Source organism: Homalodisca vitripennis, chromosome 3, assembly GCF_021130785.1.
Source record: "Homalodisca vitripennis isolate AUS2020 chromosome 3, UT_GWSS_2.1, whole genome shotgun sequence".
NCBI lineage: Eukaryota > Metazoa > Arthropoda > Insecta > Hemiptera > Cicadellidae > Homalodisca > Homalodisca vitripennis.
The window spans coordinates 162,997,906-163,053,840 of NC_060209.1; the positions used below are offsets into that span (position 1 = coordinate 162,997,906).

The window sequence follows — 55,935 nt, forward strand, 5'->3', positions numbered from 1 at the left end:
TGCAATACATTATTTTTAACATTAAGATTAGAAGTTCTGACATGATTAAATCGAATTTTCAAGGATGGTCTAATAGGCGATTTCAACTTTAAGATTTGTTTGTTAATAGGAGCAGTTGTCTAAAATGTAATGCAAATAATTTTTAACCTTTGCCATAATAATAATTTTTATCGGGTAATTAATATTCCGTACAAGTTGATATTTAAAAATTGCATTTCAATGGCATTGAAAATTAATCAAGCTGAACAAGAGTTCAATTTCAATGTTTTATTTTCCATTTAATATTAAGTAGAACATGGTACGCTCAGATATTAAATACTCCCAAGATGTTTGTCAATAGAACCTGCCAAAATCTCTTCTTATTTGTTTATATAACACGAAAAAGTAAATAGTTTTGAAACCCCACTAATAACGAATTCTAATAACGAGTAGAATACGTAGAGATATTCCACCGCCTGGAAACTGTTAATTAAGCGTTACTACTAGGACACTTAACAATGTTTCATCTTTCCAGTGAAAATTTGCCAATACAAAATCTATCAGATTGCTCTCCTTCAATATTCATAAGATAGTGTACTGTTTGTTACGCAATTGTAAACAGCAGTTGATCATGCTGTATGTTCCTCTGTTGCGCCTTCATTTAATGCTCCAGACTATTTTAAGACAACAGTAATCAAATTTTGCTTTCTCTTCGAATGGGCGCCGTATTAATCCGTGCTTATTGTTGGAAATTAAAAAGTATACAGGGTGTTTGAAAAGTATGGGTACGGCTTAATATTTTAAAAACCATAGGAGATAACAGCTATAAACTTTGCACAGTGTCATATCGCTATGTAAGCTATTTTTCCTTGCTGTTACCATGACATGCCAACCATGGGGGGACGGCCCACAGAGGAAAACATGGAAATCTTAAATTGAAGCATGGGTCGAGTGATACCTCATTTGAAAGAGCTCACTTAGTAGAGTTGAATGCCGCAAACCGCATCTGAAAAGGTTTATCCAATAAGAAATTGCGGGTTGTTTTAGGTACACATTGTGAAGTACATTATGCGTTGCCATTTCTGACTGGATCGTCGTATTCCGATGCGGTTGGCGGCGTTTCACTCTACTAACCAATGTGTTTTCACTGACTTTTTTAATTAGCAAATTATGTCATAAATTTATAACACAATAAATAAAACACAATAAATACCGATGATTTTTTAGTTTGATTTATTGTGTTATAAATTTATGACATAATTTGCTAATTAAAAAAAGTCAGTGAAAACACATTGGTTAGTAGAGTGAAACGCCGCCAACCGCATCGGAATACGACGATCCAGTCAGAAATGGCAGGGCATAATGTACTTCACAATGTGTACCTAAAACAACCCGCCATTTCTGATTGGATAAACCTTTTACGATGCGGTTTGCGGCATTCAACTCTACTAAGTGAGGTCTTTCAAATGAGGTATCACTCGACCCATGCTTCAATTTAAGATCTCCATGTTTTCCTCTATGGGCCGTCCCTCATGGTTGGCATGTCATGGTAATAGGAAGGAAAAATAGTTTACATAGCCATATGACACTGTGCAAAGTTTATAGATGTTATCTCCTATGGTTTTTAAAAGTATTAAGCCGTACCCATACTTTTCAAACACCCTATGTAGGCATAACAAGGCAAACTTTTAACAACTGTATTTTAATTTCTACATTAAAACTACAACTACAACTGTTACTCAGTCTAAGCAAAATATTTTCTTAGTATAAATTTAAAAACTACCTGGTAACTTCTTCAAATGAAGAGATAATTGTTTAAATAATTGACCAATTTATTCCAAACATTCTACGATTGTTTTTTACAGTATATAAATGTGCCATAAAATCACCGGGCTCAATTTAGAATTGTGAATGCGTCTTTTTTTACATGTGTTTACGGGTTTCTTATGAAACCAGAATGTCAAATTGAATACAGTACTGTTGGTTTTTATACAACTTTGATAAAATACTAAATCCATTAAATCATTTGCCATAATATTTTAGGAATCATCCTCAAGAAAGTGACAGAATATGTCCCAACACTTAACTCATTCTAGTGTAACCGACACATCACTGTAGGATATCTCCAATTTTAAAATTAAAAGTAATTCCAAATAGTTTTTTAAATGTAAATTATTACCTACATCACAATTATATAATTACAAACACCTCAAAATACTGAACAGCACACTTTATATTGAGTAATTTTTCAATTTGCTGTAATGACAATTCACTTTTCTGGAAAATTTTTAGCTATAGTAATTGACTGAATTAAGACAATTAGTGAATTAAAACTGTTATGAACTCAGACATCCACATTTCGCTGCATGGATGGTCCGAAATACCTGGGTTTATAATCCCAGGTCGGAATATTCGATTCGGTCATGTTCAAAATAATTGTCTGCCCCAGGAGGATTCACTTCTGGCTAGCTTATACCTTCCAGTTGATCCTACATTGGGTTCAGAAAAACCGTTGTGTCACAAATCTGAGCAACCCTATGGATGTCCAGGACCGGTAGCCGCACATCAATAAACGTAAATATTGGGGTCAAGAGTAGATATATAGGTTTAGTCTACTGAAGATGATAACTGTAGATGTTGGAAGGGCTCCCAGTGTTAAAGGTAGTTAATTGCTAGCCTGGACACGAGAGCGATGTCCCCTGCCCGCTTTAACTGAAGAGCCTGGTATAGAGTTGGTCTCCCCTTCTTCCAAGGTTACATGACTGGGATATAGTGCCCACTACAACCCTTCAAAGATCTCGACAGGAGACGGCCCCTACATCCAACCTTACCCATCTTGAAAACCTTGTCACTCCGGAATGCGCAAAGCCTTTTTAAGACTAAGTTCGAAAGTGAGAGGACTAAGTGAGAGGGTTTCAGCTTCAAACTGTTTCAGCTTCTTATTTTATGGATTGTAAAAAAATGTCTCCCAAAAAGAATACACATAAAAAGTGGAAGTTAACACTTAGTTGTTCGGTGCTGAGCAGGTTACCAAGTTTCAGACATTGCAGAAGCGTTATAATAATATGTTACCGTGTTATAATACGCTGAATCTGTCTGAACAGTACAATATGGGGGATGATAACATCATTCTACTGTCGACCATGATTACTTTGAACCGAATGTTGGACTGACAATACGGCTGCTAACAGAAATCATTACTATAGTTCTGTGGCAGTACAAGATCATCATTCTGTTGGGAATCCAATTATTCCTACTAACAAAGCTACAAAGTAATGTTGAGTAGGATGACACATCCAACTGTCCCACGCATATTGGTTCTATTAACTAGAAGACAATGTACTATTGTTCTTTCTGTCACGCAATTCCTGCCCTATGTATATACTTATGTGTTCCTATAACTGTTTAACAGTATCTTCCGGTTTATATGGCTACTATGACCAGTTTACTTTCTCCTATGACCCAATAAAGGCTCGTTTTGTCTTGTTGGCTGAAAGTTAGCGAAGTTAGTCATAACTCGAGAGGCTGAGAAAATGTAATTTCTGTCTTTCTGTCCGCACGATATTTCGGTAACGAACTGATCTATAGACATTTACATAGAGCTTCGTAAATTTTACAGTTCCACATATAATAATAATAATAATTTATTTATTTTCAATTCGCTAATCTACATGAATATAGCATAAAATGTCCTTGGAAATAACTGACCACATTTACAATTAATTATGTGTGGTCAGTGTAAATTATTAAATATAAACAAATTTACAACATCCTTAAACTAATATAAATACATAGTAAAAAAATCATAAATGAGTCCACTCTCGATACATCCAAAGACACTCTCTGCGGCGCTTGGTCTACTTAAAAAAAAAAATTATATACATAGGGATTATATTCCTATAATAGGTGGTACTGCAGTTCAACTTAACATTTCTCACATAATATACGGACTTACATTTACAATTTTTAGAATAAAAATAAAACAACAAACAGACGAGAAAAAAAATTAAAATTAGTTTCAACATATGTACAGAATTTATACTTAGCAAACATTCATAAAGTCTACATCCTGTTTTAAAAATAACCACTCTTTTAATTTTCCAGAAAATATTTTTAACTTTATACAACTTATTACCTCATATGGTAATTGATTGAAGTACTTAGGACCTATATATTGGAAAGATTGTTTAAAATACTTTTTGTAACTTTTGGGAGTTTGAATATTCTATTTGACCCACTTGTTGTATTGTGCATTAAATTTGTTGTTCCAGTATTTCTACTTTTAAGATAAAATACTTAAAAGACTTTGTAAATAAATAGATGTTGAAGCCAACATCTATTTCAATAATGGCGCATGTCACTCCGTAGGAGTTTCAGCGATATTTTTACATTGATCTTGTGGGTAACCATGATGAAAGAATGAATAAACTCGTTAACAAACTTAGTATACTTATATGATAATTTAACATGTAGCCTAATGAAATGAGTAGGAGAGTTAACATTTTGCAGTGATGGCTGTTATGCGACACTTATTGTGGTGTACTTATTGTGTTTGTTTGCTTTTCTCCCTTACCATAGACTTGACTTTTTGATAAATGTATATAAAAACAAAACCGAGTATATTGGAAAAACATTTTGAAATATAATTCCTCATAAGGGAAAGATAAAACAGGTTTAAACTTTGCATGCAACCTCGACGATGCCTACCTGTTACGCGACACGTGGCTTGGTACATATTTGTGTCCTTGTTTCATATACAACAAACATTTTCAAAATCAGTTTCCAGGGAAGGCTAAAATAATCCTAACTATAACGTTTTCATTGTCTTGTTTTATTCTTCAAAATGATTAGTTTTCGTTAGATAATTATTTCCTATGGTCAAATCACTATTTCCGTTAACACTTTTACATAAACAGCCCATTCAAATCGGAGCTCCTGATTTAAATATTATTATTCTTTTAAAAGTGCGTTTATTTACTAGTGTTTTAAAAATATTATTGAAGATATCAATGTTTTCATATATATTATAAAATATATATTGCATACCAAAACAAACGTGTACTTCTATTAGAAACGAGATAGCAACACCACGTGTTCATAACAAGCTTTACTGAAATTGCGAGCAACATTTCTATAACTCGTTTTATTGCTAAGCAGTCAAGCGGGCAATCTGACATTAAATGAATTTTTACAGCCGGCAAATAGAAGGGGAAATCTGCCTGCCTACTGAATGATAAACTTCAATAACGCTCAGTTAAATCCCATGAACAGACGTATAACTAATTTTAGTCTACGTAGAAATGAAGTTTCTTACTCAACACATGAAATGGTTCTCGTAGTATCCTATCCAAATCCGCGCAAAATTTCAAACCCTACCTCAATTTGATCTTGGTATATTCACAAAATAGAAACACAGGCACAAAGGCATTAGTTATCGGATAGCTAAGCGAAGTATACAGAATCTCAAAGTGTATAGTTCAATTTGATCACGAGATATCACTCTGAGATATAGACTTCACTAACTCTCAGCCAAATCATACGAAGGAACAAACACCATCATCGAACTCTGCCTTATCTATATACAAATAAACTCAGATACTGTTACTCCAGTTGACTGATTTGATTATACTGCAGAGGCGAAGGTACTGTTCATGTTTTGTTCAGAACTTGTGCAATCACATGCTTTACAGCGCTCTGCAGCCGGTAACCAAGTCTGAATCGTCTATCAATCCTGCAATTACACAATTAGTCCGTTATGGAGTTATAGAGTAGGTAGACCTACGGCGCGGCGCAAATAGAATCTAGGCCTGTCTGAGCCATCAGCAAACCAGTTCAACCTTGCTACCTTTCTTGCTTCTTTAGGTTATTGCGTCACTGCCAGTGCACGCTTTGATTCAGTGTTTCTACTGCTTCTACGAAATCATCTGACCTATTTCCTCGCAGTTTCTTTTCCTTTGAGGTATATGAGTGAGAGTTATATAAGCACATTGCACTGTGTTTAAGCATATATTAAATATCCGTTATGCAATATTTCCCTGACTTGAAGGTACAGTAATCTCGTCAGAACATATAGAAGAAGAGTGTTCTCCTTGGAAGAAGTTATCCTTGGGGAAGTACCTACCTCCTATCCAAACATCTAAGTTGAATTATTAAGTGTATTGTTAAAACTATACATTGCAACTGTAGTTTACCGATGCTAGAGTTTGTAATGTTTAACGAAACTTACTACCGTAATAAAATTCAAGCTTATCATGTAGGACCTACAAAACTATAGGAATAAGTCTTCAATACTTTTCAAAGCCTCAGAAGTTGGCTTAATATGGTTTATTGGAAGATCTTTATATTTATGGCATACTCAAGTTACATAATGTTTAAAATTGTTTATTTTGAAATGTCTCATTAATTTTATCATGATACTTTATCAAGACAATTCATCTACTCCAACGTTCTTTATAAATGTATTTTTCAACTATTTAATATCCCCCTTTCTTATTTTAGAAATTGCTATTTCCAAATCGGTATACATTTAATACATGTGTAGTATTAATTTAAGTATTTTATCAATAAGTCAAACCATCCTTATTTTTTAACTTTTTCATATAGCCTATTACCACATTTCAGTTCACCATGTTTGCAAACTCGTTTTACAATATTATTAGGTGAAGAATGAATTTAATTAATATTTCTAAATTTAGTTCCCTTATCAACTATTTATAGTGCAGTGAATTGGCCACCAAGAAAAAAAGTTTGATTCAGCAGTGCCATTTCATATCCTCATTTTTGAACGAATTAATTATTTACTATTTCTTAAATAGTATCTCTCCCCGTCCAGTTACCAGCAATGACCCCGAGAAGATAGGCAGTGTTAGCTAATTTTGGATACCACACCCAGTAACTTATTTCCTAAGTCATAAACTTTAATTAAACCTTTTCTCAATCTAACCTACAGCACCACAGTCTTTTTTCATAGTTTTTTCAACATTAAGCCTTACCTGAAAATAATCTTATTATAGAAGACACTAGTAGTGAGATAGACTTTGTATTTCCCAACTTCTTCCATTTTGAAGTCTCAACTCAAAAGAAGAATACTTTAACTTTTGATAAATTCCTTCAATTTCAAGAACACGTTTGTCTTCAAAAACTTTAACCCCTGCTTTTTTTTATTTAGAATATTTTTGACTAACTCAATATTTTAACATTTGAGCTTATGGTTGATTTTACTGTTCATGCTATTAGTAAACAAATCACTCATTCAATATTTTGTAGAGCCAGCACGAAATATCCCTGAGAACTCTTGCTCTACCAAAATGTATTAATTCACAACTAAATAAACTGTTATACCCTTTTATTGTGTAATTCTAAACTATAAATTAAGTCATCTCATCAAGAGGCCGGTCTTCTCCTTAATTATTGTTGTACAGCTAGTAATATACACAAAAAGTCAAGTTGTATAACTTTTAAGACCATTGCTTTAACTGCCCTGCAAAATCTGCTCTCCTAGAGTGTGGTGACTCAGAGTAAGATGGTATTCAATCAAGGCAGCACAGATCCATTGGTATGCCTCCAGTGTCCAACACTGACACAATTATTTCCAGTTTGACCTGGGCACATGTTTCTCCTCTATATATGTTTGTTTGGGCTCTTGTACGGCACTTCACTGCCCAGTCCCTTCGGTCAACCATGCCTTCAGTAAGTCATCAACTCTTATCATTTAATTTTCATTATTTATTATTTATCTAAACATATTTTTCTAAATTAAGAACTTTTCAGTTGTTGCAATAAAAATAAATTTAATGGATCATTTCCCATTAGTGCCTTACCCTTGGCCAGTTTCCAGGAAAACGGAATTAGTTTATATTTTTTATATTTTTAGAATATTACTAAAAATAATCTTAAAATTACCTTGTTTGTTTTTTCACAGCAAAATGCCAATATTTGCTCTTGCATATACAATTTTTATGTTTTAGAAATGCAGTTGCTTCATTTGCATTATACAGTATTGGTAATTTGGCAAAAACATATAACAAGAAATGTTTGTTACTAAATAAAGTACTCTCAGATACATTTAATTTCAGTCTTTAAAAGTCATGGCAAAAACCTTCCAAAGAGATTGAAAAAGTACAAAATGTATATGGTTGGTATAGTGCATACGTAAAATTATTTATATGTACAAAATTTACTGTTTACAAAATAAAATAAAGTTGAATTGCAATATCTATGTTGATTTTTATTTGTAATTAACAGTGTTTTATATTATTTTTTACTTTATTTATTATCAAGCATTATAAAATACAATTCACATGTATGTAAAACAGTTCTATACGGTAGATAACTTGTCAATATACATTAAAATAGTCTGAGTTGAACTACTGTAAACTTTCTATTATCTTTTACAGTTTATAGTTTCATTTTACTGGTAACATGGTAACAGATATACATTAGGTTTTTTCTGCCAAAAAATAATTTATTCACCTTTATCCCATGATAATTACAGAACTCAGAGACACTGTAAAAATATTTTTCTGAATGAAAAGCAAAAAAAAGCTTAAATTTATGAAAACGGTCTCCAAATATTATTTGAAGGAGCAAATTATTGTAATATGGTTATATATTGTAAACTGAATAAAATATCAGTAGCCTCTCTAAAAACACTCTGGAAAATTGAAACAAATCAACACTTTAAGTGCTATATTTTCATAGTTAATTTTTAATTTAAAATGAACTAAATTTGAATTTACAAAAAATAGATTGGTAAGTAAATAAAATTGGGCCAGGCAATATTTCTAATTATTTTTTTGAGCATTAATTGTTATATGATTATGCTAGAGAGTAGCTTGCTTTATATCATCTATAAAAACACTCTAGAGATATCTATATTTAAAAAAATATAATTTCTTTATTATTTAATTAAAAAGAATAATTCTCTTAAGACCTTAATGCATGAAAATACCTGTCATTTCCTAAACGCTATAACTCATGTACATATTGTAAACATTTTACATTTTTATCTACAGTGGGTTTTGTTTGAGCCTGAATACAAAATTGCCAACCTTTCCTACTTTAAAGTCACATACCTGTAATCTCACGTAAGATTACTTACTTACTTACTTACGTGAGATTACAGGTATGTGACTTTAAAGTAGGAAATGTTGGCAATTTTGTATTCAGGCTCAAACAAAACCCACTGTAGATAAAAATGTAAAATGTTTAAAAGTATACTTTTTCTCTATTTAGGAAATTTGTCTTAAAGAGGTTTGAATTTAACATTAAACATATTTTCCAATTTATTGTACTACCTTAATAGTCAACCTGGCAGCTGAATGCAGAATTACAAGCAGAGACAGTGGCGTAACTATTCACTTATTAAATATAGTATAGATCAGTATAGATAGTTACTCGAGTTTTAAGTTAACCACAAACTCACAATTACGAGAGTTACAATAACATTTAACTTGTCTACATTTGCGTTTAAACATATGGAAAATTTACAACAATAACTTCCATGGGCGCCACCAGAAAATTTTGAAGAGAAGCAAGAATTACCAAGGGGGAAATGGAGATTAAACTTCTTTCTTGTATAAGGCAGTATTTATTTACATTGTCATACAGGTGATATAACCAACCAGCTGTTAAAATATCAATATTATTACTATAGTTTGGGTCTCTGAACCATTTTTTATTTTCCTCTTTCACCAGGAGATCATGCCCTCCTTATCTCTATGTGGCGGCACCCATAATAAATTCCAGTTTTTATGTCAATAACAATGAAAGGTACTGCTTATTGATGCTTTTTTTATTAAAGTACAACTTTGAAAATTCATAACTAGGAAACTTGTAATCCAAAGTCTTATACAAGTATACTGTTTTTGAGTATGATTTAAGAATTATATAAAAAAAACGTTGTTACTAAACTACCATCTTAAGTTTAATTCTTGTCTAGGATGTTAAAATAATCCACATTTGTAAAGTTATGAAGCTCTTAAAGTCATTACCTTGAACATATAATTTTGTAAACTACAATTCAAAATGTTTAATTTTTAGTACATAATTAATTGAGCAGGTTTTTAAAATTTACCACAGCCGGCACCTGCTCATTTGAACGTATAAACTTTTATACTAAACTGGGCTTGTTGCTTCTGGAAGAATACGGAATACATCTAAACTTAAATATATGATCCTCACAGAGGTCTGATTCTAATTCAAACATTAAGTTCTTTATTTAAAACAAATTGGACTGCTGTTACGTGTATATTTGTATTTTTTAATCTTGGGGAAGAGGTTCTATCCCCTCACCACCTCCCTTAGTTATAGCACTCCACTAAGTAGGCATTGTTAGAAGTAACAAACATGATGTATAAAATAATGTTAAGTAGGAAATTATTACAAATAGATTGCATCATATTTAAACAGTTTTTGTTATTCGTGTAATATTGGTTAAATGGACTTATGCATGTTTTAAAAACTAGACTACCCTTTTCTGTTTTATTGAGAATTTCTTCATTTACTTTAGAAAATAATTATCTCTAAACTATCTCAGAATTGTATTTAAAAGACCTTGTTTTCTTACCAGATACTCTTCACTATTCTGCTAGCTACCTTAGCTGCAGGAGCAAGTATTTCTGGCCCTGAGAGCTCAGCCCCCAAGCAGAAGAGAGGAATCTTTGGAAGCTACTATGCTTCTGCACCTTATAGCTCAGGTACAAAGTTAACGGACTGCTATAGTAATAACAGTAGTAATTATTATTGTAATGTATAAAGTATAGTTCATAATTCTGATAAAAATATAACCAGCTATTGTTTAAAATACTAATTTCTCATAACATTACAAACAATACTCGATAGAGATATTTCATAATAATATTATCAGTATCACTTGAAAACTTAAGAAAAATTATACCAAACACATATTTCAATATTATTAATTAAATAATATTTATTTATGATTTTAAATATCTTAACGTGAAAAATAACAAGATACACTTCTCACATATTACTTCAATTGTGTAAACTTTTATGACCTGTTGTTCCCTAACCAGGCAACCATTATTACTGGCACAATGCTGAGAAAGTAAAGCTACTTTTTGACAACTTAATAACTGTGAACAGACAGTGCAGTGAAAACACTGAATGATGGCAAATGTCCAAAAATATACTGTTAGTTCCTCAGAAAAGAACTTAACAAAGGTGGAATTCATTAAAAATAGATTTTAACTTATAGGATGCAACACTTACGTTATTGAAATCAAGGTATTATTTTGAACATATGTTGATGAGATTCGACAGGCACAAATGGATCCAAGACCAGTTCAATGCTGACATCATTTAACAAAGAAAACACTGAGCCCAATAACATTTTTTAGACTTCTGTTGAACTGTTGAGGATAGAAAAATGTTGGCTAACAACAAAATGTAATAAAATCTAATGAGGCACTTATGGTACGGGTAAAAACTTGAGATATTCTGTTGATTATCATTAAGTAATCAGCAGAAAGATTAACAACTTCATTTTAACAATTAAGCTTATAGTGAAAACTAAAATTTACTAAAACACCCAAGATTTGACAATGATTTTCACTTAATCACCTTAAAATCATGGTGCCTTTATGTATATTGCTTATAGTAAGGTATCATTCTAAATGGTAAGGTCATCAATCACCTGAATTCTCCCAACTTACTCTACACGTGACTGGAGTTGCTAAATGGTTGGCCACCATGACTCAGAGAAGAGAATTTACTTTATATTATACTGTGAAAATACGTTATTTACAATGGTTAGAAAAGAAAATATTGTGATCACTGGCAGGAGAGTGGTGTGACTGAGCCGTTTTATATGCTGGTATTATATATGTGCATAACTCAGCAGTAGTAATACCACTGTCTGCAGCATGGGTGTATATAAGGAGGAGTTTAAGGGGCTCAAGCACACCTCAACCATCTCTCCAAGATCTTGAAATAGAAACATTAAAATTGTGCCCAATAGTTTTTAAGCTACAACACATTTATGAGGTCTTAAAGCTCAACAATTTCTTGGGAAAAGATTTCTGAGCCCTTTTTTTAGGAGGGTAATTTATACCTCCTAAACCACCCAGTGTGTCAGCCCTCTGTAAATATAGTTTTCTATATACTCATCTGGTCTACAGTGAAATATATTAGTGTTTACCTTGTAGTTGGAAATATTTCTTCCATACTAAATCAATTTCCATTTTGCTAAGCATCTTTCCCAATCCTATTTGACTATTATAGAGGAAAATGTAGAATAGAATGAATTTAATAACAATTAATGCGTGAAGTTTTTAAAAAATTGTGCTAATTTATGATGTAGATAATTAGGTCTTTACAACGGTCTTCGTGTTTAAATAAACCAAATTTTATTGACATTATAAGGCCTATTGAAAGGTTTATCTTGTTCTCGTGGAAGAAGTTTACAGATAAACGGAATGCCAAATTAATTATTTCATCTACTTGATAATTATTGATTTTATTGAATACAAAACTAGTTATTTGTATAAGCCCTTATCTTCCATATAAGATATAGTAGGAAACAATCTTTATATTTTTTCTTCATTTGGATTAGTATCACATTAAACCATACTAAAATTCAATCCATGATACTTACTATTTAGAACAATCTCATGACAGATATGCACAAGTTTTTTTACTGTATCCTAAAAATTAACTCAGTTTGTAATGGTAACTTCTGGTTACCTTTACAGAATATATATTAATTTCAACTCATGTCTATAAAAAAGTTGTCATAAAAAGCTCTATGTAACTGCAGTCAGCAAAAATAAATTTTGAAGAAATTATATGACGTAAATGCTGTGAAATTCCTTGAATTTATCTCCAACTTTGATGTTTTTAGCTGTGGTAGCCCATGCACCTGTAACTGTGGCCCATGCACCTGTGTTGTCTGCACCTGTCTACCATGCACCTGTAGTAGCCCAAGCTCCAGCTGCTACTTCATACTCCAGCTTTTCTATTACCCACACACCCAAAGTGGCCTATGCCGCAGCACCTGTAGCCGTAGCTCATGCTCCGGTCGCAGTAGCACATGCTCCAGTTGCTGTAGCACATGCCCCAGTAGCAGTAGCACATGCTCCAGTCTATCATGCACCAGTATATGCTGAACATGCACCAGTATATGCTGAACATGCACCATTTTATTCACACAGCTTTTACCATTGAGCTATGTCAATAAATTGAACTATTTAAATACGTTTTGGATTTTGTAAATCTTCCTCAACCATCAGTTAGAAGAACATGGGATTTATAAATACTAACGCTTTTAATCAAAATTTGTTAAAAATAATTTTTAAAAATAATATTCACCATTACTAAATGGTAAATACAAGTATATTTAATGTTCCAATTTAAAATGCTTAAACATTTTATTTACCAAACCAAATATTAGCCAAATAATCCCATCACTATCAAGTCAAAATGTCTTTATTTACTCAGCACAAATCATGTCCAGTATTAAATAGTGTCAAATATTAAATACAAATAATTACATTTTAATTATCATAATTATTATAGCTTACTTAGAATTACTCAAAAACTCATTTAAGGAGTAAAATAAGAGTTGTTTATCAGAAAAGATTTAAATTCCTTTTTTAATTTATTCTGAACTGGTTCATTTTTTTTATTTTTTTTCACTTGCTTAATGGAGTTCAGAACTAGCTAGTGTTAAAGTATAACATAATGACTGATTTATGCTCAGAAATAGGTTTTTTGGACAAAAGGACTACAGCATTAAATTTCTGAGTTCTAGAAATCCTTGCCCTAAGCGTAAAAAATACATAAAAGTAAAGTGACTGTCATTAACTTTTACTTGTATTTTAAAGTTTAAATTGCAGTTGTACAAGCTTAAAAATCAAAATAATACTGATAAATGAAAAATTATGACACTTATTGGTAACTTAAAAAAATATATAAAGAACATATAGTTATGAATAGTTTATTTGTTTGCTAACCCTACCGCCCAACAGAATATATTATAGATTTGTATGAGTTCACAAGTCTTAGGAATAAATTTGTTCAAACGTAATGTTACTTGCATGACAATATGATATATCAATTTCTTGAGTATTAGAAACTGAATAATAATAAATTAGTGTCCAACTGATATTGAGCTGTTTTATTTGCAAAAGGTAAAAAATAAACTAAAAAACCAAAAAAGTAAACAGTATGTGCCCTTTGAAGTCAATACTAAAATTATGTTCCTATGGCAACAAACAACTAATTTATATTCCAAATTTTGTCTACTTAAGAAATATAGTTCTATATATACTTAAGTGATTGAAAACACAACATTTTTATTCTGATTGTTCAAAGTGCATGTACCTAAAATTTTTATAAATGTATAACCTTACTAGGTGTAAAAATACAGCTTTTGTACACCTGCATGATAAGTTGTTATATTTTAATGCTTTATCTGTAGTCTACCATGCATAACACAAGGTATTTACTTGCTTTTTAGTTGATTTTGTTTATTTCTGGGTTTTCTCCTAAAACCTTACATTAGTGCAGAAAAAGCTATGGCATTTATCACATATAGACACAAAAAATATTCTACCATTTTTCACATGAATATTTTTTCTTCCAGAACTTGGAATTTTGCATGTAACATCATTTCTACATTGACAATGTAGTGTTTCATGATAAGCATGTGGCTGAGCCTTTATATAGCCGTAGCATCCACATTATACATCAAAAATGATTTTATCAGTTGTATATAAATTCTGCATGAAACTCCATTTCTACATAGACAAGAATTAATTTGATGAAGTCTATCCATGAGATTTGACAGAGCGTCATTAAAGCCTATCACTCAGTAGGCTAGCAGATTTTCTCTTCGGGCTGTACCATTTTTTTTGTCTGATTGCCTGCATAACCTTTCTTGCTTTATGTACAAGTATAATAAAGTTAAAATACATGTTATTGTATTTCAATAAGGTCCATATACTTACTAAAAACCAAATATTTAGTATAGTGTTTATATTCAAAAATATAAATACAAAAAAGCACATTACTTACATAGACGACCAAATCAATTCACAGACATCGCACAAAATTTCAAAATTGAATTACAACACTAAATAATGTTAATACAATAAATAGTGCTGAATAAAACAACAATACGCATATATTTTATAATTAAAACTACAAATGCCTTTTAAAAGAGCATTAAAACTGAATTTCAATAGCCAATCCTGTTGCGGTCTGAATACTAACAAAGAATATAATTATACTTTTACAATCAAATGATTCCAATGTTTCTTCAAAAGTACTGATGTTAAACAGTATTTTGCCCAAAACAAATAGACGATTGAGCCTATGTTCAGTAGACAGATAGGCATTGATTACCAAAATGAGGAGAATACCGCTAGGCGGAACTGATGAATACCACACAGAGAGTTAAATTACAGGATGTTAATAAAATAATAGTACAATGACTTTTGAAACATTTTAATAACTATACACAAACAATAATAGTAAAAAAAAAACAAATGCAAAATATACTAAAGTAGACATATATTATAACTATACAATGCAAAATCTTGAAACAAAAAATAAATCTAACATATATCACAAGTTATACATTACAACTCTAAAATAATGATGAGCAAAACATGTTTCTTACCAATCCACTACCTTCTACAGCAGTAAAAACTATTGTATACTTTCTTGGACAAATATTCTTCGTAATATTCTTTAAAAGAACGCTAAAAAACTAATTTAGGCATGCAATTACTCAATTGTAGAAAAATTATGTTATACCTGTAATAAATTCTTAAATGTAACAAAATATAGGATGGTATCAAAAGATAGCACCTTTAAAAAAAGATATCTTTAAAAAAAATCCAGAACTTTAAATATGTTATTTTACTTTCCACTATTACCAATTATACTGAGTCCACAATTCAATATCACAAAATTAATTAAACTGTTCAACACTAAACACACAGTAATTAAAATTAGCAATGGAACATTGTTTCATATGTTTCATTTCACTGTTGTACAAAAAATACTCTCACTATCCTCCAAATCAAAGTCTCAGTTCTATATATCTTAAATACTTCAAAAGGGGTTTTTGGAAAATAATATAAATAAATTACTTAATTACTGTATTCCATGGTCAAAAGAACTTTGATGTAATATTTTATGAAACTACACAACAGTTGTTTAACACAGAAAAAGAAAATTTGAATTTACTGTATCTTTGATTGCTATGATAAACAACATAAAAATCCGTATTTTTTCAAACAGTACAACAAATTTGCCATAACAACTTCAGTGCTTAATATCTTAAAAACAATGACAAGAATGTTACAAAATTGCAACTAACACTTAATAATAACATAACACTCCATAACACTTGTGAATAACATTCCGATTTCAATTCACAATATATTACGGAGAAATGAGTGAACAATTATAGATATTAAATAAATTTTTGAAATATTACTATTTAATTCTTTATATAATTACGAAAATGATAAAAAGTGTTAAAACAAAAATAATCATGTTCAACAAAATTATCATTTTATTATGACTTGTTACATGATACAATCACAATCTCTGTTTTGAATTGCAAACTTCTACATAAAACCTGCTTTCCGTACAAAAACACAACACTTTCATTTCCTATCAAACACAAAGGAATATAATAGTCATAGACACTAAATTATACTGTATTAGGGAGTTTAGTAATTAGCATCTTTTTAAAATTGTACAATATTGCACATGATAACTTAAGACATAGTAATCTAAAAATATACTAATAACAAGTAATAAATCCCGCTGGTTATAAATGCTATGGTATGGTAGTTACTGTACTTCAGTGGAATTGAGAACAATAATTTATTTAAAGTGACACATTATAATAAAAAACTAAATTTGAGACGCAAAATTAAAAATCTTAACAAACTAATCTTAACCTTAAGCCACTTAAATTCCAAATAAGATTACAACACAAAAATTGTTCAATGTGGTATACTGAACAACAAAAATAATCTGATTTATACATGTGTGATTAGCCGTGGATGTGGTTTTCAATGATTGTAAACCAAATTTTACTGAGCTATCTAATATATGCAATAAACACGTATAAAATTAATCTTGGCTGTTAGTATTAGATGTTGGCGCTCAAAGAATTAAAAAGAAAAAGGCTTTGTGGCGTGCTTGCTAATATATAAAAGGCTTAAATAAATAAATGGGGGTCTTGTAAAGCATTTAATAAATATAGAAAATCTGCTAGTTTTTATCAAAGGAATACCAATAAAAATAGTGAAATAGTTTTAAAAATCTTAGTTTAAACATTGTATTATTAAGTAGAATTAAGTTAGAATTCCAGTTCAGTTCAGTATTTTGCCCCTCTTAAATACAATCAGTATAAAATATGTATAAATAAATCCCTAGTAGGATTGGTAAGACTAGACTCTTGTAATATAAATTATTAAGAAATAATCATATTATATTACTATTATATTACAGACCTAAATTAATGAAGCCTAAGATTTTTTTAACTTTGATAATTCAATTATAATTTATTTTTCAATCCCCTCATAAATGAATAATGTTGACACAAAATGAAAATGCATTAGAAGTAGATAAAATAAACTTGATTTATACTTGCAACTGACTAAAATAACACATGCTAAGTACTAGAAAGTACATCAGTTAATTTTAGCTTCAACACAAAAATATTTGAAGCAGATTAAATATTATTCTTTAACACTCTAAATTCAGTAAAAAAAACCTTGATATGGTATTAAAGGTACAATTATTGCAGTTAAAAAAGTTTGAACAAAAAGTGCGACAAGAAACAAAACTAACCTCGTAACCGATGTGCCAGTTTTTGTTTCTCGTCATACTGTGATTTTGTTTGATTATGCATTATTGTTTTAAAGTCTCCAAATAACTCCAGTCAAAATCATTGTTAGCAATCATATTGCTGCACTGTGTGAAACTGACGATAGTATCTTGCATTCTGAAACAAAATTAATGACACAAATTAACTACTGTTTTACTTAACAATGAGTTTAAATTTTAGAAACAGATTACAAATTTCAATTTATATTATCTAGTGAACGTCTGTCTTAAAACCAACGAGACAACAAATATGAGGTGGTACCCAATAAAAGAGGAACTATTTTAAAAAGATATTTCATTTTACTTAATACCTTATACGTCCAAAGCACAAAATACTTTCCACTTTACTTACTACATTTGTGCAATCCATTGTTTGAAACATTTTTGAATGTACATCTTCAGTAACTACAGATAGCTCTTCCTTCACTTTGTTCTTTTTAGGTAGATTTCATAGAAATCTGTCTATTGTAATCATCCTCATGACAGAATGTCTAGGGTATTTTTTTGTATTTCCTCCGATCGCGACAACCAAAACTCAAAACCACCTTAAATTGAAAATTAGTTTATATACAGGATTTTTTACATCTGTACTCTCTAAAGAAATTTTAAGATATTATTCCATGGACTAAAAGGAGCTACAAACTAAAACTCTCAATGGTCTAACTCTTTTTGTTTACCATCTGTCTAAATGCTTTTTAGTTTTTATTTTTCATTTCAGAAACCAGTAAAGATAAGGAACTCAAAATTGGTAAAGTTATTTTTTTTCTAGTCTCAAATAAAAAGAGAAATTAATGTCATACGTGAAACATGTCACGTTTCAAGATGGTGCACTTTTGAAGTTTTTGAACCTTAATACTGCAAAAACTAATAAGAATTGAATTTGTTTAACCCTTTCCGGGCCAGGCGGCAATATATTGCCGCCATAGATCGAGCCGTTGGTGACATACGCGAAAAGCGCCAGGCGGCAATATATAGTCGCCTTGATATTCGTCGTTTTCTTAAATAAATACAATGTCAAATGATTAAAGTTTTATGTTTTTTATTCCCTGGTATATTTGTAGATAATCAATATGAATATCATTTTTATTTTGGAGGTCTATGCATTTTTATTTCGTAATTGTCACGTGACATTATCAGCTGACTCGATCTATTGTTGTTAATTCTTTATGCTTTAGTGTAATCGTACTATTGTATGCTGTATTCTTCTTCATTATTTTATTTTGTGGTTGTAAATTTAGTAGTGTTAGTTGTTACGTGCTTAGCTATTGTGTGTAGTAGTTACAATGACTGACAATTTGCGATCTCATGGGAGTGAAATTGTAAGTAACATATTTGTAAATAGAAAAAATGTAAATGAATTTCAAATACAATTGTGTAAATATTTCTTGGTAAATAGTGTATTTAACTGTTTTTGTTGATAATATATATCTATACGAGTAATTTGGTGCAACTTTTAGGTCATTCTCTAATTTTTATGAAAAGTTATAAATTTTAATCTAAGAGACTGCAAAATCGCCAATTTTAGCCTGGCACTTTTGACTAGTCACAAGGGGATATGATGTGTGAAAAAATTTTGCAACATCTCATATTTGGTCCTGGCCCTGAAAGGGTTAAAGATTAATAAAAGTTGCTAAATGCAATTACTAATATTTTGACATCTAGATTATACAAACCATAAAAATGTAAACAATTACCATTTTTTTGTACATTACAACCAGTAAAAGCTTGTAAATACATTATTTTCTGACTGATGTTTCTAATCTAGGTGACAAGATTGTTACCATTAAATTGTTAGGTGTCAAATTTTTATTATTACTTATGAACATGAATACTTACGCATATCTTATGTTGATATTGTCTCTTATAAGACTATCAGACTCCATGTGAGATTTTGATCTCTCCAGCAAGGAAGCCAATCCTCCCACAGCTGGGCTGTGAGCCATGGGTACTTGTTGTGAAGAGATGTCAAAATTAGCAGTGACAGTAGTCACTGGATTGGTGTTAGCTGTGGTGGTAAGAGGGGTGATGGTGTTGGTAGGAGTGATGACAGGAGTGGTAAGAGGGGTAGTGGGGGTGATAAGAGGAGTAGTAGAAGTGGTAAGAGGGGTAGTGGGAGTGGTAGTAGTAGTAGGGGTAGTAAGAGGGGTAGTGAGGGTGGTAAGAGGAGTAGTAGGAGTGGTAAGAGTAGTAGGAATGGTAAGAGGGGTACCTAGGGTATTTGAGGGAGCACTGGAGGAACTAGGGGTGGATACAGAAATTGCAGTAGTGGCAGGAAGGGGAAAAGATTGTGTTGTAATGATTTCACCACTGCTGAGACTTGGTGAAAGAGGTGACACAAACACCGGAAGCTGCAAAAGAAGAGTAAATATTTTAATTAATTGCTTTACACAAATCTGATTTATACCCAGAAACTGTGTAAATATTGTACTCTTGGGGTTTCATCTAGATTACAAATTATGTGCTTTTAGATTATACAGAAGATTCACCTTATAGAATTAAATGTTGGAGTTAGAAGTACAATTCAAATGCAATAGATTCCTTAAAACACAAAAATAGCCTTTTGGTCAAACATTTGGTCAAATTTTATTAAATTTAAAGAAATTCTATAATAATAGCAAAACTTGTAATCTTATGATCTTAAGATTTGTTTATCAATTACACAAACAAGATCATCCCTAACCAAAGATGGATGGTCACTTCTTTTGCCATCATGGATAGTTTTACACCTTTCATTTGGCTGTCTTACACATCTTACTATTGAATCACTCATTATTTTTGTCCTTACAACTTTGTTTATGATTTTTACAAATTCAAATGTCCTCACATGGAGAAAACAAACTACAGATCTAATCTTATATATATTAATATCAAGATAATAATGATAATTACAGTCAATGGTTAAAGTTTTATCACTAATTTTGGAATAAATACTAATAGTCTACTTAAAAATAATTACAATAATTTTATTCACTTTTTCAATTATATTTGAAAAAAAAACCTGCATAAAAGTGGTTACGCATCAGTTAATAATTCAAATGAAATCAAATTAATTGTCAAGAATAAAAAACTTTACTGTGTTATTTTTATATTACACACTGTAAGATGTAGGGTATTCATAAGTAAAACTGCAATTTATCAGTTTTCCATGGTACATTTTTAAGCTGTTTTTGCATCCCTAGTAGAATGTAGCAGCAACATTTTGAACTTATAAATTCAAATTTTTGTTTATCACTGAAATGTTAAGTCTCTCCTATTAAAACTTTATTGTAAATTTAGTCTTTTTTGAGACACAGTAATGATACAGGGTAAGATTGACACTCTGCACAGTAGGAGTACTGTAAAATACTGTATATGACCTTACAGTATCATATTATCAACTTAAATGTTATAAGCAGATTAACATTACGTATTAATCAATTTGTAATTGACATACATAGAATGTAGAAGCTCTCACCTGTGACTCACGTTGGGGCAAGGGACTGGGGTCTCTTTGAGGAGGAGGAACTACGAAGTTTGGTGACAGTTGATGGTTGGAGACTGTAGGGAGTGTGAGGGTTGGAGAGAATGACATAGCATTGGGGATGAGAGTGTTGAGAGACATGCTGCTTGGAGGGCGAGAGTCTTGCTCCTTCTATCAATTAAACAAAAAACAACCAATTGTAAATTTTTTCTTAAGAAAACATTAATTCTAATATGTAAAAGACTAAACACTTTGACAACCTGTTTTTAAGGTAAAATAATCTTCATCCAACATCATTAATTGCATAAGTTTTGGTTACCATTCTCTTACCAATGTCTTTTACTTTGAAATTGAAAATTTGTAATCACAGCACACAACAACAAAGCATAGTTTGCTTAATTTCATGATACCATCAATGACAATATGTCCAAATATCATGGCAAATGCTAAACATCATTTTGAATTATGGTTGACTGTAAGCATTTTTTAAATTCAGTAAAGCTGGCAATACATAAAAGAAAACATAGTTTATTTTATACATACACTCATAGCAACAATGCTGCACATAAAGGATAACATTTTAATTTGTAAGGTTTTAAATAGCTATTTTAATTAGAGATGTGTAAACATAACTTATGTTAGGTTGGGCATAGACTCCTTTGCCAAAATGTTTCAGTATAAATAAAATCCTATAAATTTTTTATTCATAGGGTCTTAACTACACAGAAAATGTTAGACAAGAAAGGGCTGTCTTTATATTCTTGCAGTTCATGCAAGTGCTACAGCGAGCATGTGCATCACCTCCCAGCATTCCTTACAGACAACCATTCACAATTTGCGCAATTCTGTAGCTAACCTATACGCTTCACTTTGAGTCTTTAATCCTACAATTGACCATCTATTTTTCCTTTTTAAATTATCTGAATAAGTTTTTTTAGTTGCTTTGAGGCAGGTTATTTTACTCAAATGATATTTGTTCCATATGGTTTTTCCAGCATAAAATTAAGAATCTCTTAATATTAAAAAATAAAATAAAATTGCCTCATGCAGAGGAAAAAATAATAAACTAGCTATACCAATGTTGAGTTTACCTCCATTCCACCTTCTGCTTAGTGCAGCAAGTGAAACCTGACGCTGTCACTAACATGACTCCTGGAATCTAGATTCAACGTCTATCTGAAGAAATCCACAAATATTGGCGACGAAGAAGCTCAAAACAAACTCATTGCATCGTTTCGACATCAGACACACCTAGGCTACAAAAATAATTAAATCTATAATGAAGAGGTGGTCTAATTGTCTCATCAGGTGCACAACTGTGTGCACTAAGATGTTTCAGACACAATCCCAAATCACGGTGCAGCAACAGAGTTTTCTACACATAACGTAGCTATGGTGGGAGAGGTTGATTCAATATGAATGTTGAGCTTAGCAACAGCTGTACGTGAGTTTCACTCCCCAACTTCAGAGCTCCATCTTTAAACTTAAATCTAAGGTAGATCAAGAGATTGGAATATCTTTCAGCGACTATCATCTCAGGATTGTTTGGAACGGTATTTAAAGAGAATATGCCTGTTTTTCAAAATGAGGTAACTGCTAGTACATTATAAAACAAATAAAAAGCTCAGTGATACTGAAATAGCTAAAACAGCATATTTGTCTTCCCAGCAATCACAATTAAAATAATGGAGTGGCACCACAAAAAAAAAACTAAAAGGAACCTAATCCTGTTGAAGAAAACTACTAGATTCCTAGCTTTCTTACATAATTTGGACAACTGCAAGGATGCTTTCAGAAATCTGAAAATTCTGACTAACTTTACTCTACATCCAAGAAGTAGTGTTCTATATATAGAAAATATCTGGAAAAACACAGAGATATTCAAAAATAAACCTCACATGGTGATCAATACATATTTCCAGCACATCTCACCTGCAGAACTACACCACCTGCACATGTACAAAAGATTGGCAGGAAATTCAACAACTCACCACTTCAAGAACTGTGTCACTTCAGAGGTAATCACCTGAAATTTACACTAAAAGAACGGCTACTAGATCAACCATTCTATACACAATATGAATTTTTCCACAAGACCCTACAGTTTTAACCGACCTGTACAAATTTTGTATATTAATCCATCGCTATGTATAGAATCATGACACCATTGTAATCCTAATTATTATAAATAAAGTTAATCCTGGTTGTAAATCTTAACCTGCAACTTTTGTAACTGTTTTGTAATCACTAACCTGGTTCGCCAACCGTTTCACAAGAGCCCAAGTTTCCTTCTGTCGCAAATACTGGCACCGCATAAGTTCCTGTTTACTTTTCAAAACTTGCTGCTTCAACAAAGTTAAGGCTTTATTTAAGGTTTTGATTTCAGCCTCACAGCTCATAAGGAGTCTAAAACAAAAAGTTGAATAAATGTGAAAAATATTATTATTGGATAAATATAATTATTTTATAACAAATTGAATCAGTTATTATTGGTTATATCCATCAACCATTTGGCACATGAAAACAAATGGTAATGTTATAGCTCCAGTTAACAATTTTGTTGCTACAACAGTCAAGCAAAAATGTGTGCAATATTGATTTAAATGAAACTGAGCACAGCAGTTGAACACAGTACGTTGTGTTTTCTTTGTGAGAAAAAAAAATACTATCTCCTATTACAAGGGAATCTGATCATTTCTGTCAAAGTGGCTGTTACCACCAGCATTCCCCCTCACTACTATAATAAGTACTTCTTGCAGTGGTTTTGTAATGAGTTATGTCTACACATTTTGTAAAATCATTAAACTCGTTGCCAAGTTTTTTATCATGCTTGACAAGGAGAGTTTAAGGATTAGCTGAATCTTTAGGCATTACTGTGGGATCTACAGCCTTCATTACTATTAACAGAAAAATGAATACTGTTTCCCATAATACTGTTTTACAATAATATTTTTTTTAACAAAAAGCATTACAAAACAATAATATACTTATTATTTGCTTGTTATATAAAAATGCACGTATCAGCACCTATAAATCATGCTACATTTGGTCACTACGTGTCAGCTATTTAAAGGAAATATTGTCATAATTCACTGACAAACAGAAAGAAATACAATACAAAACTTCTGTATATCAATATTTTGGAACTTATAAAACATAGTGCTACGGTTAAAATACTGAAATAAGATAGTACAATATTTAAATACTGTCAAAGTATGAATCATCAAAATGCATACTTTATGTATTTTTTATAATATCAACATCCGCAATGTTACGGCACTCAAAGGCTTAAAATGAGACACCACCTATGATTCAACTATTAACAATAAGGGTTTTAAAGCGTTTAAGGTTTAAAATTGTTTTTATAGGGTAAAACTCGGTTGTTTCACTACAGTTGGCTCTTACACACATTGTAACACATCTAAACACATTGTACTGATTTTCCGCCACGTACTGTACAAGAGGTCTCTGCAGAGATCTATGGGAATAGAAACAGAGAAGCTAAAAATGGAGTGGTCTCTTCTTAAAATGCAATTCCTTTTAATTACTAAGGATCTGTGAGTTGTAAAATTACACAATTTAAAATATTTTTCACAAACTTACTTCAGATGTGTACCAAAACCTTCATTTCTGTAAGTGATGTCAATCTGTTTGAAGCAGTTGTAAAGTATGCGAGCCATATCGAGAGACTGGTATCGAGAAGTTCGGTCTTTGCGTTTACGAATGTTGTCATAGCACTTATAACCTTCATTCATCCTAAGACAAAACAAAAATAATTCTTAAAAACACGATTCTAAATAAAAAATATGATTTAATATAAAGGAAATCACTATTAATGTGAGGAACAGATGTTTTGATTAGTATAGTTAGTTGGTGTTGATCTCAGTTGTAATTCAACAAAATTCTTCAATATTATAAGAATAATGAACAATAAAGTTTTTATTCACCATATTATTTTTCTATAAAACTTCAATAAAGAACAAGAAATCATACCAACTCTCCAGAGCGACAAGATCATTCTGCCCAGGGTCTCGGTATTCCTGCAATGAACCGGTTCGTCTGTGGGCCTCCTGAACGCGAGCTCTCATGGCGGTGAGAGCCTCCCGATAGCTGGCCACTCTTTGTGCCATGCTGTTCATCTCTGTGGCCCAACCGGTCATCAGCTTGCCCAGACCAGCCACTGACAACAACAGTGGAAGTCTTTAATGTTTTCACAAGAACAGAGTTTTTTTTAAACATACCTTCAGTAATTGGGTTCATCCTCTCCAGTCTGGACTTCACTTCAGTTTGTCAGGTACCACTTAATTATTTTAACTTTGAGTGGTAGTCCATTGCCATATTTTTTTAGTTTTTTAAAGCCTTAAGGTCTTTTTTTCACCTGAAGAAGAGGATGGATTTCAATCCTGGTAACAGTGTTACATTTTTTTGTAACATATACTGATGGCAAATGTCCGAAATCTTGTTATACTTTCAAACTTTCTAAAAACATTTTTTTTGTAAGAACACACTTAAACTTATAACTTATGCAGACTTAAAACTTAAACATTGACCTCATAGAGTGCACCTTTTCTTTGTAAAAAAAAAACAGCTGGTGGTAGGTGCTCTATTCATTATTTTGTAAAAAAAAAAATATTTTACATATACTAAACCACATTTTAAAACTTACAGAATTATCTATTACAGCCCACATTTTAAAAGATAGTAGTAAAAGATTTAGAAGTATAAATAAGATAGAAACCTGACACCAAAATTATTATCTACATTTACAAATAGTTTAGTATTTATATCAAGTTATAAATGCTTCTCCTAACAAAAAATAAGTTGATCATTTAACACAGATTATCTTGTTTAGCTGCAAATATTGTAATTTTAAAATGAAATAATTCTAATCCGCTGATTTGTGTCATTGATGTCCATGTTAATAGTAAACAAGGTAAAAATGGTAAAAAATAAAAATATTGTAAATATAGTTTAAACTATCAATTTAGATTAATAGCATTCAAACGCTTCACTTACATGAAGGTATACTACCAAGGTGGCGACCATAACATTTACTGTCAAACTCAAGAGTATCAGAGGACATCTTCTGCATCGCTACCAGGTGCTCGATCTCGGTACCGACTGCTGATTCTTGCTGAGAGAGTTCATAGCTCTGTTCTAGCAGCGATAACCTAATTAATAATACAGTTATTATTTTCTCCAGGTACTTTTGGTTGAACGAACACATATCTAATGTCAAACATAGTACTTATTTATTTTGTTATGTAAGACTGGCACTGGACATATCTGAATCTGTTTTAGTCAACCAAGACAAGTCAATGAATCTGGCAAACTAACACAGTATATATGGTTCCTATATTATTACATGTTTGATCATTGCATTATATCAAACTGGCCCCTAATCTATATGTTACAGCAAACATCAAATAACTTATTATTGCAAGCACTTTTCATAATAAGCAGGTAATTATCACTACTACTATTCAATTATGAATGTCAAATTAACATCTTACTTACTTAACATCAAGACAATATTTTCCAAAATTAATAACAGAAGAGTTTTTATTTATTTATCCATCAAAAGTAAAACACAAATAAACTAAGAGCTAAAAACTGTTGTTTGAGATTTCATTCTCCTGCTTCAACTAAACATTTATAATTAAAGTCGATAAATTAATTTTTATTACCTATGTGAATTTACTTTAGTGAAATTTAACACTTCATATAATTATATGATTTAATTCAGTGTTCCTCATATATAAATGAAACTTTATGCAAAATTTAGAGTTCATATGTCAGTTCCTTTTCTACATATAGTGCGGACAGACAGACAGATAAATAGACAAACAGAAATGATGTTTTACCAGCTTCTAAAGTGATAGGCTTCGCTAACGCTCAGCCAACAAATAAATGTATCAATTTGAAGTCGTTTTACCATGTAAACTGACTTATGTAATATTAAAGCTACATTGAAAAAGGCTTAGTTACATGATTGAACTCCATTTTATTTTGGATTTTTATATTAAAATTTTATTTGAACTTCGACAATTAAAATCAGAAAATTGAACAAAGAAACTTTAGTGAATTTCAATCAGTAAAAAACTATTTTTCAAAATTGAAGCTGAAATTTTATTAATTTCTGAGCTACTGTAAAGTCTATCAACAAAGGGCGAAGACAGATACGAACTTTAAAAAAGGATCAAAGCAAACTCACAGATAATCTTCTTGTAGTTCTATTTGATAAAACTATGACATGGATTACAGTACTTTAATTAAATGTTATGATTAAATGTTTTAAATTATTTTATCTCTTAAAAACGAAGGAAACAGATTTTTTCTGCACATTTGTCAACGATCAGTGATACAAAAAAAATCAACATTGAAAAGACTTTCTATATCACTGAACAATGAGAAATGTCCAAAAATTCTGATTTCCTTCACAATCATTTCATCATCAAAAACAAAATCTTAAACATACTAACATTTTTACAGCATAAGCCTCCAGAAAGAGTTGGTAGAGTTCATATTCTTGTCGGAGGAAAAATACAGCGTGTCTCCACACGTGTTTCTGATGGTGATATTCCAGAGCCTCCTTGGGATTCTCCATGAGCCAACGGACGAGAGCTGGCACGCGGTCAGCTACCTTTACGTACGGCAGAGAGAACGTAGTCTGGTCGAACACGTACAGCATCGTTATCTGCAATGAAAACAACAATTTGTCTAGTCAGGCAATTATACACATAACTTTAATTATATCTTTCATAAAATTAAGAGCAAGACTGTAACCAGCAGGGGGGATTAGTGGGTTCAAACCTCCCCCAAAATGCAAGATATTAATGCTGAAGTTTCATAGCTAACCAATCACCCAATTGTTTTCTTGCAACCTTGTTAAAGAGGAGACCTGATTATAAGTTATTTATCAATCCAAAATTGCAAATAACCAATATTAATATCAAAACTGATAAAACTGTTATGTTTTCATGTGAATTATGAGAATTTAATCTTTAGCAATCTTTTAACAAGCCTACCAACTAACTGAAAGGTACTAAAAGTTATGGATCGGAAGGAAAACTGTTAGAGCATTCCGTCAATATTTCATTCATTTCTAAAAATCCTCTACACTCTGGAATTTGAAGAACATTTCAACTTTTAATGCATAGAAATACATATCTTAATTTTAACACATTTAATAATTTATTTTAAATTGTATTGCGTTTATACTTTTTTGTGCTTTGTTAGGCCTAATCTAAAACTAATTGCTTTGGTCATAAACACTTATTTTCAATTAGCTCTAATTTAATACCTATTATCTCTTTGGGATTTATTTTTTTTGCAAATTTGTATTCCATTATAAGTAGTTAAGTGTCTTACAAAATATACATGCTCATCAATTTCTTTACAAACTAAAGCTCATTTGCAACACAAAACTACACAATAAATAACTATATATGTATAGATAATAGACCTTTATATCTCAATTAATGTATTACAAAAATAGAGAAGCGTCAAAGTTACAATTGAAATACGAGGCACGTCCAGAAAGTAAGTGTACTGGTACTCTCACAGCTGCAGGGAATACATTTTTGATATGTTGGCAATACTGCCGTGTAGCCTGAATCCTCCCCTTCAAAACGAGACCAATCCTAGGGTAGTGTGTTGAAAACTCTTAACACAGTAGCATCTCTCGTGAAAAATGTTGATCGTATCTCCCGCCAAGTGTGAAATTCGCGCCATCAATCGCTACCTAGTTGTGAAGGGAAAAGCTCGGGTTGGAATTTATAATGAGGTGAAAACTGTTTACGGTAATAGAGCAATGAATCGTACGAGCGTACAAGTGGTGTCACGAGTTTCAAAATGGCCGTACTTCCGTGCATGACGATCAGAGGAGCGGAAGACCTTCAACTGTGACTGAAAAACTTGTGGAAAAAATCGAGTATGCAGTCAGTGACGATCGCAGATTGACGTTAGATGAACTTTCTGCGGTGTTTCCGCAAATCTCCAGATCCCTGGTACACGAAACAATCACAGAAACTCTCGGATATCGGAAATTATCTGCGAGGTGGATCCCAAAACAGCTGACAGAACAGCACAAGTTGGATCGAGTGCAGAGCTCCAGAGTTTTTGGAATGCTTCGAACTCGAAAGCGATCATTTTCTCTATTCTATTGTCACTAGAGACGAAACTTGGGTTACCCACTACATGCCTGAAACTAAGAGGCATCTAAACAGTTTTTACCTCAAATTTCAACCGGAGCTTTTCCCCTCACAACAAGGTAGCGAATGACGGCGCGAATTTCGCACTTGGCGGGAGATACGATCGACATTTTTCGCGAGAGATGCTACTGTGTCAAGAGTTTTCAACACACTACCCTAGGATTGGTCTCTTTTTGAAGGGGAGGATTCAGGCTACACGGCAGTATTGCCAACATGTCAAAAATGTATTCCCTGCAGCTGTGAGAGTACCAGTACACTTACTTTCTGGACGTGCCTCGTATATTACAAGAACCTGAAATCTTAGAGGTCACTGTTACAAACATTAAAAAGATCTATTATTAAAACGTATATACATTGTTGTACCTACCTAGGGTGAGTCCTTGATTGATTTGCAATATAAAACAACATTTATTAGAAGATCCATGCTGTATTAAAAAATATTATGAACAGTTTAATATGGTCTCATGTATAACAGTTTTAACCATCACAAAAAATCAATTACTCTACCTATCTTAACATTTAAAGTAGTTCTTTGAGGTTAATATTTTCTCACGCTGTTGCACACTAAATATATATTGCCTCAGTTATTTACCAAATAATTTTCAATTTATGTATAAAATAAGTGAACAAAGTAGAAACATGAATATGGCGTTATTATTAAATAGCTAGCATATTATGTAACCAACAATTGCAGCAGAAATTCTTATATCCATCAGTAATCTAGGATTTACTCAACTTCAATGAACACATTTCTAAAATAGTCATATTAATTCAGGATCAAAGTTGACTTATTCAGGAGTCTGTGTGTCTTATTGAATAAATGTTATATTTACAATTTTAGAGAATAAACACTACATGGAAAAACTTCACATTTATATACTCTCATAATGTGCTATGTATGAATAATATATGGATGAAATGAAATGAATGCACAAGAATAAAAACAAATTTAAAAAGCAACAATAATATTTTTTGTATTTTTAACCTTGTGTCTTAAACTTGTTTTCTTAGCAACTAAAGAATATGATAGATTCCAGTCCTTAACCTTTTCGGGACTCATTAAAAAAATGCTAATTTCTATATCTTTTTGTATTTAAATGTTCTGTTAAGGTACAGTGTAGTAGTTTTTAAACTTAAACTTTTTATTAAATAGGGTAATGCACGATTTTTATGATTAGGCTTTAAATATAGAATAAAAAAAGGTATAAAACAACATTTTTTGTTACACCATTACAATTTTACTTTATAATTTCATGCTTAAAACAAATATTTTATTGTTGTTTTTAAACCAAAATCCAAGTTTGATGTATCCTTTAAAGCTATTGGTGCATCAAATCATGTTTGTTTGATTGAATATGTGTATCTTAACTTATTTCTTTTGTTTTTTATCTAATATTATTACTACTCCAATAAACTGTAAAAAATAAAATGTATACAAATTCCTAGGACTATCTAGGCCTAGATCAGGTAGAGTCAATAATAAATTTAAACACATAATGAAATTAATGTTGTGTAAAATGAATAAGGATGTCCTGTGTAGTATAGTTACTATATAGGACTGCTGGTCCTTGAAAAGGGTAATTCATTGATAGTCCAGTAACCAGATAAAGTACAGTAAGGATCGTACAGTTTAAAGTCGGCTGAAATTCACTAAGAATCTAGTCTACCTGTATTGGCAGGTTGAAAAAAACTGACTCACTCATTGACGTCCCCTACTCAACCTGTACAATTAGACTTCTCCTGTAGTACATTAAAAATTACAAACAGACAAATAAACAATGAGGGACGACGACAAAATTACACAATACTACACATTTGTTTTTATATTATGTGGATAAAGAATAGCATAAATCCATACCTCATTAGGATTCCAACAATCGATGGCCATATTGTTCTGAGTAAGTTGCTTGCCACTAGGTAGCAGCAGCAGTTGCTCATTGACTGGTTGTCTTGTGTCTCGTTCTATCTACAATACATTATGCTGCAATATCAATCTAAGATTCAAACACTTAAATTATGAGTGTCCTAGCCAGCCTCTTTTTAGATCCAATTTATTTTAAATAGGTGTTTTCTTTTATCTTTTAGGTCAACTTTAAACTTAAAACACCACCACTTAAGTTTAAGTTAAACTTATAACTTTATTTTTACATTTACCCATTACCTTTACATTGATTTCTTGAACGTAGAGACCTATACACAAAGAGTATAGTGGTACGTATAATAGTTTTAACCACCACAGGAAATACATTACTTATCTTAAAATTTAAAGATCTTTGAGGCTATCATTTTGTAATTTGATTCAATAATCTTTTAACTACACATTGTCTCAGTTATTTGTCAAAACAATTTTTAAGTGAACAAAGTACTGTTGTACGGCCTTAAGATTAAATTTCTAGAGAATAGGTTATTCTGTGAACATTTCAAGCCACCCATCATGTAAGATTGTCTTTTACCAATTTTACAGCTAAAAGGTAGTTTGATACAACCAGTCTCGTGCCATTGGAGGTTTTGACCATTGTATGACATTAAAAGACAGTGTTATTCATACAAAATTTAATTGAACTATATTATCTTCTGTAATTAAATTATTTTCCAAAAAAATAACATCTCATAAGCATAACAAATTTTTAAATGTTAAATATTAAAAATTATTTTACTTTATCCATGGCCAAAATGTAACTTTTCATACAAGTTTACATTCTTTTTCACTATCAATTTTTGGTTGTATAGTATAAGTTTCTGTTAAACTATTTGTGATTATTTACTGTAAAGTGTATCTGAATTTGTTAAAAGAAGAAATGATAAATACCCATAGCTGCAGTGTAGATACTGCAGTCGCACTATCTACTTGATAACTGTGATTGGCCAGCATGCTCACACAGAATACTGTCACTATCTGCAACAAGTCAACATTTGTACCATATCAAATGACATTTAAAATAAAAATTTAATTGATAATTTATAAGTTTCTATATTCATTTTATCATCTGCTAATGCTTGGGAAAATAACTCTGTGGAATGTTTTTTACTTACTAGTACTTGGAATTCAATTTATTGCCCAGCAGCCTTAACCCATTGTAGAAGCATTTATTGTGGTCTCTGTAGTGCCAGTAGCAGCAATTAAATTGTGAACAAAATGAAAAACTTTGGTTAAAGCTTTCTAAAACTAAATCCATAAAAGATGATAGAGCATGATTATTTTTACCATTGTCTTTACAGTAAAATCTTCATTGAATATACTAAATACCATATTTTTAATAAAATCATTAATTAAAATTAAATTGTTAATGTTGTAAATATTTTTTATTACATATTTTACATTTCCAAAAGAAACTTTTATATTACTATTTAGATACATTCTAACTAACTTTAACATATTTTACCTAAAATATGACTGTATTTTTTATATAAATAAATATTTTCTTGCTTATAACTAAAATAATAAGCTCAAAAATAAAATAAAGGAACATATTTTGAGTAATTTTTTGTTATGATTTTGGTGGATATTTACTCAAACTTCTTGTTTGCTAGAAAATTCAGATTTTTTTATTCACTGTACACAATTAAACATACTGTAAAATAGGAAAATTAATCCAAATAATCTTCATCTTGACGTTCAAGTTCTTCATCCAAACTATGAATTGGCACACAATTTGTGAGCAGTGGAAGTCTTCCACCACTATCATTTGATCTCCTCTGTCTAGTTAAAGAAATGTCATTGACTTCTGTCCTCTACTGTGATGCTCCAACTATTGCAAAATAACATTTTTGGAATCTATCTCTAATTGAGGAAAAATTCATTTTAATCCATAAGTATTCTTCCCAAAAAAAAGAATTCTTTTGAAGTTTGTGTTGTCCCTTTATTGAAACACACTGTTAGTGTGTCAAATAATTTTGTCCAAAATAGATTAAAAAATACCTTTTGACTGAGAATTTCATCCAACAAAGAGAAGATGCCAAGTTTGTTGTCTGGTTGGGTACGACCTCGCTTCTTAGGATTCCATTCCAGCGCCAAGCGCAGCCATTTCTCCAACTGTTCTCGGAGGCATCTGGTAAGTGGAAAATGTATTATTTTAGTTCAATATAAATTTTAATTTAGTAAACTTATTGTGTCAGCAAAATTTTAGTACAAGAGTGTTTGCATCCAAGTGCTCCTAAGAACTTATAAAACTTATGAAATAATAAAACATAATTTAGAACTAAGCTAGTATATATGAACATATCAGGCCTAAGATACTATCTAGGTTTAAAACTATAACTAAGTATAGTTTTTATTTTCTGTGCTTGTTTACAGAAAAACACACTTATATGATCACATAATAATAATAATAGTGAAACTGCTTTTACAAAATTATTCTACATTGATAACTTTGTGAACTTTATAATTAGCAAAAGGCAAATAACAGTGATAATAATTAAACAACAAACACATTTTTACTTGCAAGACATTAGACAGATTCCAATTCATGAAACATAATGTTCTATACTTGTAACATACACCAATCGCAAATGTCCAAAACTGTGTTATCCTGTTTAATCATCCATCGTCAACTACTGATTATTTGAATTTTAAACAAAGAGTTAACCATAGTTAAGAGACTTTAGCTGATAAGGACAAATTTCCAGGATGTGCCTTGGCAACGTTGTGGCATAAAACAGTTTCCAGTAGATAGAAAGAAGCATAATTAGTACTTTCTAAATGTTTGTAATGAACAAAGAGATGCTAACAAAATAATTATTTGGTTAGACAATAATATAAGCCAAAACAAGAACTTTGCTGTGTTAAGTTTCATGGTTGAAATGCTTTATTGCAATGAAATATCCACCAAACAAATGCATTTGATTTATTTGAGCCAAGACATACTTTCATGTCAGCTGACAGCTTTCAACAGCACGTCGTATTTTTTTCCCCAAAAAACAAGGAAAGACATATGATTATGAGGATTTTGTTGAAACTGTTGGGCAAGTCAATAATAAACATGTTCAACTAGAACCAACGACAGTGTCAGATTTCTATAAGTTGGAAGATTCTGCATCATAGCCCAAACTACAGTAAGCAGTCAAGATTAAAAAGATACTGTCCATTTAACCCTATAAAGACCATAAGAAATGCGGCATGAAAAAAAAGTTTTTATTCTTGTAAAACATATTGCAGTTATGTAACTAAACTATTTATTTGTATTTAAAATAATTAGTACACCTAGTTTATTATATATGGCATGGGACAAATGTGTCCCTACGGACGGTAACGGAACTTGACAAAGATACTGCAATGGCATATATTTGTCCCAAGCGGACTGTAGTAAAACCTAGTAAATTGAGTAGTTCAGTATATTTCTGTCATTTTACAAGTCTTTGTAGGTTTATTTAGGTGATTGAAGTAAATATTATTTAATAAAAAGTTGTTTTATTTACAAAATTATGAAATTACAAAACTTACTCATCAATATACATGTTCGAAAACGTGTCAGTTTATTATAAAAAATAACAATAGAACATTGTTCTTATGTTGATTAGTGAAACTGTTCAAAGCAGATTCTTTCATTGGTAAAGCATAAATGAACCTGACATATTACACATATACAGTTTTGTTCGGTTTTCTACTTTGTTCTTGGTACATTCAGCACATCGACGTCTGATATTTGTCTTTTTCATATGTTCTGGCTTCAATGAGGGTCTGATTTTAGATTTCCTTGACAATGGAGTATTGGGAAGTGAACGCATTCTATTTGTGAAGTCACCAATTAGACATAGTGCTATCATTTGTCGGTACTCAAGAGATGTACAGCTTTCGAGCTCTCAAATTTCATCTTGTTTTATGTAAAATAAATGTTCACTAACAGAATCCATCTCACAAACTTCAATTCAATACCCTAACTAACTAGTAAGAAGAATAAAATGGAATAACCTCAAAATCTAATTTGCCAAACTGAAGGAAACTGTAGTCAGCTGTTCTCAATAAGGCTAGCCAACCTAATTCCCTCACAGTCCATAGGGACATATGTGTCCCAACGAAAAAAGTGTAATTATGAGCAAATAAAAAATAATATTATCAGATTTTCTTCCTAAATATATTGATCATGTTGTATTATGATAATACATCAAGCAATTCATCAAAATTTGCATTAAGAATGTTTGTGCAAAAATAATAAAACTAAGAAACACATTTATAATTATATTGCATAATTAGATTTTTTAATCAAATAAAGGAGACTTTGTTTTACAGTGGGAATATTATTTAAATGTATTTCTAAGCTTTTTGAATGGATAACAATTAATATTTATGAATATTAACTTGACTGGCATATAGAAAAAAATATTTATTCTGGGGACACGTGTCCCTTGGTCCTTAAAGGGTTAAAAGCTGGGTGAAATTATTTTAACCTGTTTTATAAAACTCATTACAAGGAACTTTGTAAAACTTAACTTTTTAAACAAGTCTGCTCTTGAAAAGAATGGTTCTAGTATACTTAATCCGAAACCTCTAAACAAACCTGCTGACTTCCCAAATCATATATCCTTCATAAACTGAAAGGAGTTATTGTAGACAGCTGTAAAAGGTTATGGGTTAAATTATGGGTTAAACCTCAATGTAGTAAATGAAGCAAAATAAAGAAAAAGGAAGTTTGCTAATGTTTATTTATTAATGAGCTTGTAAAGAATCATATACTGGTTTACTTTATGTTCAAACACCAGATTACAATGCAGTTTTATGTATAGATATTATATTTTTTATTCCTATAATCCTGATCCAGAACATCCACAACAACAAATAAAATTAAAATAATGAACTAATTACAGTTTCATTGAAATATGTTTGTTTCTGATCTAATATAGAGGTTTTGTCTGAAGAGAGTTGAGTCATCACTACAACAGTTGACAAGCCTTATCATCTATTAAACTTGCGGTATTTGACAAGTAGTTCCATACACAAATAAAAGGTTGTAACTGCACATCTTATACTACTACAAAAATACAAAGTAATATACAGCACTTCAGAATTCTTAGTTGCTGGAAAACAATTTTAACATTCTTCAGTGGCAATTACAAAATTTGTTTAATCATTTGAGTTAATCCTTTTAGGGCTAGTTATATCACCAGTCAAGTGGAACAGCATTGAGGTAAAGGTGGTAACATTGTTCAGTCACGTATTTTCTGCTACGGACATGCCCTTGTCATATCGCCAGTTTTTTAAATATTTTAGTGTCCACTACCATTTGCGGAATATATCACTGAAAACTGAATGGTAATCAAGTTCACCATTTTCAATGATTACACAAATGAATTTTTATCTTTGTTTGCATTGAATATAGTAAGTAGACATCACATGGTAGTAATTACGCTTGCACTAATGTATTGTACATAAAATAAATTTGTACATTTTTCTTCATAGTAGTGTAGGATATATTCAGAAATCATCTATTCCATACAGTTTATCTTACCATCTAAACAAATCCAAATAATTTAATTTTTTGTTTACTTCATATTCTAATTGTCTTCATTACCCAGATGGATGTTTTGTTAGTAGTAGTGTTTGGTACTGTTATACAAAACAAAATAAAAATAATTACCATACTAAAAACCTAACTGAATTGCAATTTACTTTGAATTTCTTTACATCCTAGAATTGTTGCATATTTTTTGTTGTTCAATTTTTTAAAGCTTAAAATTCTGTATTGATTTATATCTTTACATTTTGGTATTAAAAATAGATTTCTATCTTTTTTGGGGTATATTTATGGTTTTTTAACAACTCTAAGAAAAAGCCATACTGCTTGCTGATATACCTATGCAGTTTTGGAGCACATTCCCAAAATGGATGGTCCCAAAAGGTTTAATCATTATTTACAGTTTAGAAATCAGCTTTTCAGTTTTGAACACTGATACAACATACAATATTTTTACTTAGCATATGACATATTTACTTCAAAATTATATTTATTAAGGTTTATTTACTTACTGAGAGATAAAGTTTTCAACAAACAGCTGTTGACTGTATTTAATTTCATTTTTTAATGCAGGAACCTCATATATACAAATGTCATTTGTGGACTTCTTCTCAACCTTGGGCATCCTGAGACACACAATAAATCATAAATAACAAATTTGGTTCTGTAAAGTCAAATTTAATAAAGTATAGATTCAAATAGCAAATGTTAGCCTGCTATTTATTATTAATTAAATTTAAAATTATAGGACATATGTTTCTTATCAATCCCTGTATTGCATATTAGACCAGATTATATTGTTTGCACACAGATAACTTATCATGTTCTATTGGAGTATCAAATTTAAATGCTTTTGTGGCATTCTAGAATTAATTTATTTGTTCGCCTTAGGAATATAAACACCAAAAAGTAATCTGATAAAAGAAATAAAAATGTAGTCAATTAATTTATAAAAAACTGTATTGCCAAAAACAACTATTTTAAACAAAAACATTAATAAAACATATATTATATCTTAATTCAAGCCTTTATTTTGATATAAATATTATTTTGCCTTATTTTGCATAATTATTGCATAAATATAATATACAGATATGTGTTAGGAAAATGTTAAAACTCTGTATTCATCTTGCAACACTTCCATAACAAGGATATGACAGCCATCAGGAAGTCATTTTCTTGATAGATTTGTAATGGGTTACAAATGCTAACACTCCATGTTTGTTTCATTCATTAATAGTGTCTCCAAGAATGATCATGACACGAAGGAAAGTTTAAACTCCACATAATACAAATTTTATCATTATAATTTAAACTTTATACACTTTATACAATCCAACTTGGCCTATATGCAAGCAGTATAAAAACAATTCATGTCAATACCATAACTGCCCAACTATCACCATGTTCAGCTGTACAATAATATACACATTTAAAATAAATTAGTAAAAATTAATGTTTATTTCTGAAACTTAAAAATTGGTGAAAATATATTATCAATATACAAGGTGGGACAGACCACCGCAATGTATAGCAGCTGAACCGAGGAACCTATCTTCTTTGTTTTAACACAAATGCCCATATTTTGACCCCAGAGAATTCGTGAAAATAATGTTTAACATCCAAAAATACACCAACATTTTTCTTGTGGGGTAGGGGATATTTTTGAAAGATTTCTAAATGTAATGGTAGGTCAAGCCGTATGTCATTTTAAAAGTTCTATTCACTGATCATTTTTTATAAGTTTTAATTTATTTCACTTCTTACAGTTCTTCTATACACGGTGGTCCAAAATGTCAAATTTGTACGGTTTCACAGTTATTTTTACTGTTACTTTGTTAAATATTTTACCAAATACAAATTTTTATCCAAGGTTACTAAACAACTACTCTTTCAATTGTTACATTACTTTTTGCAATTGTTACGTTATTTCAATTTTTTTAATGTTCAAGTTTAGGATATTTCAAAGTGTTAAAACCTACAAAATTCAAATAGCATGGTATGATTTTCATTACATTAATCAATAGCTCTCTTAAATATTAAAATTAATTAACCCTGTATATATAAAATATTACCAAATTGACATTTTCACTTCATGTTAATTTTTAACTTAATCGGTTCTAGTTATCTGGAAATAATTAATACTTAGGTAATATTAACCATCTTGTTGCATAACAATTATTATGATAGCAAATAGATTTTCCATGCTCCATCCAGATATTTATGTGTTGATAACCTAAAATTTTTTCAAATAAATATATCTACAGCAAAAGAGCTGATAGATTATTCAAATTGCAAAACTTAGTATTTGCACATTGGTAGATATATTATTATAATATTACGATGATCTTTTAGAACTGTTTATATGTCTATTATAGTTTTTAAAGAAACTTCGTTTAGAAACATAGTACTGACCAATCTACAGGAGATGAAGCATTAGGTAGAAAAGGCCTAACACCGGTGATCGCTTCATGAGATACCAGACCCAGACTCCAGTAGTCCACTGATGAAGAATATCTACAAAAACAAACTGCCAATCAGGAAACACTCTGATATAAATTGGATGTTATAACTAATCAGGTGATGTTATTTGATGAAGGTTTTGAGAATAACTGGCTGAGTAACATATTATGTCGTATTTTATTAGTAGTCAGCTGTTTTAAACTAAACAAAAATACTCTCATAAGATTAACATTGGAAATTTGGAAGCCCTTGGGGCGTAGGCTCTTTAGTGTGCTGTATTCCAAATCCACAAAAAGGACATCTAGAGTGTACAGCTTTCAATTCATACCAAATATGTATATAAAATAATGCGTGTGGATACTTAATCTCACTTTATAAAAAATATAAAAATATTTCTAATCATACAGATAATGACGGACATTGGCAAATAAACCAAATTTGTTTCAGAAAATAAATAAATAATTTTATTTTGTAAAGAAAATAAATCTTGCCCATACACAAAACATGTTTCATATAATATATTGACTCATTAATAGTGAGGTACAATAACATGCTTGTGCTAACCTGACTAAAAGAATCAACAGTAACGTAGCTGTGTAAACTATCAACTCAGTGCCAGATGTTTATGCAACTGTTGTTAAAGAGCAAAGCAACCGTCAACTACTACATAATATGAACACAAGTGAACACCTGATTTCTAGTGTGAGAGGCTTTATACCATAGAGCTCAGGTTTATTAACTTCTATACTCAGACTGGTTCTGAAGAACCGGCCTCTGATGGGTTGATTATAAATCCATTCATTCATTATAGTACGCACATACACTTTCACATCAAATCACCAGACCATGTCCTCAGTCATCAAATGACAGCATGGCTTACAAGATGTAGTTTTTATTTTGGTGATATATTGAAATAGTGTTACAATACATGTTACCACCATGTAAAATAAATTAAATAAGTCTAAACGTGGCAAAAGTTTTAGATTTAAAGGAGTATTTACAATGAATTGTAAATACCATATACATTGAAATGAAAGCTTTACTATTTCATAAGTACATTGTATTTAGACTTAATTTATTTTTTATGATTATTATAGATGTAATAAAATTTATTGAATTGAATAAGGATAAATGAAACTAGTCAATGGACTCGATGATTAAGAGGGTAGCCGGACCATGGGTAAGTACTAAGTACAAAAGTGCTTAGGTTAGGTAAGTTTTTGTAATACTTCAGGAACCTCTAATGGTAATATAACTATATAAGATATACACACTCTTTAAATAGCAATCAAAAACCTGTCAATTTTTTTCCATGTTTATGGGTTTCTCATAGACTGCTTCTAATACCAAGTTTTCATCACCTACTTTGGTTGTAACTAACATGTATGCATTGTTTATTGTATTTCTGAACATATACATGTATTCTACTACTCATAGTTCGTTTTGGACTGGTTTATTTCCATTCAGTATTTTCATTGTGTGTTACATATAATTTACCAACGTCATGAAATGAATGACACTTGAATGTCAAGTGGTAGCCTACATAAGACACTTCTTAATCAATTTTACATCAGTGATTTTGTGGATATTAAGATAAATACAATTACTATGAGAGCTGCTATTTATGTTTCTGGTCTAAAGGATGAAAATAAAAGAATTTAAGGACAAAATCGTTTTTATTGTTTTTCAAAATATTCTATGAAGATTGATACACTTGTGCATGCGTTAAATCAATTTTCAAAGCACGTGTTCCACTCCAATTCAGGTACTTTCAAAACATAGGTTTTGAATGCAACAACTGTTTCTTCAGGTGTAGAAAACCGTTGCCCACCAAGCTTTTTCTTGATGTTCAATAACAAAAAAAATCATTAGGTACCAAGTCACCCATACCCATCAATTCAATGTTTTGCCTCGTCAAAACTCCATTGCTTCAGTCAATCTATGGCAACTCACACTATCATGATAAAGATTATGCGTCTTTTCTTCGACTTTTTCCGAAGTTTGTCAAAGACTTCTGGCAAACAAATAGTGGTGTACCATTCCGAATTGACCATCCTACGTTGCTCTAATCGCACAGTCACCATATGACCGATAATGCCAAAGAAACAGGCAACCATTTGCTTTGATGTGCTTCTTCCACGAACAACTTTGGTTGGATTTGACTCATCTCAAAAGATCCATATGGTCGATTGTTTCAGGATCATATGAGTATATCCACGATTCATCACCTGTGCAGATATTAAAAAACTGTTTTTGATGCACCTTGAGCGAATTTGTTCCACATTTTCTTGCACCAATTTAACAAGAGCCTCCTTTTGAGCGTTTGTCATGTTATGCAGTATTTAATGTGAAAACCATTTTTTACATGCAACTGTTCATACAAAATCTTATTTATGCTTTTCATACTAATGCTAATGGCATACTAAACTGAAGTCTCAATCTCATGATATCTTACATGATGATTATTCTTTATCAACTCATGCACAGCATCAATGTTTTTTTTTCACAACAACCGATCTTGGACAACTTTCAAAGAATTTGAGTATATTACCGCTAACTTGTAACAATAACAAGTATTAATATTATATTAATGTGAACTCAAGCACAACATTAATTACTGATACAATACCCTGAACTAGTGAAGAACTCAGGGGCCAAGTACTGCATCGTGCCCACAAATGAACAGCACATACTTGAGGTCTCCAACTCTTTGGCATATCCCAGGTCTATCAGTTTGTACACCATCTGTGGGGAAAATTATTGTTCACTATATTCCTAAATACCAAATCTCTTATAAACTTAAATACCAACAATTCTATATTCTCATGATTAGTTGCTGATTAATTACTTATGGTCTTGCCAATAACACTTGAAAGTTAAATTACTTTAAAAAGTGCAGAACCAATGCAATGAGTTCATGACAGCCGTGGAACAGTTCCAGGCGTCATTTCTGTTTTCATACTCATTTTGTGTTATATTTCAGCAACGGTGTAACTTATTACTTTGTGTATCTCAGATTCATTTTGTTGTAATATAACCAAAGTAACACATTCATGACAATGTATACCGCATCGGAAAGATGTGATCTTCCAGAACTGCTGTTGAGTACCAAATCGGGTACATACCAGGCTTTCGTAAATGGGGTAGTGCACTCGATGGAGTACACATTGCTATGCATTTTCTCATTACAGTTTCATTGTTTGCCTATCTTGGTGGTTGGTTAAATTTGATCCCGCACTTAAATACATACCCTAGACTATCGTGTACCCCCATCAGGCGCACGTTTGCTTAATGTTTATGGTCAATACATTTTTTAGGTACCCATTGGGCAAAATTGCAAAGCTTACATACTTTTCTCTTTAAACCTAGAAATTTAAGGTAAAAAAATATTGTTTTTTGCTATTACAATTCAAAAGTTTTAACGATAAAAAAAACCAGAAATTAACCACGTCGTGAACGTGTTAAAGGACATACCAATGTTATATTTATAACTAGTAACTGAAAATCTTTAGGATTGTTTTAAACACTTGAAATTAAAACCTTATTGATATAACAAGATGTATTTAATTATGTATAGGTCCAATATTACTACAAATGCATAAAGTGTGGTATATTAAAATTAATACTATAAGGATTAGTTTGAACGTTGCAACATGCAGTATTGTGGTTATCTCACCGTTCCAGTTCACATTTCACTACCAATACAAAACCAGAATACATTGTAACGGCAAGAATTCATTGCGATGATCACGTTGTCATAACAGTTGCAGTAGAAACTTATAATTTTTTGTTGTTGCAGTTCTGTAACCATTCCAATTATGGAGAATTGCAACAATCCAGCATTAAAAGGCTAAAAGACATCAGTTAATTCTGCTTATCTCTGAACTCGAGAGTGGAGTTTAAATTATGTCCAGTTCATCCATTTTTCTATGAATTACCTCCCAAAACAACAAGAGTATTAGCATATGTCCAGTGCTTTGTCAGATACCCAAACTCACGGGTACTGAAGTTGCTTGGACTGTGGCATCTAGGAGTATAGTTGTTAAACATTGCTTTTGAAGAATACAGTAGAGCAATTATATTCATATTGTATATAAACCTATTATACGACAATCAGTATGTACCTTACTGGGTTTCTTACATTTGGTGACCAAATATTAGGTAACCAGTCACTGAGGCTTACACTGTCTCAGAGTATAATGTTGACCATGTTAAAGGTAATGACATCATGCATGTTCACTTGGCATGGACTATGATCATTCCAGGGTTCTTAATTGAGTTTGCAGTTTATATTTAAACTACTTATTTTGTAAAACAACTAAGGTTCTCCAAGTAAAGTGGGTGGATGACCACTAGAGCTGATTGAAATGACCAACATCATTCCTATTATTTTTTTCTCTTCTATTTCCATATATTCCCTGTTTCTTTACCTGGTCTGATATTTACAAATAGTAGTTATTACCAAATGTAAAACAATTTTTAACTCATCATCAATTACACTTTCCTTAAACATGTCACAAAAAAGTACAAACCGGTCCATCGGGTTTCTCCTGCAGCACAATGTTCTCTGGCTTGAGGTCACGATGTGTGATGCGCTGAGAGTGCAAGTACTCCACGGCAGCCTTGATGTCACTCAGTAAACATCGCACCTCAGTTTCTCGCAGCCCGCAACAGTTTTCTGGTTTGTTCAGGATCTGTTTAGAAAGTTCAATTACCTTATGTTTTAATATGAATTAAATTTGGAAAATATTCATTTTTGTTATTATTTGAGAAAATGAAATACATTTTGATTACTGATCAACTCCCAATCTACCACAGTTTATGAAATTTAAGAGCAGATCATATAAATCTTTTATTGATGAAGATACCTTCTAATTCAATGTTTGACGTGTTTTTTTATTCCTTAATCCTTTTAATGTTACAAGACATTTTTATGTATCAAATTCATTTGATTTTAAGAGCAAAGGGTATATTTGAAAAGTATTTCTTAGATCCATGAAAGGCTGGTGGTTTAATGTAAGTTTCTTACGCAAAAAAAACTGATTAAGGAGAAAAAATAAACATTTTTTAATAAAGTACATTTTAGAATTCTTACTAGTTTAAAAAAATGAAATTTTTTATTAACACGATGTTTTGCATACTTTAAACTAAAAAATAATTACAAACCATCACTTATTTTCTGTTGGTATTGAAACAATCTAGAAGTAGCATGTGTCAAAGGCCAACACAACTGGCTAGTAAAGGATCTACATCTTTCTAAATACAATCACAGTGGACAGTAACAAGCAAGATTGGGAGGTTGTAGTTTTGGAACTTCTGTGTCTTTGTTGTGTAACAGTGCTCTTTTAGCACTTTAACAGGAAGAGTTAAGGGGTGTATCATGATATAGCAATATTCAGTAACTTTTAGAGAGTGAAATATTGTAAATGTGTTTTCAGAGCAATTAATTTATTTGTTTTAAATATATATGTATACATATACAAAATGTTTGTTTTTTGTAATTTGTTTTTATACAAAATAAGCCAAGTAAAAGTGATGACTAGGTATAAAAATCTTACAAATGTTTTACACATAATAAGGTTTACATATATAGTGACCTGTTATAAATAACCATATTTTTTTACTTTCTGTAACTAGATCACCAAACGCAATGGATGAACATTTGTTTAAAGAGCATTACTGCAAAATATATTAAATATGAATTTATATAAATTTATTGCAGCACCTACATAAAATTTTATCTTACTGAATTATTTGTATATTACTAACATTTATACCAAGAACTTTTGGAACAGGAGACTAGAAAATATTTTTTTCTGAATTCAAACAACTGTCAAAGTTTCAGTTTAATCTAGAATTTAAGATAAAATTTGGTGTATTTACTTATACTATTTATTTAATAATAATATAACCTGACGAAGGTCGCCGCCCGAACAGAACTCCATGCATAACAGAGGCAGATCGGAAGGCAGGTTCTGTAGCTCTGCTGGCACCTGAACTGCTCGCACTACATTTAGGTGGGATAAACGCTGCATGATGACCACCTCGCGCGCCCATCGTTCCTTATGGTTCTGCGTCATGATACTGTCCATTCCCCAACGACATTTCTTGATTGCTTTAAACATAGCATAAACCTAAACTAATATTTATTAATTGTGATTCACACAGACAGCTGTATTGAATGGTATATGCAATCATCCATAAAAATTACTATGATTTTAAGTACATTCATTGTGATCCATTTGTCCAGCAGGACTTTCCAACGGCCGGATCTATTTTGACGTTAATATTCCATATTTTACTGTCAAATTTTTATATTAAATACATTATATACAATGAATTCCAAATAAATCAGAGGAGCTTACAGAAAAAGTAGATTTTAAAGTAAATTCTAGCTATCAAATATTAAAACGTTTTAATCCAGACATATTATCTAGATTTGTCACAAAACAATCTCTTTATTGTGGCTGTTTGATCCACTACAAACATTTCACCTTTCAACTCATGTGAGTATTAAGTAACTTAATAAGCAGGACACTGTATTTTAAGAAATAGCTTGAAATACTCATATAGAGACAAACTTGTTGACTTTTATTTTTATATTTTATTTAACTAATGTTAAGTCTTGAGGACGTTGTTTGTTCTCTCATTGGTTTTTGTGAAATGTGGCATTAAAGTTAAAAAAAATCACTATGACAAAATTATTGATTTTTATTATTTGTTAGTTATGGGTTAGCATATAGTGATATTAACATTTATGCTAAATTAAAACACTAAAATCTACATCATTTTAGAGTTATGAATTTCAGAGAACACAAAAAGATAGAGCAACAGGTGTTTTAGGAGCTATGTTTATTCAAACTATCAAACTATTGTGTAAAATAAATTACTACAGTTAGGCAATGAAGTATATGGGCACTTTGTGTATTAGGATTATCTAAAAATTAATTATTCAAAAAGAAATAAACAAACCTAAAATTAACCAATCACAAGCGGACATTCAACAAAATATTTTTAAATGCTGTGGAGTGAGTGATATGTGGATAAAATACTTTATAAGACAATCTCTATAATTCTACTTAAATCATTTAGTATTCATGTAATAGTTTTTTATCTTTTTTAGATAATGTTAGTTTGAATCTTACGTAGAAAAAAGAATACATTTTTGGTATTTGACCATTATTTTTTTCCAGAACAGCTCAATTTTGTTCATTTTATTTTAATAAGATCTTAACAATTACATTACAAGTTGACGATATTGAAAATTCACTTTGAAGACACAGTCTAATATTTTCCATTTATTCGTTATGGTACGCCTATTGAGGTTGTGAAAATTTCTGATGGCACAAATGAGTAACGTTTTATGTCCTATTTTGCTGACAAGTAATTCTCTTTTACATTTAAACCATAAAAAATGTCACTGAGACATTTTTGAAGCTTTTTAACACTCTATATCATATAGATCCTAAATTTAACTCAAAGTTCAAACACAAAATATGAAATTTATGTTACAACTTGAATGAATAATTTAATTGTTTACGGTACTTTAATTGAATACAAATGATTTTTTAATTGATATTTTTTTAATATGAATCAATTATTATAACGTAACAACAATTAAGGAATTTGATTTATGTGTAGCTGTTAATTAGGTTTAGATATATTACTTTTGTTCATTATAGATTTTTACAGCATTTAGGTTAAAATACTTCAATACATACTTGAAATGTGCTTTGAAAATAAATCCTAACTAACAACTGTTTATATACCGGGTGCTTCAAAAAAATGTATACACACTTTGAACATCCATAGAAAATTTATTTACCGTTCTACAAAGTAAAATTTCAGGAAATTAGAAAGCTTAAAGTCCAATGTAAATGAAACGTAAATAACAAATGTTAATACTGTTCAAATTGGTGACCTGCAGCATCAACACAATTCCGAGTACGAGTCACCACTGATTCTGTACATCGTATCAAAACGTCCAATGAGATTTCTCTACACACAGCTTGAATCTCATTCCAAAGAATGTCCAGGTTACGTGGTTTACGTTTGTACACCTCATCTTTTACTGTGCCCCATAAGAAGAAATCCAGTGGTCTAAGGTCTGGAGAGCGTGCTGGAAACTCGATTGGCCCCCTGCGTCCTATCCACTGGCCCGGCAAATTTTGATCCAGGTGAGCTCGTACGTCCCTGTGATAGTGCGGTGGGGCACCATCTTGTTGAAAATAAAAATTATCATTACCGTATAATGCACGAATGGTAGGAAATATGGAATCAGCAAGCATTGTTAGGTAATTAATACCAGTTACAGTACCTTCAAATCGAAAAGGTCCAATGAGTCCCCTTGAAGACAAACCGCACCACACATTTACACCAGGCAAATTTACAGCTTTTTCAATTGTAATGTGAGGATTGTCTTCAGCCCAGTAAACACAATTGTGCCTATTTACAGTTCCATTAAGTTTGAATTGGGCTTCATCCGACCAAATGATGCTACCCATAAATTCCGGTTCACGTATCACCATCTCCTGAACCCATTCACAAAATTGCAACCTTCGATCTGAATCGTCGTCACTTAGCTGCTGCACCAGCCTTGGAATGTAAACACGATACTTGCCTCTCTTCAGAATGCGTAGCACGCTGCTAGCACTTTCACGTGCCCCTTGCCTTGAAGATTTGTGTAGGAGAGCGTTGAAACAGTTCCAGGACTGCCGTTGAAGACTCATCACTTGTAGCTGTTCGAGGTCGACCTGAATGACCTTTATGCACATCACACACTGTTCCATGAACTTCGAATTTGTCTCGTATGCGTGTAATTGTTAATCTTGAAGGTGGTTCTGTATCATGATCCCTTCTCCACTGTCTTTGAACTTCATTTACATTCTCAAACTTCCAGTACCACTTAATAACCTGCTTACGTTCTTCAAAACTCAAACGTACGTCCGCCATGTTATTACAAATTCCAACTAACAATATAACATAAAGGGACGATTATGCTGTCACCTGGCGAAGAAATATAACATTAGCCTTGTAGAGCGGGAAAACTACGATAGTTTAAAGTGCGTATACATTTTTTTGAAGCACCCAGTATATATGATATCTTGCCTTCTTGGGTGTCCTCTAGTTCTAGATGTTGAAGAGTTCAATCCATTATCACTGTCCACAACAGAGTCACTAAGTAATAACCAAATGATGTCTAATAGGCCTTTTAGGTAGATTAGGTGAAAGTAAATTTATACCTGAAGTGTTAGGCTGATCTAGATTCCAATGAAGATCAGCATCTGAATCGTCCACGATATCAGAAGAGCTACCACTATTTTCAAACAAATCATCCGATTTGTCAGTCACATCAAAAATACAACTACCAATTGTATTATCACTAACTAGTGACCTACAAAGTGATATTATAATTCCTTTCGCCACATAAAAACTATGAAATAACTCACAAACACGAATAACCCCTCAATAACATATCAAAAACACGCTGAAATGAAACACAAACAAATACAACTGACAAAAGTCAACACACTTGATGACGCAACACAAAGGCAATGAAGTAAGTAAGTTGTTGTACTATAATAAAATATTACAATAGAAAATGTTATTCCGAACATTTCTATATAATTTATATTATTTATATATTTTATTATAAATATATCCGAGTTAATACATTTTTTAAAATTTTTCTGAACGTCTGTAAAACCGGACACTGGGACTTTTGGAACATATTCCCAGAAAACCAGATGCTGGGATGGAAAGAGATAAGTATTTTCAAGTTGAAAAAACAACTAATTTCAAATTGCTTAAGTAAATATTTATCAATATACATAATTTTTTGTGAACACCTAAAATACGTTGTGGAAATAGGCTGGAATTAGTCTATTAATTTAGAAGTAGGCTAGATACTACAATATGCAATATTAATATATTTATTCTATCTACACCAGTATACAATTATTATTAAAAACTTATTAAAAATTCAAGTACTATAATAGAGTTGGTTGTGTGTACGTGTATATATATATATATATATATATATATATATATATATATATATATATATACATACAGGTATATAGTGTACTATGTAAAATGTATATGAAGTTGTTAAATGTTGTTATCGATTGTTACAAGTAAATATTATCCATTAAGAGTTTTATGACTAAAACTATATTTAAAACTAATTCAAAATTTATTAATATTTACCGACTTTCTCTTGGTTGTTATTATTCTTCCAGAGTGTAACTATACCAAATCCACCAGTACCAAGTACTCTATCTCTTTCCCATGGACCTAAATATAGTGGGTCGTCTGCAGCCATTTTAAAATTAAGCAAATCTTTTTATAACCTTTCCTTATATTCTCATGAAACTCCAGTTATTTGCAATAATTTGTTGAATTCCTCTCACGAATCACCATCACTTGTCTGTAGTCACTAACCAGGAACAGGAAGAAGAAATTAGTATAAGACCAGAACCAGATCCAGATCCAAACAACGAGCAACAAGAATAAATAAAACCGGAGCAGACGAATGTTGGCATCTTCCACAGCTGTTAGTCAGCTGATGTGGTATTTATTAAAAAAGAACTAGTTACTTTGACACTCACTACACAAAAAGTAATGTGTATTTTTTTTATAGATGTCAAAATCCGATCAGTAAAAGAATTATAATTATTGGGCGAAATGAATAATTTAAACTATACAAACTACAGGAAAGAAATTATAAATCGTTCTTATACCGTAAACATATTAGTTTTAAATTATTCCAGCCTGGTTTCATGCTTAAAACAATTTTCAGTGAAATAACATTTACAAAAGAAAACCTTAATACTGTTATGTAGGAATTTTATATTAATCTTTAAAAACAATTTGAGTCTAGGCTATAATAAACATTTACCTATCTCTTTATATAAACCATTAGTCTGCTAAAAAAATTATTGTATATTACAACAAGAAATTCTAAATTTGGGCCTCTGTTATGTATCATTGAAAATCGAACTCACTTTTCTTAGCCTCTTAAAGGCTCCTCGTTTCGGTTTTCAACTAGATTGTAGACCATTGAGCGCAAATTATCAACATTTTAATTATTAAACTGTAATAAAAGATTAATGTTATTGGCGCTCTTTCAAATATGGCAAACAGTTTATATTTAGCGTGCATTAACAGACAATTTAGTATAAACTAACAAGTGCCAAGAAAGGTATGGGTGCTCAACCAAAGGCATAAAAATTATAAGATACAGCTATATAAAAGAACTAGCTGCTACGCTTTAAATTTAATTTTAAATTTAAGTAGTATCTAGCCCATCCGATGAAATATAAACTACTACTAGAGGGTAATTGCTACTACTTTTCTCATCGCAGATTATGGGCTTTTAACTTTGTAATACAAACTCACTATTAGCTTTGTATAAAATTAATGAGCTACTAGTTAAATGGAAGTGTCGATGACAGAGCGGATAGGACTTAAGAGATAGTGTCGTTTCAAAACATGTGGGCAACCGTATCGCTTTTTATAAGTACAATCGACATTGTAATGTACCGATTCTCCCTCTTGCTTTGATTAATAACATACTCGCATAGGCCAGTGGCTCATAAAGACGGGCAGAATAAGGCTTAAAGGGACTCTATAGGGCCATCTCGTCCTTATGGACAACCTAAGAGTATAATTTAGAACATTTTCAACATAAAAAACGCTACAAAAATCTGTTCTTTTTTATTTATGCACCAAAAATTGATTATATAACAAAAATAAATTTTTTTATCGAAGTCGTATTTGAGAACAAAGAGCATTAAATCTTTGTAACTTAATTTACATCACGCAATTATTGCCAGAGCTAAGAATATTCTTTATTCACATTTAGTCCATTATTATAAATATGTGGCTTTGTTTCGACAGGAACCTTCGTAAGCTTTCAGCATAACTATTAAAACGTGTTGTCGATCGCTAAGAATACGAAAATTTACGACGCTGCGCTGGCGGGATGGCTCGAGTGTACCAAACCGAATATAGGACCAAAGAAAACGAACCGAGATGAGCTGTTTTGGTATCTGTCCTGTCATCTGTATTGTAAAATACGCGGCTGTGACATAAAGTCCTTTACAACGGTAATTTAGTTTACTTTACGTGGCCTAATGTTTGTAGCATTTAATGTTTAAAATGAATTAGGGGCTGTAATAGGAAACAAAGAAATAGACACAAGTAATTAAAAAGAGAGTGCAGCTTTCTTTTTAACTAGTTCTTAGGCAAAGATTTGCCAATTAGCAACTGTAGAGAAGATATAGAAAGAAAACAAGAATACGGACAACCAGCGGTAACTTAAATTGGGAGCCGGAAAAAAGCAATCGAGCCAGGCATGAGTAGTGATTCTACTTAGCAAAAACAAGAACAGCCAAACACAAGTAGTGCCCCGGTGTGTGTAATCTTCCGTAATAGAAACAGCCAAAGACAAATAGAAATGTTTGTACTTTGTCAGAACATGGAAAGCCAAGTATAAGTAATGTTGTTTGTATTCTTTCTGAACAAAGACAACCTGGCAAAAGTAATGGCTTTCATTCTCTTCCAAAACAAGACCACTGGTATAAATAATGGCGATTGTACTCTGCCAGAACAACCAAACTCAAAAGATTGTGTTTTTACTTTTCCAGAACAAGAGCCACATGGCAGAAGTAGCTGTGTTTGTTCTCTCCCAGAACTTAGTGCAAGTTAGTATTGTCAAGTTTTGAATTGTCTAGGAGTGTTGTCTATACAAATATTGCTGTACTTCACCGCACTAAACTTTCTGTAACACATCTTCATATGAATGGAAAGTCTACTCTCTTTTAATGTCAAAGGCCTACAACACTAATTATTATTCACCTGTATATATTCTCCATGAAATGTTTCGAATACTATTAGCTACTCATTTCTGCATTCAACTCGTTATTCTTAATTCTGCAAGATTTGGGCCACAGAGCTTCTGCAGTTAAGGTCAGCGTAGGTTTGATGTTTTCATTCCTAAACCATGATCTAAAAAGCTTCAACATAAAACAGTTATTACTTTAAAATTCCTTAGTTCACTCATAGATTTTGTACAATATTAATTCTACTTAAATATTTAGAGTGTTTGAACATTTTTTTAAATTTTACCAAAGAATTGGATTTATTTATAAAAAGAGTGAGGCTATCATAAACAGTAAAATTGTTTCTATATGTGTATTTATTTTTTTATTTGATAATTTTGTTATGGTCAGAAGTTTTTTAATATTAGTGGTTGCGTCCCGCTAAAGAATTATCAAATACAATACAAGAGACTTAAAATAAGAAGTGGTTAACATTTGTTGTCAGATCCTTACATTTTAACTTCGAAAAATACCAAAGTGCAAAAATTTCCTTTGTCAATTATCCTTAAATCTGATCCAACTACCTACTCAGTCCTGTATAGAATTTCAACCAAATCAGATATGTCTACTTATGTATCACCATTCACCAATTAAGAAAGACAGTACAAAAATTGTTAGACATTGTCATTCCTCTTTTCTGTACGCAAATGCATTTTGGCTTTCAGGGTTATTTTCAAGCTCTTTAACAAATAATTAATAATAGCCCTTTTGCTTTTATAATAATTAAAATTTCAGAGATCCACAAACCCTATAACTGGTGACAAGAGTTGTATCATCTGCAAATATAAAGATTTTGGAATTTTAATGATGATATCATTGAGAAGAGGGATGACCCAGAAATAGCACTTGCTGAACATGTTCAAACAAATTTATTTTAACTAGGCAGACTTTAGTTTTAATTTAGTTTTGTGCAAAATTTCCTCTACCTGTTATCCATTAAACCAACACATTTGAGGAAGTCAATCCATGGCACCTTAAACAAAAAAGGTCTAAACCATGATACACCTATTACAGCTGGTGAGTTTAATGACTTCTTTGTAAATATTAATGATATTGTAAATAGAAATAGTGATAGTGTAAGCACTGCTTGTCCTATAGATGTATTGAAATCATCGGGTATTAAATCACCCAATTCACCCTCTTTCACTTGGTCTGAAGTGAGCATTGCTGACGTGTGTAATACTGTAAATAAGCTAAGCAATTCTAAATCTGAGGACGTCTTTGGCCTCTCGAATTTTGTGCTAAAAAAAATTATTGAAAACATATCCTGTCCATTAACGTATTTAATTAATTTTATTCTTAGCATAGGCATTTACCCTCAATGTCTAAAAGTTACTGTCACTGTTCCTATCCACAAGAAAGGAGATAGGTCAAATATAAGCAATTATCGTCCAATCGCCCTTGTGGCTGTTATATCTAAAATAATTGAAAGTATTATGAAAAAGCAAATTGTGAATTTTTTTGAGCATAACCACTTGTTTACACCTGCTCAGTACGGATTCAGGAATAACTTGACAACTGTTAAGACAGTGGAAAATGTTGTATCTCATGTATTAGAAAGTTTTGAAAACAAGGAAGAAGCCTGTGCACTACTTTTAGACTTAAGTAAAGCATTCGATATGGTACCTCATAATGAACTCATAGAAAAGCTAAGTTACTATGGTGTTGAGCACAAGGAACTGTCTCTGTTCATTTCTTACCTGACTGATCGTTTGCAGTATGTGAGGGTGGGCGCAGACCTGTCTAGTCTTAAGCATGTTACTTGTGGAGTGCCTCAGGGCTCCGTCCTGGGCCCCTTCTTGTTTACTGTTTTTGTAAATGACTTGCCTGCCTTTGTGCCTAACAAAACCATACTCTATGCAGACGACACAACTCTGTTAACATCAGGTAAAGATCGTAACCTGAATAATGTAATTTTGAATTACATGAAAGAAAGATCTCACATATGGTTTCATGCAAACAAATTAAAGGTTAACCAAGAAAAAACAGAAAACATTGTATTTAGTTTAAGTAGTAGACCTAAAGGCTCTGAAGATAAATCTGTGAAACTTCTAGGAATTAATCTAGATTCTAGCCTTACTTGGGGTGTTCATACCAACTCACTCTGCTCTCGCATTTCTAGAGTTATCTTTTGTTTAAAGAAACTCAAGTTATGTACAAGTTCTAGTATACTTATCAATGCCTACTTTTCACTTTTTCACTCTCACCTTTTGTATGGCACTATTCTTTGGGGCAACTCTGCTGGTGCAAAGGAAGTATTTAAATGTCAAAAAAAAGCTATTCGATGCCTTGTGAACATAAGTGAAACAGATTCTTGTAAACCTTTTTTTATAGAGCTAGGCATACTAACGCTGCCAAGTATTTACATTTTGCAAAGCCTGGGTTTTATCAAAGAAAATCTGACTTCGTTTAGCCTAAGAAACTCTGTACATTCTTATAATACCAGATCTGTAAACTTAATTGATGTGAAATATACTAGGCTGAGCAAATCCCAACATAGCTATATCTACATTGGTACAAAACTATTTAATAAGTTACCTCTCAACGCCAAAACAATGAGCACTAAGAACTTTAAGAATATGTTAATTAAGTGGCTAAAAGTGAAAGCCTTTTATTCAGTTGAGGAAGTTTATTTAAGTGATTTTAATAACATTGAATGTTGAATTTTAAACTAGTTTTAAGGAATTTTAATTAGTTGTAAATGTTGAATTTTAAACTGGTTTTAAGGAATTTTAATTAGTTATAAGAAATGTGACAATTGATGTGGCCTAACTCATACCAGCTCTGACATTGTTAATACTTTTAAGTGGGACAACAATAAAGATTCTTGATTTCTTGAAAACACTTAGTGATAGGTAAGCAAAATATACATTTTCAGTTTATAACTCAATTTGTTCTCGAGATATCACCCTGAGTTACAGAATTTGCTAACGCTCAGCCAAAACCCATGGATAGACATGCACCATCATCAAACTCTACCTTGTCTATTTACAAAATATAAACTGATACACCAGAGTATCAAAGGACCAAATAGAATGTAGTAAAAATCTTTGAACAGCAGTAATAATTTATTTGCTGATTGCCTGTCTATCTGTCTATCAGTGAGGCATTTCAATAATGATATGGAGACTTGAGCGAATTCTGTTACTCAAAACGTGGTTTGGCGTACTCCTATCTTGTTAAATATCTCCTCCTGTAGTATTGTAAAAACATTAGTTTACCACTGCATAGGACAACTATTTATAGATAAAAACTTACTCTTGTCACTACTTTACCTTTTTTTGGTCTAATTTAGGACAATTTGAACATATTTCTTTTATAATTGACTTATAGATCAATCAATCAAGAGTTCTTTCTGACTCACTTTTTTTACTGATACTGATAGCCACAGATAAATCTTTAATTTTTACCAATTATACTTTGATCTTCATCACGGTTACTACTTTTTTTAAATAATTAAATTAAATTAGTTTGTTAAATGAAATTTACTTTTTTTACAAGAAAATTCATTGAAACCATAAACACGGACATGGCTGATACAAACAAGAATATAAGAAAAATGTAACAGTAACTAATAAATAATTAGAATCAAATTCTGGCAAAATCTGTCTGTG

General features: G+C 31.3%; 2 protein-coding genes across 3 annotated transcripts; one reads left to right on the top strand and one right to left on the bottom strand.

Annotated features, from left to right (window-relative positions):
- Window positions 1-5,932: 5,932 nt before the first annotated feature.
- Window positions 5,933-13,194, top strand: LOC124358762 (pupal cuticle protein G1A-like). 2 transcript variants are annotated; one of them, XM_046811059.1, is made up of 3 exons: window positions 5,933-6,025; window positions 10,550-10,676; window positions 12,842-13,194. In XM_046811059.1, the coding sequence occupies exons 1-3, from the start codon at window positions 6,002-6,004 to the stop codon at window positions 13,162-13,164; spliced, it is 474 nt and encodes a 157-aa protein (XP_046667015.1). In that variant the 5' UTR covers window positions 5,933-6,001; the 3' UTR covers window positions 13,165-13,194. The 2 variants fall into 2 exon arrangements, with proteins under 2 accessions (XP_046667015.1, XP_046667014.1); XM_046811058.1 differs by lacking the exon at window positions 5,933-6,025 and adding an exon at window positions 7,382-7,668.
- A 2,237-nt stretch (window positions 13,195-15,431) lies between these two features.
- Window positions 15,432-49,970, bottom strand: LOC124357717 (inhibitor of nuclear factor kappa-B kinase subunit alpha). The gene is made up of 17 exons (XM_046809726.1): window positions 49,647-49,970; window positions 45,350-45,552; window positions 43,970-44,131; window positions 42,067-42,182; window positions 39,390-39,491; window positions 37,487-37,600; window positions 33,446-33,575; window positions 32,336-32,422; window positions 31,385-31,492; window positions 27,796-28,010; window positions 26,330-26,484; window positions 25,307-25,493; window positions 24,917-25,069; window positions 23,566-23,719; window positions 21,308-21,484; window positions 19,690-20,201; window positions 15,432-17,971 (listed from the first exon to the last, which is right to left on the bottom strand). Exons 1-17 carry the CDS (start codon window positions 49,759-49,761, stop codon window positions 17,878-17,880), a joined length of 2,784 nt encoding a protein of 927 aa, XP_046665682.1. The 5' UTR covers window positions 49,762-49,970; the 3' UTR covers window positions 15,432-17,877.
- Between the last annotated feature and the right edge of the window lie 5,965 nt (window positions 49,971-55,935).

Excerpts from the sequence above, each read along its gene's own strand:
- LOC124358762 (XM_046811058.1), top strand. The coding sequence starts at position 7,537 with ATGCCTCCAGTGTCCAACACTGACACAATTATTTCCAGTTTGACCTGG. Across the intron at positions 7,669-10,549 it reads TTCGGTCAACCATGCCTTCA|ATACTCTTCACTATTCTGCT; the intron begins GTAAGTCATCAA and ends TTTTCTTACCAG. Across the intron at positions 10,677-12,841 it reads TTCTGCACCTTATAGCTCAG|CTGTGGTAGCCCATGCACCT; the intron begins GTACAAAGTTAA and ends TGATGTTTTTAG.
- LOC124357717 (XM_046809726.1), bottom strand. The coding sequence starts at position 49,761 with ATGGCTGCAGACGACCCACTATATTTAGGTCCATGGGAAAGAGATAGA. Across the intron at positions 42,183-43,969 it reads AGGAGAAACCCGATGGACCG|ATGGTGTACAAACTGATAGA; the intron begins GTTTGTACTTTT and ends TTTTCCCCACAG. Across the intron at positions 23,720-24,916 it reads GGTTTTGGTACACATCTGAA|ACTCCTTATGAGCTGTGAGG; the intron begins GTAAGTTTGTGA and ends TTTTTGTTTTAG.